This window comes from Triticum aestivum, chromosome 7D (genome assembly GCF_018294505.1).
Source record: "Triticum aestivum cultivar Chinese Spring chromosome 7D, IWGSC CS RefSeq v2.1, whole genome shotgun sequence".
NCBI classification, from domain to species: Eukaryota; Viridiplantae; Streptophyta; class Magnoliopsida; order Poales; family Poaceae; genus Triticum; species Triticum aestivum.
In genome coordinates this window covers 126,516,804-126,588,058 of record NC_057814.1, presented here as the reverse complement: position 1 = coordinate 126,588,058, position 71,255 = coordinate 126,516,804, and the positions used below count along the sequence as shown (strand labels likewise).

At 45.0% G+C, this 71,255-nt stretch overlaps 4 protein-coding genes across 6 annotated transcripts; all 4 read left to right on the top strand.

Annotated features, from left to right (window-relative positions):
- The first annotated feature begins 25,930 nt into the window (after positions 1-25,930).
- LOC123165681 (cystinosin homolog) lies at positions 25,931-32,093 on the top strand. 2 transcript variants are annotated; one of them, XM_044583371.1, is made up of 9 exons: positions 25,931-26,313; positions 27,628-27,760; positions 29,235-29,324; positions 29,410-29,534; positions 29,672-29,714; positions 30,106-30,223; positions 30,321-30,370; positions 30,484-30,556; positions 31,589-32,093. In XM_044583371.1, exons 1-9 carry the CDS (start codon positions 26,192-26,194, stop codon positions 31,648-31,650), a joined length of 816 nt encoding a protein of 271 aa, XP_044439306.1. In that variant the 5' UTR covers positions 25,931-26,191; the 3' UTR covers positions 31,651-32,093. The 2 variants fall into 2 exon arrangements, with proteins under 2 accessions (XP_044439306.1, XP_044439305.1); XM_044583370.1 differs by lacking the exon at positions 31,589-32,093 and having other exon boundaries at positions 25,932-26,313; positions 30,484-30,850.
- Positions 32,094-33,784: 1,691 nt separating this feature from the next.
- LOC123169335 (protein TIC 22, chloroplastic) lies at positions 33,785-39,793 on the top strand. The gene is made up of 9 exons (XM_044587178.1): positions 33,785-34,256; positions 34,352-34,414; positions 35,011-35,085; positions 35,933-35,977; positions 37,013-37,072; positions 37,148-37,219; positions 37,291-37,326; positions 37,413-37,490; positions 39,450-39,793. Exons 1-9 carry the CDS (start codon positions 33,882-33,884, stop codon positions 39,561-39,563), a joined length of 918 nt encoding a protein of 305 aa, XP_044443113.1. The 5' UTR covers positions 33,785-33,881; the 3' UTR covers positions 39,564-39,793.
- A 2,080-nt stretch (positions 39,794-41,873) lies between these two features.
- On the top strand, positions 41,874-48,793 carry LOC123169334 (galactose mutarotase). The gene is made up of 5 exons (XM_044587177.1): positions 41,874-42,541; positions 42,622-42,671; positions 43,777-43,903; positions 47,781-47,885; positions 47,975-48,793. The coding sequence occupies exons 1-5, from the start codon at positions 42,139-42,141 to the stop codon at positions 48,598-48,600; spliced, it is 1,311 nt and encodes a 436-aa protein (XP_044443112.1). The 5' UTR covers positions 41,874-42,138; the 3' UTR covers positions 48,601-48,793.
- A 1,684-nt stretch (positions 48,794-50,477) lies between these two features.
- On the top strand, positions 50,478-55,519 carry LOC123169333 (probable fucosyltransferase 8). 2 transcript variants are annotated; one of them, XM_044587175.1, is made up of 5 exons: positions 50,478-50,938; positions 51,056-53,199; positions 53,830-54,070; positions 55,109-55,157; positions 55,252-55,519. In XM_044587175.1, the coding sequence occupies exons 1-2, from the start codon at positions 50,758-50,760 to the stop codon at positions 52,540-52,542; spliced, it is 1,668 nt and encodes a 555-aa protein (XP_044443110.1). In that variant the 5' UTR covers positions 50,478-50,757; the 3' UTR covers positions 52,543-53,199; positions 53,830-54,070; positions 55,109-55,157; positions 55,252-55,519. The 2 variants fall into 2 exon arrangements, with proteins under 2 accessions (XP_044443110.1, XP_044443111.1); XM_044587176.1 differs by lacking the exon at positions 55,252-55,519 and having other exon boundaries at positions 54,872-55,128.
- Positions 55,520-71,255: the final 15,736 nt, after the last annotated feature.

Genomic DNA, 71,255 nt, shown 5'->3' with positions numbered 1-71,255 from the left:
TTTGATTAACGAGCTAGTCAAGTAGAGGCATACTAGTGACACTATGTTTGTCTATGTATTCACACATGTATCAAGTTTCCCGTTAATACAATTCTAGCATGAATAATAAACATTTATCATGAAATAAGGAAATAAATAATAACTTTATTATTGCCTCTAGGGCATATTTCCTTCAGTCTCCCACTTGCACTAGAGTCAATAATTTAGTTCACATCGCCATGTGATTTAACATCAATAGTTCACATCACCATGTGATTAACACCCATAGTTCACATCGTCATGTGACCAACACCCAAAGGGTTTACTAGAGTCAATATTCTAGTTCACATCGCTATGTGATTAACACCCAAAGAGTACTAAGGTGTGATCATGTTTTGCTTGTGAGATAATTTTAGTCAACGGGTCTGTCACATTCAGATCCGTAAGTATTTTGCAAATTTCTATGTCTACAAGGCTCTGCACGGAGCTACTCTTAGCTAATTGCTCCCACTTTCAATATGTATCTAGATTGAGACTTAGAGTCATCCAGATCTGTATCAAAACTTGCATCGACGTAACTCTTTACGACGAACCTTTTGTCACCTCCATAACCGAGAAATATTTCCTTATTCCACTAAGGATAATTTTGACCGCGGTCCAGTGATCTACTCCTAGATCACTATTGTACCCTCTTGCCAAAATCATGGTGAGGTACACAATAGGTCTGGTACACAGCATAGCATATTTTATAGAACCTATGACTGAGGCATAGGAAATGACTTTCATTCTTTTCTATTTTCTGCTGTGGTCGGGTTTTGAGTCTTTACTCAACTTTATACTTTGCAATACAGGCAAGAACTCTTTCTTTGACTGTTCCATTTTGAACTACTTCAAAATCTTGTCAAGGTATGTACTCATTGACAAAACTTATCAAGCGTCTTGATTTATCTCTATAAATCTTTATGCTCAATATGTAAGCAGCTTCACCGAGGTCTTTCTTTGAAAAACTCCTTTCAAACACTCCTTTATGCTTTGCAGAATAATTCTACATTATTTCTGATCAAAAATATGTCATTCACATATACTTATCAGAAATGTTGTAGTGCTCCCACTCACTTTCTTGTAAATACAGGCTTCACCGCAAGTCTGTATAAAACTATATGCTTTGATCAACTTATCAAAGCGTATATTCCAACTCCGAGATGCTTGCACCAGTCCATAGATGGATCGCTGGAGCTTGCATATTTTGTTAGCACTTTTAGGATTGACAAAACCTTCTGGTTGCATCATATACAACTCTTCTTTAATAAATCCATTAAAGAATGCAGTTTTGTTTATCCATTTGCCAGATTTCATAAAATGCGGCAATTGCTAACATGATTCGGACAGACTTAAGCATAGATACGAGTGAGAAACGCTCATCGTAGTCAACACCTTGAACTTGTCGAAAACCTTTTGCGACAATTCTAGGTTTGTAGATAGTAACACTACTATCAGCGTCCGTCTTCCTCTTGAAGATCCATTTATTTTCTATGGCTTGCCGATCATTGGGCAAGTCAACCAAAGTCCATACTTTGTTCTCATACATGGATCCCATCTCAGATTTCATGGCCTCAAGCCATTTCGCGGAATCTGGGCTCATCATCGCTTCCTCATAGTTCGTAGGTTCGTCATGGTCAAGTAACATGACCTCCAGAACAGGATTACCGAACCACTCTGGTGCGGACCTTACTCTGGCTGACCTACGAGGTTTGGTAGTAACTTGATCTGAAGTTACATGATCATCATCATTAGCTTCCTCACTAATTGGTGTAGGAGTCACAGAAACTGATTTCTGTGATGAACTACTTTCCAATAAGGGAGCAGGTACAGTTACCTCATCAAGTTCTACTTTCCTCCCACTCACTTCTTTCGAGAGAAACTCCTTCTCTAGAAAGGATCCATTCTCAGCAATGAATATCTTGCCTTTGGATCTGTGATAGAAGGTGTACCCAATTGTCTCCTTTGGGTATCCTATGAAGACATATTTCTCCGATTTGGGTTTGAGCTTATCAGGATGAAACTTTTTCATATAAGCATCACAACCCCAAACTTTAAGAAACGACAACTTTGGTTTCTTACCAAACCACAGTTCATATTGTGTCGTCTCAACGGACTTAGACGGTGCCCTTTTTAACGTGGATGCAGCTGTCTTTAATGCATAACCCCAAAACGATAGTGGTAATCGGTAAGAGACATCATAGATTGCACCATACCTAATAAAGTACGGTTATGATGTTCGGACACACCATTACACTATGGTGTTCCAGGTGGCGTGAGCAGTGAAACTATTTCACATTGTTTTAACTGAAGACCAAACTCGTAACTCAAATACTCTTGTCGACGATCAGATCGTAGAAACTTTATTTTCTTGTTACGAGGATTTTCCACTTCACTCTGAAATTATATGAACTTTTCAAATGTTTCAGACTTGTGTTTCATTAAGTAGATATACCCATATCTGCTTAAATCATCTGTGAAGGTCAGAAAATAATGATACCCGCTACGAGCCTCAATATTCATCGGACCACATACATCAGTATGTATGATTTCCAACAAATCTGTTGCTTGCTACATTGTTCCGGAGAACGGCGTTTTAGTCATCTTGCCTAAGAGGCATGGTTCGCAAGCATCAAGTGATTCCAAAATCCCATCAGCATGGAGTTTCTTCATGCGCTTTACACCAATATGACCCAAATGGCAGTGCCACAAATAAGTTGCACTATCATTATTAACTTTGCATCTTTTGGCTTCAATATTATGAATATGTGTATCACTACGATCGAGATCCAACAAACCATTTTCATTGGGTGTATGACCATAGAAGGTTTTATTCATGTAAATAGAACAACAATTATTCTCTAACTTAAATGAATAACCGTATTGCAATAAACATGATTAAATCATATTCATGCTCAATGCAAACACCAAATAACACTTATTTAGGTTCAACACTAATCCCGAAAGTGTAGGGAGCGTGCGATGATGATCATATCAATCTTGGAACCACTTCCAACACACATCGTCACTTCACCCTTAACTAGTTTCTGTTCATTATGCAACTCCCGTTTCGAGTTACTACTCTTTAGCAACTGAACCAGTATCAAATACCGAGGGGTTGCTACGAACACTAGTAAAATACACATCAATAATCTCTATATCAAATATACCTTTGTTCACTTTGCCATCCTTCTTACCCACCAAATACTTGGGGCAGTTCCGCTTCCAATGACTAGTCCCTTTGCAGTAGAAGCACTTAGTCTCAGGCTTAGGTCCAGACTTGGGCTTCTTCACTTGAGCAGCAACTTTGCTTGCCGTTCTTCTTGAAGTTCCCCTTCTTCCCTTTGCCCTTTTCCTTGAAACTAGTGGTCTTGTCAACCATCAACACTTGATGCTCTTTCTTGATTTCTACCTTCGTCGATTTCAGCATCGCGAAGAGCTTGGGAATAACTTTCATCATCCCTTGCATACTATAGTTCATCATGAAGTTCTACTAACTTGGTGATGGTGACTAGAGAATTCTGTCAATCACTATTTTATCTGGAAGATTAACTCCCACTTGATTCAAGCCATTGTAGTACCCAGACAATCTGAGCACATGCTCACTGCTTGAGCTATTCTCCTCCATCTTTTAGCTATAGAACTTGTTGGAGACTTCATATCTCTCAACTCGGGTATTTGCTTGAAATATTAACTTCAACTCCTGGAACATCTCATATGGTCCATGACGTTCAAAACGTCTTTGAAGTCCCGATTCTAAGCCGGTAAGCATGGTGCACTAAACTATCAAGTAGTCATCATATTGAGCTTAGCCAAACGTTCATAGCGTCTGCATCTGCTCGTGCAATAGGTCCGTCACCTAGCGGTGCATCGAGGACATAATACTTCTGTGCAGCAATGAGGATAATCCTCATATCACGGACCAAGTCCGCATCATTGCTACTAACATCTTTCAACATAGTTTTCTCTAGGAACATATCAAAAATAAAACAGGGGAGCTAAACACGAGCTATTGATCTACAACATAGATATGCTAATACTACCAGGACTAAGTTCATGATAAATTAAAGTTCAATTAATCATATTACTTAAAAACTCCCACATAGATAGACATCCCTCTAATCCTCTAAGTGATCACGTGATCCAAATCAACTAAACCACGTCCGATCATCACGTGAGATGGAGTAGTTTCAATGGTGAACATCACAATGTTGATCATATCATGATTCACGCTCGACCTTTCGGTCTCAGTGTTCCGAGGCCATATCTGTTATATGCTAGGCTCGTCAAGTTTAACCTGAGTATTCCGCGTGTGCAACTGTTTTGCACCCGTTGTATTTGAAAGTAGAGCCTATCACACCCGATCATCACGTGGTGTCTCAGCACGAAGAACTTTCACAATGGTGCATACTCAGGGAGAACACTTATACTTTGATAATTTAGTGAGGGATCATCTTATAATGCTACTGTCAATCAAAGCAAGATAAGATGCATAAAAGATAAACATCACATGCAATCAATATAAGTGATATGATATGGCCATCATCATCTTGTGCTTGTGATCTCCATCTCCGAAGCACCGTCATGATCACCATTGTCACGGGCGCGACACCTTGATCTCCATCGCAGCATCGTTGTCGTCTCGCCAATCTTATGCTTCTATGACTATCGCTACCGCTTAGTGATAAAGTAAAGAATTACAGGGCGATTGCATTGCATACAATAAAGCGACAACCATATGGCTCCTGCCAGTTGCCGATAACTCGGCTACAAAACATGATCATCTCATACAATAAAATTTAGCATCATGTCTTGACCATATCACATCACAACATGCCCTGCAAAAACAAGTTAGACGTCCTCTACTTTGTTGTTGCAAGTTTTACGTGGCTGCTACTGGGCTTAGCAAGAACCGTTCTTACCTACGCATCAAAACCACAACGATAGTTTGTCAAGTTGGTGCTGTTTTAACCTTCGCAAGGACCGGGCGTAGCCACACTCGGTTCAACTAAAGTTGGAGAAACTGACACCCGCCAGCCACCTCTGTGCAAAGCACGTCGGAAGAACCAGTCTCGCGTAAGCGTACGCGTAATGTCGGTCCGGGCCGCTTCATCCAACAATACCGCCGAACCAAAGTATGACATGCTGGTAAGCAGTATGACTTATATCGCCCACAACTCACTTGTGTTCTACTCGTGCATATAACATCAACGCATAAAACCAGGCTCGGATGCCACTGTTGGGGAACGTAGTAATTTCAAAAAAAATCCTACGCACACGCAAGATCATGGTGATGCATAGCAACGAGAGGGAAGAGTGTGTCCACGTACCCTCGTAGACCGAAAGCGGAAGCGTTAGCACAATGCGGTTGATGTAGTCATACGTCTTCATCACGATCCGACAGATCAAGTACCGAACGCACGGCACCTCCGAGTTCTGCACACGTTCAACTCGATGACGTCCCTCGAACTCCGATCCAGCCGAGCTTTGAGGGAGAGTTCCGTCAGCACGACGGCATGGTGACGATGATGATGTTCTACCGACGCAGGGCTTTGCCTAAGCACCGCTACGATATTATCGAGGTGGATTATGGTGGAGGGGGGCACCGCACACGGCTAAGAGATCAAGAGATCAATTGTTGTGTCTCTAGGGTGCCCCTTGCCCCCGTATATAAAGGAGCAAGGGGGAGAGGTGCGGCCGGCCAGGAGGGGCGCGCCAGGAGGATTCCTACTCCCACCGGGAGTAGGACTCCCTCCCTTTTCCTTGTTGGACTAGGAGTGGAGGAGGGAGAGAGGAAGGAAAGGGGGGGCGCCGCCCCCCTCTCCTTGTCCTATTCGGACTAGGGGGGAGGGGCGCGCGGCCCTGCCCTGGCCGCCTCTTCTCTCTTCCACTAAGGCCCACTATGGCCCATTAAGCCCCCGGGGGGTTCCGGTAACCTCCCGGTACTCCGGTAAAATCCCGATTTCACCCGGAACACTTCCGATATCCAAGCATAGGCTTCCAATATATCAATCTTCATGTATCGACCATTTCGAGACTCCTCGTCATGTCCGTGATCACATCCGGGACTCCGAACAACCTTTGGTACATCAAAACATATAAACTCATAATATAACTGTCATCGAAACTTTAAGCGTGCGGACCCTACGGGTTCGAGAACTATGTAGACATGACCGAGACACGTCTCCGGTCAATAACCAATAGCGAAACCTGGATGCTCATATTGGCTCCCACATATTCTACGAAGATCTTTATCGGTCAGACCGCATAACAACATACATTGTTCCCTTTGTCATCGGTATGTTACTTGCCCGAGATTCGATCGTCGGTATCTCAATACCTAGTTCAATCTCGTTACCGGCAAGTCTCTTTACTCTTTCTGTAATACATCATCCGCAACTAACTCATTAGTTGCAATGCTTGCAAGGCTTAAGTGATGTGCATTACCGAGTGGGCCCAGAGATACCTCTCCGATAATCGGAGTGACAAATCCTAATCTCGAAATACACCAACCCAACAAGTACCTTCGGAGACACCTGTAGAGCACCTTTATAATCACCCAGTTACGTTGTGACGTTTGGTAGCACACAAAGTGTTCCTCCGGTAAACGGGAGTTGCATAATCTCATAGTCATAGGAACATGTATAAGTCATGAAGAAAGCAATAGCAACATACTAAACGATCAAGTGCTAAGCTAACAGAATGGGTCAAATCAATCATATCATTCTCCTAATGATGTGATCCCGTTAACCAAATGACAACTCATGTCTATGGCTAGGAAACTCAACCATCTTTGATTAACGAGCTAGTCAAGTAGAGGCATACTAGTGACACTATGTTTGTCTATGTATTCACACATGTATCAAGTTTCCGGTTAATACAATTCTAGCATGAATAATAAACATTTATCATGAAATAAGGAAATAAATAATAACTTTATTATTGCATCTAGGGCATATTTCCTTCAATAGCCGCTGCATCTCAGTACGACCCCGGCTACAACTATGGATATCCGCCAGGCCACCCGTGGCAATAAACCAACTTAGGCCAAAAGCCTAAGCTTGGGGGAGTACGTATTTCCCACCGACATTACATTCATGTTCACACACACTCATTGCTAGATGTTGGTGCTCATACTTTTTCACTGTAATTTCCATGCTAGTTTATTTTCCTTTTTCTTGCTTTCATCTTGTGTGTTTAATAAACTTTAAGAAAAACAAAAAAATTAGTGTAGCTTTTAGTTAGTTTACTTTTCTTGCTGTAGTAGTAATAATTAAAAAGAAAACCCAAAAATATTTCCTGTTCTTCTTTTGCTTGTTGGGAGCTTTCCCCGTGTAAATAGTTTTATTTCTTTTCTTTTCTTTGGGGTCGATAGGAGAAGACCATAATGAAAATGTTGAAGTGGCTCTTATATGCATTATTGTTGATTTAACCAAGAGTCCATATTGCCTTGTCTTCTTCTGCTTATTGAATGCTTGCATATTCCAGCTTAGTCCGATTCACGTGCACTCTTATTATTATTCACATCGTTCGGTCGTGCAAGTGAAAGGCAATTATGACGATATATGATGGACTGACTGAGATGAGAAAAGCTGATATGAACTCGACCTCTCTTGTTTTTGTAAATATGATTAGTTCATCGTTCCTGATTCAGCCTATTATGAATAAACATGTTTGCAATGACAATTAGAGATCATAGTTGCTCGTGTCATGCTTGATTAGCTATGAGTTATAATGGTTTACCTTGCGTGCCAACATGCTATTAAAATGGTTGTGATGTGGTATAGTGGGGTGGTATCCTCCTTTGAATGATTTAAGTGACTCGACTTGGCACATGTTCACACATGTAGTTGAAACAAATCAACATAGCCTTCATGATATTTATGTTCATGGTGGACTATATCCTACTCATGCTTGTACTCAATGTTCATTAATTTTAATGCATGTTCATGACTGTTGTCGCTCTCTAGTTGGTCGCTTCCCAGTCTTTTGCTAGCCTTCACTTGTACTAAGCGGGAATACCGCTTGTGCATCCAATCCCTTAAACCCCAAAAGTTATTCCATATGAGTCCACTATACCTTCCTATATGCGGTATCTACCTGCCGTTCCAAGTAAATTTGTATGTGCCAAACTCTAAACCTTCAAATGAAATTCTGTTTTGTATGCTTGAATAGCTCATGTATCAACTAGGGTTGTCCGTATCTTCCATGCTAGGTGGGTTATTCTCAAGAGGAGTGGACTCCGCTCCTCACTCACGAGAAAATGGCTGGTCACCGGGATGCCCAGTCCCATGCTTTATGCAAACTAAATCAAAATAATTGCAAACAAAACTCCCCCTGGGACTGTTGCTAGTTGGAGGCACTCATTGTTTTGAGCAAGCCATGGATTGATGCTTGTTGGTGGAGGGGGAGTATAAACTTTACCATTCTGTTTGGGAACCGCCTATAATTTGTGTAGCATGGAAGATATCGCCATCTCTTGGTTGTTATGTTGACAATGAAAGTATGCCGCTCAAAATATTATTTATCTGTATTTCAAAATCGAGCTCTGGCACCTCTACAAATCCCTGCTTCCCTCTGTGAAGGGCCTATCTATTTACTTTTATGTTGAGTCATCACCCTCTTATTAAAAGCACCAGCTGGAGAGCACTGCTGTCATTTGCATACATTACTATTAATTTATGTTGGGTATGACTATGACTGGATCTCTTATACCATGAATTACAATGTCTAGTCAGTCCTTGATCATTAAAGGTGCTCTGCATTTATGTTTTGCAGTCTCAAAAAGGGCTAGCGAGATACCATCCTATTATATCATATTATGATTGTTTTGATAAAGTGTTGTCATCTGAGATTTATTATTATTGCTCGCTAGTTGATTATGCCATTGATATGAGTAAACATGAGACCTAAGAGTTATTGTGAATGTGGTTAGTCATAATCTTTGCTGAAAACTTGAATGCTGGCTTTACATATTTGCAACAACAAGAGCAAACGGAGTTTGTAAAATTTTTTCTTTATCACTTTCAGTTTGTCAACTGAATTGCTTGAGGACAAGCAAAGGTTTAAGCTTGGGGGAGTTGATACGTCTCCGTCGTATCTACTTTTCCAAACACTTTTGCCCTTGTTTTGGACTCTAACTTGCATGATTTGAATGGAACTAACCCGGACTGACGCTGTTTTCAGCAGACTTTCCATGGTGTTATTTATGTGCAGAAACAAAAGTTCTCGGAATGACCTGAAACTCCACGGAACATATTTTTGGAAAATATTAAAAATACTGGAAGAAGAATCCACGTCAGGGGGCCCACACCCTGTCCACGAGGGTGGGGGGGCGCCCCCTGCCTCGTGGGCCCCCTGACGCTCCACCGACCTCAACTCCAACTCCATATATTCACTTTCGGGGAGAGAAAAATCAGAGAGAAGGACTCATCGTGTTTTACGATACGGAGCCACCGCCAAGCCCTAAAACCTCTCGGGAGGGCTGATCTGGAGTCCGTTCGGGGCTCCGGAGAGGGGGATTCGTCGCCGTCGTCATCATCAACCATCCTCCATCACCAATTTCATGATGCTCACCGCCGTGCGTGAGTAATTCCATCGTAGGCTTGCTGGACGGTGATGGGTTGGATGACATTTATCATGTAATCGAGTTAGTTTTGTTAGGGTTTGATCCCTAGTATCCACTATGTTCTGAGATTGATGTTGCTATGACTTTGCTATGCTTAATGCTTGTCACTAGGGCCCGAGTGCCATGATTTCAGATTTGAACCTATTATGTTTTCATGAATATATGTGAGTTCTTGATCCTATCTTGCAAGTCTATAGTCACCTACTATGTGTTATGATCCGGCAACCCCGAAGTGACAATAATCGGGACCACTCCCGGTGATGACCATAGTTTGAGGAGTTCATGTATTCACTATGTGTTAATGCTTTGGTCTGGTACTCTATTAAAAGGAGGCCTTAATATCCCTTAGTTTCCGCTAGGACCCCGCTGCCACGGGAGGGTAGGACAAAAGATGTCATGCAAGTTCTTTTCCATAAGCACGTATGACTATATTCGGAATACATGCCTACATTACATTGATGAATTGGAGCTAGTTCTGTGTCACCCTATGTTATGATTGTTACATGATGAACTGCATCAGGCATAATTCTCCATCACCGATCCAATGCCTACGAGCTTTTCACATATTGTTCTTCGCTTATTTACTTTTCCGTTGCTACTGTTACAATCACTACAAAACCCAAAAATATTACTTTTGCTACCATTACCGTTACTTCCATATTACTTTGGTACTAAATACTTTGCTGTAGATATTAAGTTATCCAGGTGTGGTTGAATTGACAACTCAACTATGAATACTTGAGAATATTCTTTGGCTCCCTTGTGTCGAATCAATAAATTTGGGTTGAATACTGTACCCTCGAAAACTGTTGCGATCCCCTATACTTGTGGGTTATCATTATGCTGTGGTGTTCCAGGTGGCGTGAGTTGTGAAACTATTCCACATTGTTTTAAATGAAAGCCAAACTCGTAACTCAAATATTCGCCTCTGCGATCATATCGTAGAAACTTTATTTTCTTGTTACAATGATTCTCCACTTCACTCTGAAATTCTTTGAACTTTTCAAATGTTTCAGACTTGTGTTTCATTAAGTAGATATACCCATATCTGTTTAAATCATCTATGAAGGTCAGAAAATAACGATACCCGCCGCGAGCCCCAACACTCATCAGACCGCATACATCGGTACGTATTATTTCCAATAAGTCATTAGCTCGCTCCATTATTCCGGAGAACGGAGTTTTAGTCATCTTGCCCATGTGGCATGGTTCGCAAGTATCAAATGATTCATAATCAAGTGATTACAAAAGCCCATCTGCATGGAGTTTTTTCATGCGCTTTACACCAATATGACCTAAATGACAGTGCCACAAATGTGTTGCACTATCATTATCAACTCTGCATCTTTTGGCATCAATATTATGAATATGTGTATCACCACAGTCGAGATTCAATAAAAATAGACCACTCTTCAAGGGTGCATGACCATAAAAGATATTACTCATATAAATAGAACAACCATTATTCTCTGATTTAAATGAATAATCGTCTCGCACTAAATAATATCCCGATATAATGTTCATGCTCAACGCTGGCACCAAATAACAATTATTTAGGTCTAAAACTAATCCCGAAGGTAGATGTAGAGGTAGCGTGCCGACGGTGATCACATCGACCTTGGAACCATTCTCGACGCGCATCATCACCTCGTCCTTAGCCAATCTTCGCTTAATCCGTAGCCCCTGTTTCGATTTACAAATATGAGCAACCGAACCAGTATCAAATACCCAGGCGCTACTACGAGCATTAGTAAGGTACACATCAATAACATGTATATCAAATATACCTTTGTTCACTTTGCCATCCTTCTTATCCGCCAAATACTTGGGGCAGTTCCGCTTCCAGTGACCAGTCCCTTTGCAGTAGAAGCACTATGTTTCAGGCTTGGGTCTAGCTTTGGGTTTCTTCCCGGGTGTGGCAACTTGCTTGCCATTCTTTTTGAAGTTCCCCTTCTTTCCCTTGCCCTTTTTCTTGAAACTAGTGGTCTTGTTAACCATCAACACTTGATGCTCCTTCTTGATTTCTACCTCCGCAGCTTTGAGCATTGCGAAGAGCTCGGGAATTGTCTTATCCATCCCTTGCATATTATAGTTCATCACGAAGCCTTTGTAGCTTGGTGGCAGTGATTGAAGAACTCTGTCAATAACACTATCATCTGGAAGATTAACTCCTAGCTGAGTCAAGTGATTATGATACCCAGACATTTTGAGTGTGTGTTCACTGACAGAACTATTCTCCTCCATCTTGCAGCTATAGAACTTGTTGGAGACTTCATATCTCTCAACTCGGGCATTTGCTTGAAATATTAACTTCAACTCCTCGAACATCTCATATGGTCCATGACGTTCAAAACGTCTTTGAAGTCCCGATTCTAAGCCGTAAAGCATGGCACACTAAACTATCGAGTAGTCATCAGATCGAGCTTGCCAGACGTTCATAACATCAGCATCTGCTCCTGCAACAGGCCTTTCACCTAGCGGTGCATCGAGGACATAATTCTTCTGTAAAGCAATGAGGATAATCCTCAAGTTATGGACCCAGTCCGTGTAGTTGCTACCATCATCTTTCAACTTAGCTTTCTCTAGGAACGCATTAAAATTCAAGGGAATGGTAGCACGGGCCATTGATCTACAACATAGATATGCAAATACTATCAGGACTAAGTTCATGATAAATTAAGTTCAATTAATCAAATTACTTAAGAACTCCCACTTAGATAGACATCCCTCAAGTCATCTAAATGATACGTGATCCAAATCAACTAAACCATGTCCGATCATCACGTGAGATGGAGTAGTCATCAATGGTGAAAATCTCTATGTTGATCATATCTACTATATGATTCACGTTCGACCTTTCGGTCTCCAGTGTTCCGAGGTCATGTCTGTACATGTCAGGCTCGTCAAGTTTAACCTGAGTATTCCGCATGTGCAAAACTATCTTGCACCCGTTGTATGTGAACGTAGAGTCTATCACACCCGATCATCATGTGGGTCTCAACACGACGAAATGTCGCAACGGTGCATACTCAGGGAGAACACTTATACCTTGAAATTTTAGTGAAGGGATCATCTTATAGTGCTACAGCTATACTAAGAAAAATAAGATGTAAATAAGATAAACATCACATGCAATCAAAATATGTGACATGATATGGCCATCATCATCTTGTGCTTTTGATCTCCATCTCCAAAGCATCGTCATGATCTCCATCATCACCGGCTCGACACCTTGATCTCCATCGTAGCGTCGTGGTCGTCTCGTCAACTATTGCTTCTACAACTATCGCTAACGCATAGTGATAAAGTAAAGCAATTACATGGCGTTTGCATTTCATACAATAAAGAGACAACCATAAGGCTCCTCCCGGTTGCCAGTAACTTTTACAAAACATGATCATCTCATACAATAACGTATATCACATCATGTCTTGACCATATCACATCACAACATGCCCTGCAAAAACAAGTTAGGCGTCCTCTACTCTGTTGTTGCAAGTTTTACGTGGCTGCTACGGGCTTCTAGCAAGAACCGTTCTTACCTATGCATCAAAACCACAACGGTGATTTATCAAGTTTGCTGTTTTAACCTTCAACAAGGACCGGCCGCAGTCAAATTCGATTAAACTAAAGTAGGAGAAACAGACACCCGCCAGCTACCTTTATGCAAAACTAGTTGCATGTATGTCGGTGGAACCGGTCTCATGAACGTGGTCATGTAAGGTTGGTCCGGGCCGCTTCATCCAACAATACCGTCGAATCAAAATAAGACATTGGTGGTAAGCAGTATGACGATCACCGCCCACAACTCTTTATGATCTACTCGTGCATATCATCTACGCATAGACCTGGCTCTGATGCCACTGTTGGGAAACGTAGCATGCAATTCTAAAAAAATCCTACGCTCACGCAAGATCTATCTAGGAGATGCATAGCAACGAGGGGAAGAGTGTGTCTACTGTTGGGGAACGTAGTAATTTCAAAAAAAATCCTACGCACACGCAAGATCATGGTGATGCATAGCAACGAGAGGGGAGAGTGTTGTCCACGTACCCTCGTAGACCGACAGCGGAAGCGTTATCACAACGCGGTTGATGTAGTCGTACGTCTTCACGATCCGACCGATCAAGTACCGAACGTACGGCACCTCCAAGTTCTACACACGTTCAGCTCGATGACGTCCCTCGAACTCCGATCCAGCCGAGTGTTGAGGGAGAGTTTCGTCAGCACGACGGCGTGGTGACGATGATGATGTTCCACCGACGCAGGGCTTCGCCTAAGCTCCGCGACGGTATTATCGAGGTGTAATCTGGTGGAGGGGGGCACCGCACACGGCTAAAATATCGTATATCAAGTGTGTTCTTAGGTGCCCCCCTGCCCCCGTATATAAAGGAGCAAGGGGGAGGCCGGCTGCCCTAGGCGCGCCAAGGAGAGAGGGGGAGTCCTCCTCCTAGTAGGAGTAGGACTCCCCTTTCCTAGTCCTACTAGGAAAGAAGGGGGGAAGGAAAGAGAGGGAGAGGGAGAGGGAAAGGGGGCTGCGCCCCCCTCTCCTAGTCCAACTAGGATTCCCCTTGGGAGGGGGCGCGCCACCTCCTGGCTGCTGCCCTCTCTCCCCTCAAGGCCCACCGAGGCCCAATACTTCCCCGGGGGGTTCCGGTAACCCTCCGGCACTCCGGTTTAATCCGAAACTTCTCCGGAACACTTCCGGTGTCCGAATATAGTCGTCCAATATATCAATCTTTACGTCTCGACCATTTCGAGACTCCTCGTCATGTCCGTGATCACATACGGGACTCCGAACAACCTTCGGTACATCAAATCACATAAACTCATAATATAACTGTCATCGTAACTTTAAGCGTGCGGACCCTTTGGGTTCGAGAACTATGTAGACATGACCGAGACACCTCTCTGGTCAATAACCAATAGCGGGACCTGGATGCCCATATTGGCTCCCACATATTCTACGAAGATCTTTATCGGTCAGACCGCATAACAACATACGTTGTTCCCTTTGTCATCGGTATGTTACTTGCCCGAGATTCGATCGTCGGTATCTCGATACCTAGTTCAATCTTGTTACCAGCAAGTCTCTTTACTCGTTCTGTAATACATCATCCCGCAACTAACTCATTATTCACAATGATTGCAAGGCTTATAGTGATGTGCATTACCGAGTGGGCCCAGAGATACCTCTCCGACAATCGGAGTGACAAATCCTAATCTCGAAATACGCCAACCCAACAAGTACCTTTGGAGACACCTGTAGAGCACCTTTATAATCACCCAGTTACGTTGTGACGTTTGGTAGCACACAAAGTGTTCCTCCGGTAAACGGGAGTTGCATAATCTCATAGTCATAGGAACATGTATAAGTCATGAAGAAAGCAATAGCAACATACTAAACGATCGGGTGCTAAGCTAACGTAATGGGTCATGTCAATCACGTCATTCTCCTAATGAGGTGATCCCGTTAATCAAATGACAACTCATGTCTATGGCTAGGAAACATAACCATCTTTGATTAACGAGCTAGTCAAGTAGAGGCATACTAGTGACACTCTGTTTGTCTATGTATTCACACATGTATTATGTTTCCGGTTAATACAATTCTAGCATGAATAATAAACATTTATCATGATATAAGGAAATATATAATACTTTATTATTGCCTCTAGGGCATATTTCCTTCATCTACTTACCCTCGTAGACCGAAAGCGGAAGCCTTTGACAACACGATTGATGTAGTCGAACTTCTTCTACCTCCGATCGATCAAGTACCGAACGTACGACACCTCTGAGTTCTGCACACGTTCAGCTTGATGACGCCCCTCGTCCTCTTGATCCAGCAAGGTGTCAAGGAAGTAGATGAGTTTCGTCAGCACGACGGCATGGTGACGGTGATGGTGAAGTGATCCGCGTAGGGCTTCGCCTAAGCACTACGAAGATATGACCGGAGGCGTAAACTATGGAGGGGGCGCCGCACACGGCTAACAATTGTGTGTTCTAGGCGCCTCCTCCCCATGTATATATAGGTGGGAGGGGGAGGGGAGCAGCAAGGGTGCGCCCCAAGTAGGAGGAATCCTACTGGGGGGGTCCCCAATTCGGCCTCCCCCCCCCTTCCATATTTGCCAGAGGGGGAGAAGGGAAGAGGAAGGAGAGAAGGAAAGGGGGCCGAATCCTCTCTTTCCCTTCTCCCACTCGGCCTCCTTCCTTGGGGGGCGCCACCCCTTGTGGGCTGGTGTGCTCCCCTCTTATGGCCCATATGGCCCATATCTTTCCCCAGAGGGTTCCGGTAACCCTCCCCCCCCCTGTACTCCGATAAATACCCGATACTATTCGGAACACTTCCGGTGTCCGAATACTATCATCATATATATCAATCTTTACCTCTCGACCATTTCGAGACTCCTCGTCATGTTCGTGATCTCATCCGGTACTCCGAACAACATTCGGTCAGCAAATCACATAATACTAAATCGTCATTGAATGTTAAGCGTGCGGACCCTACCGGTTCGAGAACTATGTAGACATGACCGAGACACCTCTCCGGTCAATAACCAATAGCTGAACCTGGATGCTCATATTGGCTCCTACATATTCTATGAAGATCTTTATCGGTCGAACCGTTATGACAACATACGTTATTCCCTTTGTCCATCGGTATGTAACTTGTCCGTGATCATAATGCTAAGCTAACGAATGGGTCTTGTCCATCACATCATTCTCCTAATGATATGATCCCGTTATCAAATGAAAACTCATGCCCATGGTCAGGAAACCTTAACCATTTTTTATCAACGAGCTAGTCAAGTATAGGCTCACTAAGGACACAATGTTTTTTTTGCAGGGGCAGGGACACAATGTTTGTTTATGTATTCACACATGTATTTAGGTTTCCGATTAATATAATTCTAGCATGAATAATAAACATTTGTCATGAATAAGGAAATATAAAATAACAACTTTATTATTGCCTCTAGGGCATATTTTCTTTAATCTCCCACTTGCACTAGAGTCAATAATCTAGATTACATTGTAATGATTCTAACACCCATGGTGTCTTGGTGCTGATCATGTTTTGCTCATGGAAGAGGCTTAGTCAACGGGTCTGCTACATTCGGATCCATATGTATTTTGCAAATGTCTACGTCTCCCTCCTTCACTTGATCATGGATGGAGTTGAAGCGTCTCTTGATGTGTTTGGTTCTTTTGTGAAATCTGGATTCCTTCGCTAAGGCAATTGCTCCAGTATTGTCACAAAAAAATTTCATTTGACCCGATGCACTAGGTATTACACCTAGATCGGATATGAACTCCTTCATCCAGACTCTTTCATTTGCTGCTTCCGAAGCAGCTATGTACTCCGCTTCACACGTAGATCCCGCCACGATGCTCTGCTTGAAACTGCACCAACTGACAGCTCCACCATTCAATATAAATACGTATTCGGTTGGTGACTTAGAGTCATCCGGATCAGTGTCAAAACTAGCATCGACGTAACAATTTACGACGAGTTCTTTGTCACCTCCATAAACGAGAAACATATCCTTAGTCCTTTTCACGTACTTCAAGATGTTCTTGACCGCTGTCCAGTGATCCACTCCTGAATTACTTTGGTACCTCCCTGTCAAACTTATAGCAAGGCACACATCAGGTCTGGTACCTCCCTCCGTTCTCTTATCTAAGGTGTATTATTTTTGGCACGGCGACCGAGGCACATAATTATAGACGTGTTAGGACGAAATTACCCTTGGCAAATTTATTGGTCAGTGGCAAGTAAATCAGTTAGTCCGGAAAAGTAAGAGATATATGCAATCGACATAGAGAAAGTTTCCTTATTTTGCTACAAGAAGAGATACAGACAATCAGGAGAGAGATATTTTCCCTTTTTCTAGAGGGCTAACAAGGGAATTATGAGAAATTAGAAGAAATGCATCTTACATTTTGGAATTTTATCAAAAAAAACAAATACACCTTATATAAAGGAACGGATGGAGTATTCTTCCGAGCCCACATCATCCTTCCTTTGAATTAGCCGCATATATTTAGCCACAATAATTACCCATCCGCTTAATTAGCTGCCCTTTTTTCACGATTGTTTGTTAATTACTGCGGCTGCTGGTATATTAATTGGTTTGACTGTGGTTAGAATTATGAGGTGGGACTATTCTTCACGTAATATGTTTATCTCAGTTGGTTGTCCTGGTCGAAAGGATTAGTAGAACAGATCCCAGGTTTGATTCTGCATTGTAGTGGTTTTTTTTCTTTCTCTAAGACCTAAGATAAGAAAGCCCACTCGCGCGCGCAGCCCATAAGGAAGGCCCGTGTTTCTTCTTGCGGCTAGTTAGATGGGCTGGCGTCGCTGCCGGTACATGGGCGTACTATTCTTTTAAAATTCGATCGAGGAGAGAAGACGTGGAGCGAGGTACAATAGAACCGGCAAAACAACTCAAAAAAAAATAGAACCGGCAAAAGAGACCACGTATGGAAGAAGTGAAAAAAAATGACGGTAAACCCGACGGAAGCAATAGCCGCTTTATTAGTAGGTAAAGAAAAAGAGAAATTTCTCCAAAAGAAAAAAGATAAAAGGGAAATTTTATGTAGTGGTGTGTGCACGGACGTCGTCCGGTGCGGCGGCATGAGAAGCGTACGCTCACGCGTAGCATAGGCGCAGGTGGAGATAGTAGTACGGGTCCGAATTATTTTGAGTATGAGATGCCATATGCATGCATGGTGTTGGGGATATAACCCCATGATATGACCCGTCCAGGAGGGGCCGGGTCATATTGTCCGCGACTTATAATTGAAGGCCCAGTAAGGTTTACAAGCGGGCTGTTGAAGGCCCGTGATCCGGAGGCGACTCAAGACCCGAAGGCGTGAGCCGCCTGGTGATAGCTTGCCTAACAAGGCGAGGTAATTTAGGAATAGGGTCTTGTAAGCCGCCGGACCTCGACTTGTGTATATAACAGCGAGACCCAGCGGCGGGTTAACTCAAAAAACAATCGACCGAGAACTAGGTCAAGCGTACTCGCTCCCTTGTAATCAAGACTCAGGCAATACAACTAGAAGCGGGACGTAGGCTTTTACCTCATTGCGAGGGGCCGAACCTGAGTAAATCCTTTGTGTCATTTGTCCCATTCAACCCCTTCGAGCTAACCTACGTTGTGATGGCTCCACACCTAAGTCCTTTCACTAGGGCATCTGCCGTGACAAACCCACGACACATGGCCTATTTTTTTACTACTGCGAGGCATCTGTGATGACTTCATAAAATTTCAAATGCTATCTCGGCTTAGCCTCTCAGAGATGCTCATAGGGATAAAATGTAACTTAGTGATAGGAGTGCAGGAAGTTGCAGGCTAGGCAACCTTATCTGCTTATCTCACACAGAAGTTTTTTATCTACCATAGTGTACATATGAAACATCTGGCCACTAGGTTGAATTCTAAATGGCAAGCGCTGCAAAACAACATGACGACAGTTTTCTTATACGAGACAACTGAATAGAATTAAATTGATCAAGACAACTAAACACCACGGCAACTAGGGTTTGGAACAATCGAATGGTTTTTTTAATGACATAACACATCAATTCGGTAGAATTAAACTGATAAGTACAACAAAATAGTGCAGCAACTAATTTTATAATAACTGACAAGCTGTACGAGACTCCCGCAAAAAAAAAGACAAGCTGTATGAGACAATATGGCAACTAGGTAGAAGTAAAATGACAAGCATAACAAATTATTTGTGGCAACTGGGATCTTATAAGCACTTACAAGCTTTATATGAAATGACATTAAAAAGTGGCAATTAAGTTATTTTCCATCAGGCAAGTAAGTGGTTAATAATATGACAAGTGGGTGGAACAATGTGGCAAGTACGGATTGAAAAAAAAGTTGTCGAAACATATCAACATGGGATTTAGTTTCAAAGATCTTGTCTCGAAGTCAACTGTGAAAACAGATCATTGATTGAATTAACGGTCTTAGAGATGAAATGTTCTGAATTTCAAACACCACGGAATCTTGATGATGTCATCGTATGCATGCATGGCAGAGAGAAAGAGAAAATTGGCAACAAGGAAATAAGTTATAGCTACTTGCACTATTTTTGGATGCATGCGCATGTATTCTGGATGCTATTTTGCTTTTTGCCAGCGACTTTTGCTTGTGGACAGTAGCCACCGCACCGGAGACAAATTCGTAGTTTTGATCCTTTTGCAAAAGTTGAGTAAGATATGGCCCTGGTTTGATAAAATTTTGGAATCTGACCCTTTTCCCTATCGCCGAGGTCGATGACGATAGGGTATAACAGTTATAAGCCATGAGGGGCGGTAGGATTTGATCCTGCTTTGTAAAAATTTCGAGATCTGACCATTTTCCTATCGCCGAGGTTGATGATGGTAGGATTAAACAGCCTACCGCCATGGGACCGGACAGTAGGAAACTTATCCACGCCAGCGCAGCTAAACGCATGTCGCCTCTACCGTCAACCCTGCCGTCGAGGCTCCCGGGGGTAGGCTGTTATACCCTATCGCCATCGACCTCAGCAGTAGGGTTTGAACTGTTATAAGCCACGGGGGTGGTAGGGTACCGTCCTCGTGTCTGGCGGTAGGTTCTTTATCCACACCAGCAACGACCAACAGTCATCTGCCTCTGCCGTCAAACCTACCGCCAGGGCCCCTGGCGGTAGGTTGTTTAACCCTACCACCAGGGCCCTTGGCGGTAGGTTGTTTAACCCTACCACCATTGACCTCGGCGGTAGGAAAAGGGCCAGATCTTGAAATTTCTACAAAGCAGGATCAAATCCTACTCAATTTCCAAAAAGGTCAACACACTGAATTTGGCCCCGCACGGGAGCACCAATATCCGTCGCTGCTATGTAGTTACGTCCAAGATAAACAATAGATTATCTCAAAAAAGTTAAAAAAATAGATCATGGATTGATTCATATTCATAATTTGGAAGCTAATCGTTCAGTGGGAGGAGATGCTTCCGTCGATTATGAGGCAACTGTGGTGACTTCATTAATCTTAAAATGTTATGCCGGCTCAATATATCTTAGAAATGCTCATAAGGATAGGGTGTGTGCGTGACTTCATAAGGGTGAATATATATATGATGTCCAATAAGCATGAGCAGGGGACAGAAAATAAAATGAGAAAGGGCACCACGACGTGCGGATGATCCTAGGTGGCGAAGCGTAGATGTTCCTAAGAAACCACCAAAAACATCCTGGAGAAAAGGTTGTAGCTTGCTCTGTCGGGGAGAAAAGTCGGCGACATATCAACCTGGTAAAGTTATTGAAAATGGTATGTTGAGTAGAAGTACTACAAAACTACCACTACACTTGAGATGAGATTACTTTTTGGACTGCTCGTACGATAGAAGATCACATAATGTTTTTTTGAGAGAATGACATCATGGCTTACTTTATTAATCAAATAAGCACACTTACATCGTTCACGAGATATTCAGTAAGAAAAGAAGGGCGATCATCTACCCAATTACAAGATAAATGATTTTCATAACTATGTTTTGCTATCTCATGTGCGACACCATTGGCCTCCCGGAGACACTGCGAGTACTGAACCGTTCCTATTTTCGTCACCAGATCAATACAATCCGCATAAACTGCAGCTTCTTCATTCCACCATATTTGTCCTCCTTTGCAAGCTTCAATCACCTCTACACAATCAGATTCAGCAACAACTTGGTGATAGCCCAAAGATGACACCAGTTCAAGGCCTTTTTTCATTGCCAGTGCTTTCATTATCGTGGCCGATGACGAGTGTGGAACATAAAAACATGCACCTGCAAGGAAATTGCCTATCTTGTCACGGATAACCGCGCCCGTCGCCCCTTCTCCCTCTTCAAAATGAAACGAGGCATCTACATTTAATTAACTTGACATGAATCTGGTTTCATCCATTTAACTACTTCTCTTGTGTTATTGCTATGAGCTGTTTTGGTGAAGTTTGTGCATAGGGACAGAACAGATAACTTCCAATTTGTTGTTGGGGGATGTCCTTTCCTTGTGTGTGACTGTCCGTCTGATCCACCAGATGTATCATGTTGCGATCGCCACAACCTCCGCAATCCCTACCTGAGGTAGATCAGGGTAATGACTCGTTGAGGGATCCAACAACTCCTCCAAGACAGCTGAACCTGACCTGTCTACAATACATGCATCTGATACTGCTTGTTCTAGTTTTAGTATGCACCACATCGTTTTTGCTGGTACACATTCAAATAGCAAGTGTTTCAGGTCATGTAAAACAAATATTGGATGTGAAAAAAAACACATAGGCATTTAGGAACGTGTATTGTTCTTTTCTTCCTATCAAAGAAAGAGGCGATCTCACCTGCGCCACCAGGGAGTTCCTCCTTCGTCGTCCTTCGGCAGCTCTCCTCTGCCGATGACCTCGGTCGTCGATGGTGAGGGGGTCGCCGCATCCACGGGTGTGAATAGTTTTAGCCTAAAGTGGTTTAGTTTTTAGGCTGTTCATCGTCTTGACTTCGGCGGTGGCGATGGGGGCGTTGAATAAAATTTCTTCAGATCCTACTCCGATGAGGTGATTGGTCCTATGGTTGGGGATGGATTTGGAATCCATTATGTTCAAGCAAGGAAGGTGTGGCAACGGCGGCATCCTTGTGGTCGACCGGTGTCCTCGGGCTCCGCTGTTGCGACGGCGTTTGCTTCGGTGCAGGCGTGGAGCTTGGGAGGTAGTCCAAGAGCGGATGCAGATTGTGGTCTTCATCGGCAGTATCTTGAAGATGGTGGATCATGTCCTCTTCCGACGTCTTAGTCTTGTGGGGGTACCAGATATGGAGTTCGATGGCGTGTCTGCGGTGTTGCCTCGGTCTAACTCATTCAACGGTAATGGTTTTGCTTTTGGCGAGCCACCTTGGAGGTCCGCAAAGTTGCATATCAGCGACGGAGCCGTGTCGAGCTCGGTGGAGGTGATCCGTCATTTTTTTCTTTTGGTGGCTGCTGTGGTGGAGCCAGAGGCAGGTGACGGGCGTTGGTGTCATGCTCAGAGATTTCTTCAGTCTTATTTGTAAATTTACTTCTTGACTATTGTTTCTTTGTGCAAAAGTTAGCGTTCTGTTATTTGTTCAGTTTTGTCGGGTCGGTATGTACGTAGCTTGTACAATGATCCTTGTGATATAAATCGGTTTCGATTCTTTCCAACTACAGTTGGCTTTCAAACAAGGACCACGGTGTAGGTTCGTATCGGATTGATCGGCTTCCTTTAGCTTTGTTGCATATTACCATGCAATTTTTTTAGCAAATACAAGATTTTCATTATAAATTGATTTATGGATAACCGATGAAAATCATGGTGATAATTAAAAACATGTGAAGTTTTGAATCATTATTGTGCTGTTCAGTGAATCCATCGAAATCGAGAACACGATACTTTTAAATTGAAATAGAGAATGTAATTTTGTTGTAGTTGAAACATAGTCGCTACGTTCGGGCTCTGGATGGAGAATATAAAGAGATAAAGCAAGAACAACCTCAACTCATAGTCGCTATGTTCCGCCTGCTGAGATTATGTACACCATCATGTAGCTTGATTTCACCCTTTTCTGATTATGATGCAAACACTGTCATATGATTGTGTCATTTTGCATTCAAACACAAAATGCAGCCTTGTGCTAGATACAGTAAATACATAACTCACATTTCCCGTCAACTTCATATTTTGGATGAATTGGCTGGTACATTTACATGCTAGCGGATGTCTATTGCAATCCATCAAATAATCATTTTCAAATTTGATTATGATAGCGGATGTCTATTGCAATTCATCAAAATAACTCTTTCCAAAATTTACTGATGATAGCGGACGCCGAAGGATATATGGGACAACTTGCGTAAGGAATTATCAAATCGGGACAACTGGGGTTTTATGCAAAACTGCCAACAATCTAGTGAAACATGACCGGCTTACCCTAGCAGTCGATTCACTTGTTTCACTGATTGCAAGAAGCCGTGTAACTGTGTCTTAAGACCTCTCATTGTGCAAGTATCATAAGAGTATCATGTAGTGTCTCCTAAAAAAGATGATATTGCATTATAGGTAAGAGAGAGAGAAGACTCCGGTGCATATTCTGATATAATATCATAGAAGATCAAATGAGGAAACTTAATAATAAATAGATAATATCCACAAATTATAATGAGGTTCTAAAAATGAATAAATTAAATAACAGTATGCTACTAGTGTAAGACACTAATGCAATGTGAATATAATGATTAAAGTAGTATTGTGCACCACGATACTAACACATATGATACTATGCATTTAAGTGGCCTAATGTTTGGGCGATATTGTGGTGCCCTTTATTTTGCAAAATTCTTGCTATCTCATCCTAACCATACCCAAAACTAAAAGTTTTAAAACTAAAAAAAAAGATGCAAGGCGTTGGTCGCCTCGTGTCTGTGCTGCTCTCCCACCAAGTCCTGAGCCCATGTTTCTTTTTTTTTTCTTTCCCCTCTTACCCTCTTATATCTGAACGCCTCGCCAGCTACTCAACTTTTTCATCAAGACATGCACTGCTCTCTCTCTCTCTCCCACATCCTCTATCCTCTTCACAAGCAACCAGGCCATGCACACCTTCCAATCCTGCAAGCCGTTGTTGCAAAGCAGAGGTGTCGTACACAAATCGGAGACACGACGCCCTCGCCCCTGCTGCCACAAGGGAAGATGGGCTGCTGCAACATCGACTCGGTGCTATAGTGCGAAGCTGCCGCTTGTCACGTGCTTCTGCAAGGCACCACTTGAGGAAGCGGGTGGCCGGTGCTGCAGCAGCGGATCTTACCACTCTAGGAAGCTGACAGCAACTGCTGCAACTACAGATCTCATCACCCAGGGGAAGTCGACCGCGAGTGTTGCAAGCCGACTGCCATTGCTGCAACTGCACATCTCACCAGCGATGCAAGGTCGTCGACAGGTGCTGCAAGCTTTAAGACATGGATGTACGCATTGCCAAGGCGGGGACTGACGCTGCAAAGGTTGAGCTGCTGCATGTTGTCACTGCTACAAGTGGCATCGATAGTAGATGAATGGACACGCGAGTTATGTAAAGATGGGGCGCGACACTTAAAAGGGTTGGTGGTGGAGGGGAAAGGGGTCCTACTGGATCTAACGGTTAGAGACATGCCAATCGACGACGCGTGAGGCAACTGATACACCACGTTTGGGATCAATCGGCTGACGCCTAGCGCCCGCCAAAAATGATTCAGCTCTTGAATGGCAATAACTGCAAAACTCAAGAGTATTATAGGTTGTACATGACCGTGTATTCGTCACAATTCGTTCAAAAAACCTGGCCTGGGAAGAACTGTAAATGCCACCATCGTTTTATTCCAACAAGGATAACCTAGCAATTGCGTCGACGATAGCGACGCTGCATGGGGAGAAATTAATGATTCCATGTCCTACGGATTCTAGCTTCCCCTTTTCCGTCCTAAAAAAATTCAGGGGACGGTCATAGTTCGCGGAGAGATAGAAATCATTATCAGAAGGTTCAACACTCAAGAAAAGCAAAGTGATATAAGCAACTGTTTAGGTGGTGGAGACACTTGCAAGGAGATCAAACTTTGCCTCCACTACCAAGGTGAGACTAAATAGAGCACCTTCACCTCTAGCCTTACATTTTTTTATAGAATTTCTTGTCTTACATGGAAATTTGTCATTTATTAGAAATTACTCCCTCCGTCCGAAAATACTTGTCGAAAAAATATAAAATGAATGTATTTAGAATTAAAATACATTTAGATACATCTATTTCTCCGACAAGTATTTCTAAAATAAGGGAGTACTTATAAGTCTTTATATAGATTTTATTAGAAACTACATAAGGATATATATAGACGTATTTTAAAATGTAGATTCACTCGTTTTGTTCTATATGTAGTCCGTCTAAGAAGACTTATATTTAGAAACGGAAGGAGTAGAAATTTGTAAATGGCCAAGCCCAAAACTCTTAACAATTACTATTACCCCCGTCCCAAATTAAATGTCTTATATTTCTCTAGGTACGGATGTATCTAGACACGTTGTAATTTGAGACGGAAGGAGTATTTTCTTTTTTCGTAACATACTGAGTATTCTCTCATCTCAAGTAGGTATACCCAAAAAAAGATAAACTGAAAGTTTGTAATTGCAAATAAAAAAAGATTCAGCTCGTGTGTGGCAAACTGGCAATAACTGCCAACCAACCTTTCACGACCGAAAAGAAACTGCAAGTCCGCACCTGTCCGGGGAACCCGTCCCGATCCGCTCCGCAACCAGACCCGGCCAGTTTTCCCCCAGCAAGCATGGGAGTAATTGCGTTGACGACGGCGACGCTGCACGGGGAATCGGGGAGATATTAATCGGTTCCTTTTCCTCTGGATTCCGGCTCTCCTTTTCCCGCACTATAAATTCCGGGGCAGCGGCCGGAATCCGCAGAAATCGCTGTCAGAAGGCCCTGCACTCAAACTCAGTCTGAGGAGGGGGGCGATAGAGGCAACGGGCCGCCGGCGATGTCGTCGTCGTGGAACTCGGTGGGGCTGGAGGTGCTCTACCAGGTCATCGGGTGGATCGCCTTCGTCGCCTGGTCCTTCAGCTTCTACCCGCAGGTCGTCCTCAACTACAGGCGCAAGAGGTGCTCCTTCTCCCCCTTCTCTTTACCCCCTTGCCTGTAGCGTTCTTGGGCTAGATCTGTTTGACCAGCTGTTCGCCCGCTCCTCAAAACGGATGTATCTAGACGTATTTCAGTGCTAGATACATACGTTTGAGCCTCCAACGAATCCCACACAAGGAAGTATGTGTCGATTTTGCAAAAAATTCATCCTATTGATGGATGGACCCGACGAATATGTCCGGTACCTGTGTAAGATGGATATGGTGGTAAAACGTGTCAAATGCTTAGAAAAAATGCAGCTTTGTTTGAGCTGATGATGAGCCGTGTCTTTGGCTGCTGGAAATTCTACTAATTGTCACGATTGCTTTGCTCTTGTGACAAGATAATGGCCCTGTTTACAGGAGGGTGGCATGTGTGCAAAGTATAGGGGAAGGAAACAAAACAAAAGGCAGTTAGTACGGAGTAGAATGAACCTTTGGCATGTAGTAGGACATGTGGTGTATATAGGCACCGTAGTTGCTTGTCGTGCTTATAAACTACTCCCTCTGTTCATAAATATAAGATGTTCTAACTTTTTCTGAATCGGATGTATATATTATAGACACGTTTTAGTGTGTTTGTTCATTCATTTCAGTACATATGTAGTTCATATTGAAATATCCGGAACATCTTATAATTTGGAACGGAGGTAGTATCTAACTTATGCTCTGTTGTCCATCTATCATGATTGATGTCGATTCTTGCAGTTATGGCTAGGTAAAAATCATGACTAAGAAAAGCTACCCGTGTCTGAAACTTCCGTCTAACTGGCGCCGTTTTAAATTCGTTATGCGTGAGTTCTCATATTTGGACTTAAGCGGAAGCGTACCCTGTAGTGTAATCCTCTTGGTTTGTCCTTCAGAAACGTATGCAGATCTCATAATCATGTCTACCCATTGTAGACATTTCTAGCACCTCAGTTTGGTATGCCCTTTAGTTGTTGAAAATGCATGCATGTTTAACCTTACTATTTTCCAGTTTTTTTTTCTATATTTTTGTCTGAACTTTGAAGTATAGTTTGGTAATGTTTCAATTCTACTCAACCAGTCAAAGTACAAGTTTGTGTAGTATTTGATCAGCATTTCTTTTGCCTCACCCTAGATTTACCTTTTGCAATTGTGGCAGTTTGTCCAGCATGCAAATTCACATCTTGTATTTTAAATAGTACTCTGACACAAGAAAAGATGTAGGCCCATCGTGGTTTTCTGTGCAACAGCTCAGAATGTTAGTGATCCAAATATCTATGTTATCATTTAAGATTTTGTTCTGTGGTTTACCTGTTTTCACAAATTGCAGTGTCGTCGGTCTGAACTTCGATTTTCTGGTGCTGAATTTCACAAAGCACTCTTCCTACCTCATATACAATGCTGCTCTATTCTTCAGCCCCTTCATCCAGCAACAGTATCATGACAAGTTTGGTGATAAAGAGGTTAGGCGTCACTGCCTTATTTTTACGGATAGTTCATGGTGGGAATAATTTTAGGAGCAACATATCTTTTCAGTATCATAGCATATTTGCGATCTTGCATCATGTCTAGTCAGTTACCCATAGTCCTTATTTTTAAATAATAGCCATGCTTGTTAAACACACAATTATCATAACAGGTGCACTGGAACAAAAGGTCTCTGTTTTAGTTTGTTGTATTCCAGAAGAATTAAAAAGCTAAATAGTCTTACTGGGGTACATACCCAGACCATATTTGACTCTGATGATCAAATGGCAAACTAATGGTTTCATCCACACTTCTGTTGGCACAATTAATTTGGATGGGGTAACACGTGGCTGGATCCTTACCTAAGGGACTTCCCTATACTCGTGTGTTTTTATTTCTATGTGAATTAGGCAGGAAGACCATTTTAGCATCTTTATGTTAGCTATACAGATTAACGGTAGAAAATCAAGGTAGCTGTACTAGAGATTTTCTTTTTCTTTTCATTGGTATTTATAGCAATCAGTATATTGGTATGCTCAAGGATCTTGCTTTGTGTTTGACCACTCCATTGTGCTACTTATCCATGGTTTGTGCTTGTATGATTTTAATGTTACTGTGATTTTTAAAGCTGCACTTTTTTAAAATTTTGTTAGCTATGATTAGGATTGCCACTCTCCATGAGAGCCATTATTATAGCCAGTACAACTTGTTGATGTCTATCAGGACTATTTTGTGACCAATCACCAACTGGTTAAAAGCCATTCTTGACACAATTTTAGCTGACAAATTTCACATCATTTCTGTGTAACTGAATTTGGTAATTGTCATCTATAGTTCTTTATGGCTTCTTTTATTTGTTCAGGGCAAATATTGGATGCAAATAATTACAAATTGTATTAGTATGTCTAGCAAGTTTGATAATTCCAAAGAAAGTCTAGATGTACATATGATTTGATATTTTTGTTAGTAGCATTTATATTGTAATAACATGTTAGTACTTTTAAAGAAAAAGAAGCCATTCCATGTCTTTTGTTATGTTGTACGTGCTTGTGAAACAAAATATGCTAGGTCACTCTTATTATCATGAACTACTCCCATCGATCTTGAATAGATGCTGTATTCGGAAGTTTGTAGTTAATGTTCTAAAATCTTGAACATTAAAACATTTAGATTTGCCACCTAATAATCTTGCTTGATTTAGTTGCTGCCACAGATACTCTAATATCATTATATTTTTATTATTGTTTGCTAATATATAGCTACAATAACTTTTTTCTCGAATACGCACGAGTGTGCGTATTGAAGGAGATAGCGGGAGTAAAGAGCCCCTCCACATTGGCATTTACATATTGCGCAACACCAACTCCACCTAGATAGCTACAATAACTGCAAAAAAAAATTGGGGGAGTATCAAGATTATATCTACCCAGGCCTAAAATTAACATTAACTAAATGTATCGTTTGATGCAGATGATTCCTGTTGCTGCAAATGATGTTGCTTTCTCTCTACATGCAGTGGCCTTGACATCTTTTACCCTTTACCAAGTTTTTATTTATGAGGTTAGTTTACTTGTCCTCAGGGACTGCAGATACATCTTCTAAATCGTGAAACTTAATATCGAATGTTTGAACTTGGAATATACAGCGTGGAAACCAGAAAGTCTCCAAAGTGTGCATATCAATCTCTGCTGTTGTCTGGTCAGCTGCTATTGTTTGCCTCATTGTAGCTTGGCCAAAAAGTAACTGGCTATGGCTTATTGATGTATTCAAGTAAGTTTTTTGTACGTTCACTGTTATTAACGTTGCTTGTTATTATCAGCTAGATTAGCTAAATGTTTTTAATTGATATATCTTGCTTCTGTTCGTAAAAGTGGGACTGATTTTCCTCCTATCTTTTTGAATCTCAGTTCAATACAGGTTGCGATGACAACAGTCAAGTACATCCCTCAGGTATTACTGCTTGTTATCATTACTTAAGTTACAGAGTACAACCAAATGACTATCTCCTGATGTGAATGTTGAACTAGTGATATCATATACGTAGTACAAATTACAAAATATAGACAAAGGAACACTGAAATTCAGCATGATGTATCTGCGTTCAATAATCAGCAGTTGAGAGCATAGTACATAAGCTTAACTAAATATGAACACCCCAGATATGTCAAAGTTTCCATTGGTTCTTATATTTCATTTGAATGAAGTTTTCTTGTTCTATAATGTACAAATTCTCACTTGGATATTTCTAAACTATAGGATATATAATAAGTACATAAATATAAGTGGTGTGCTGTTGTTAAGTGTCCTTTCTAACCATTATTATGTTTCCTATGTGCCTTAGGCTGTGATGAACTTCAGGCGGAAGAGTACAGTTGGTTGGAGTATTGGCAATATTTTACTTGATCTTACAGGGGGGGTGCTGAACTTTGGTCAGATGGGTGTGCAATCTATTGATCAGCGTAAGCTGCATTTTTCCTTTCATTGCAACTCATGTCATGCTCTATGTTATGTATATATGTTTGGATTCTTTTCCTAACAATACAAATTGTGCTGCAGACACTTTAGTGAATTTCTATGGAAATATCGGCAAGACCCTTCTTTCGTTGGTGAGCATGAGTTCTAGTCTTTTACAGACTATACGTTTTTGGTCACCTATTAGCTTTCTGACGTGTTCTCACAGTATAAAATGTTACTAAATTTCATGTCCCTGAATTTGTAGGAAACTGTTTTCTTCGATGTTCTCTTCATAATTCAACACTATGTGTTGTACCCTGTCAAACGGGATGAGAATGGTAAGGCCATCATTTCTGAGAGGGTAGCTCCTCTGATCAGGCCCTCAGATAAGCCTGAAGAAGATAGTGTATGACATATATACAGTACACGCAGTGCTGTCTCAATTACTATCTGTTTTATAACAAAGATAAACCACGATTATTTTCCATGTATTGTGAATTAACTGATGTACATATTTCTTCACGGATTACTGTAAAAATTTAAATATTGCAGACCTTCAGTTTTGTCCTTGACATTTATACTTTGTGTAAAGATTTACAAATACAATTTATAATTGATTTGGCTAGTGTTTATTTGCCTGTTCTATTTCCTTTTGCCTTTGACTAATCACTGGCAGCCGTTTTTTTAGATCTACCACCAATGGCATGTTTCAGACAATAATCTTGCTAAAGTGTGACAGCCACGTGTGCTGACTTCAATTTATTTTTCATGGCATCGTTGCTAAACTGTCGAGTTACCTATGGCCTATTTTATTCCTGGTATAAAAATATTAGACTATGGTAAGGAAAGGATAAACGCAAGTGGAGCTTTGCTTGTTTGTCAACTTGGCCTTTTTTTGTTACACTATGGTTTCATCAAATAGAATAATACGTCGGCAAACGGGTTATTAAAGATTGGGTGCTCATTAAATGATTTGCTTAAGGAGTACGCGAGCATACAAGTGCATGTTTGTATCATTTAGTTGACTCGGTAATTACATGTTATATAAGTTCAATTACTGTTTAAACTGAAATACTCATTAGTTTTTCCATGGTAGGAACTGTCTTGCGATTCAACTAGCTTTGCTCGTGCATTTGTTACTCATGTCGAAAGCGGAAGTTCTTTGAGCATCTCCAACCCTAACCTAGTCAGTAAAGTATATGTATACCACTTAGCTAAAGCAATATAAAGCGCAAAACGGAGGATCTACGATTTTAATATGCTTTAATTCACTTTTCTCCATTTATCAGTTATCTATGTGCTTACAGAAATCCAATGTAAATCGGAGGATGTTTGAATTTTGTATGTCTGTTCGTCTTTTTTGTTATCAGACTCTGAGTACCCTGTTCTCCCCGTTCAAGTGAAAGATGGGAAAGATGGGACGGCCGTGTAAACTTGTAGGATTGAAGATGAAGATGGGACAGCTGTGTAAACTTGTAGGATTGGAGATGAAGATGGGACGGCTGTGTAAACTTGTAGGATTGGAGATGAAGATGAGTCTTATGGGTCCAATGAAGCATGAGGGAGGCTCTCAAGTAATTAAGATGTGTGATGGATTTACCAAGGACCAAAAACAAAAGGGCCCAAACGATGTTCAAAAGAATCCTTGTACCCACCAATAAAAATAGTATGTCCATATGTTAGCTAAGAAGAAGCATCGGAAATCAAATATACTACGTGCAAATTCTACTCATGTAGTTTTTACCACAAGAAAACAAACCGTACACAATTCTACTCGTGTGATTGTTAGCAATCGTAACACAAAATGAACACACCATGAGTTGACATGTACGCGGATTGGTTATTCTCATCTCAAGATCGTGATTTCGAGTGACAGTTAAGAAGTGTATTTTAGATTAACTTTGATAGATTAGTTTTGGTGATTGAGAGAATAATGAGATTAAGGCATCGATGTGAATGCTTCAACTGATGATTTAATGAATTGGTATATTTTGCACAAACATTTACTTCCTTCGTCCCAAAATAAGTGTCTTAACTCTAGTACAACTATATACTAAAGTTAGTAACATAAAGACACTTATTTTAAGACAGAGGGAGTACCATGTCCATAAACCCCATAAAGCGTTCCATGGGTTTAAAGCAAGCAGCAAGAATGCAGTGTCATCGGTATGGGTGCCTTATGAGTTTTCTAGTCATGAATTGTTCGTCTTCAGACCCTTTTTTTGTCAATGGACTCATCTGTAAAGAGGGCAAAATTGTCCAAGGATTGCCTTAATCACAGTCACAAGGCCTTTGACAAGACGAAAATGAAACATAAGAACATTTCTGATCATTGACAAAAACTAGGGGTAAACTATTGAGTGGGAATGAACTAAGGAAAATGCTTTAGAGACTCAACTAGCATTTGCGTCGACAACCTCCTTTGCATGCCACGCATCCTCACATACCCGACCTCATCCTCTCTTAATTTCACACATTCTTTTCTCTCCCCTGCACACAATGCCCCTCCACGTTTACCTCCCACCACCACATCGCTGCCACCGTTGTTGCAAGGCTACAACACCATCACCGGCCTTGTTGTGCCAGATTCGGAGACACCGCACGGTGCGCGTGCTACTGCAAGCCGGCCATCGACACTGTAAAAGGGGGAGGGGGTGGCGATGCTGCAAGCATCAGTGCGAGTTGCCGCTAGGGGAGCCCATCGTGCTTCAAAGGGAGCGTCGTCGGTGTTGCTCCCAGGCGAGGCTCAATGTTGCAAGTTAACGCTACAAGCATGTCGCTCTATGCTGCAAAGGTGGTCGCCGTTGTGCTTCTTTGCGACAAGAACAGAGCAATAGAGTGTCAGGGTTGCAAGGGCAGGGCGTCTGTTGCATGTCATTGTTGCGAGTCGGCGGGGGCGGGGTGGGTCTTGTTACGAGTCGACACTACTCCAGACCTGTTGGCACCTACGGTGAGACAAATGGGTGCTGCCGTAGCGGAGCTCGTGGTTTGCGGAGTTGCGAGGCGGGGGAAGTGTGTGGTTCGCGAAGGTGCGGGATGAGAAGGGTGGGTGTCGAGGTGGCTGATTCCTGATCACGGCTGGTGCCTAGCATGACCCATGAAATAAGGGTAGAAATCTAAAACAACCTTTGTTTAATGGATAGATGAATATAAAATTATATAGTACATGAATATGTTTTAAAGGTGCGATGCGCATTTTATTCCATACATACACACATTTTTATTTTTTCCATTTTCTAGAACATATTTTCTAACATCCTTAATTTTCTACTCCCTCCACCCCAAAAGGCTTGTTTTAGATTTGTCTTACGGATGTATCTAGACATGTGTTAGAAAACCAAGAGGTAAGATACGTGTGTCTAGATATAGACGTTTAAATACATACATACGAAGGTAATATTTTATTACTTGTCGCTCAGACGGATATATGTTTCACCGGAATACGTCCAGATACATTCATAGGGACAAGTTAGAGTATTTAAATCCCCTTTCATAGTTTCTTTTTCTTTAAATCTGTTATAAATAAAACATGAAAAACGAAACGGGCCCAACTCCTCGGCGACGCCAGCCATGAGCCAACCTCGCGCCGCACTCCACCACCAGACCAGACCAGAGCGCCCGTAAACGGAAGCCGACGCCACCGAGAGCGGCCAGCCGAACCCGATGCCGCCGCCCAACTCCTCCCTCCCGCTCGCCGCCGCCCCCATGTCCGACCCCTCCCCATACCCCTCCCCGCCCCCCAACCCCCTCGCCGCCGCCTCCTCCTTCCTCCACCACCACCTCTCCAGCCTCGCCTCGCGCTTCGCCGCCCCGCGCCCCGCGCTCGCCGCGGCGCGCCCGCCGGGGCCCCACGGCGCCGCCGCCCAGCCCCTCGCGCTCGGGCCCGACGAGGTCGCGCGCGCGCTCACCGGCACGCCCGTCTTCACCGTCTGCAACTCCAGCAACGAGTTCGTGCTCGTCTCCGACCCCGCCACCGGCCTCCGCTCCCTCGGCCTCCTCTGCTTCCGCTCCGAGGACGCCGACGCCCTCCTCTCCCATGTACCCCCTCCCCGCCCGCCCTTCTCTCGACACCTGCTGGTTTTGACTCTTGGTTTTATGCTTTTACTGACGGTTTTGGAGGTTGCGTGGTGCAGGTGAGGACGCGGCAGCCGGTGTTAGGGAAGGGGGCAAAAGTGGTGCCGATTACGCTAGATCAGGTGAGCTTAAATTGGTATCTCATGTGATAGATCATGCCAGGGGCAATCCTTTTTCCGAGTCATGATTGTTGGAGCAATCCTGCAAGAGAGTTTATGGGGGATTGAGGTTTATGCTGACTTAAGTAGTGAGTTTATGTTGCGGCAGAAGTACGAAAGTGATGCAATACAAAATTAGGAACTCAATGACGTCTCAACCACTGGCAATATGAACTAGATTCCTTAGAAGGAGGTGTGTGAGGAAAGGAATCGTTTCTCATAAGTCACACTGTCGCCAATTTATCTAGTCTAGCTTAGGTTTGTCTCATTAGGCTAGCCCTGATACAACTTATCATTCTACTCCATCCACGGATGCAAGTTGCGTGGGTCTGCGAACCCACACCAACCCTACTTTGACAGTTGGCACGGTTGTAAGGACTAGGCACAATGTGCAAGTGAACCACTAGTTAAGTGGATGAGCATACTTTTTTGTGCCTTACCACAACTGAGATAATGAGCCTCTAATTAAGCCAATGTGTGTAACTGTATATCTTGAACCATACTGATATTGTTTGATGTTTTGGAATGTAAATATTTCTTATGCTGCCCTTCGAATGCAGGTTTATATGTTGAAGGCCGAAGGTATCGCATTCCGCTTCTTACCTGATCCACTTCAAATAAAGAATGCACTGCAGGTTTGATTCTTGCTGGAACTGTTTCTTATTCTTCTATTATCTTATCTAAATGTGTACCATTTTTAAGCACCCCCCACCCTTTCCTGTCTCTTCTGAATAAGTATAGTCAAATTCATTATGTAACTAAATTGCTCTTCAAAGCAGTAATGCAGCAAGTATAAGTTACAAGATTCCACTGAACTGCCATTTGTACCAACTTAATCTGTCACCATGGTTTTGACTTTTCACAAAAAACATCCATATGACCTAGGAGTAGCATGTTGCCCAATATTGCGTTATTTGTCACCACTCAAAGTTTTTAATATTGACTTCTTTTTCTGCATCAGGGGTATAAGGTTTAGATAGCGCCGATCAGTCCAGTGTATTATCAAGATGTGTTTTTGAATCCTTAGAATGCATCTTCATTATTCATATTTGTTAGGTAACATATATTTTCCTTCTTCAAAGACAACAAATGTTCCAAGGAACAATTAATTTGAGCAAGGAAAAGTTAGAGGCCTGTTGCAGTGGCACATGAATTAATTTTTGGAGATCTACCACTTTGCCCTATACGGTTGGAACACCACCTGACTTTGTATGGTTGGTGTTATTTTCAATGTAGTCTATGCCAATATTTCCGGTTTTTTTATGGGCTGGATTGGCTCAAATAAGGTGATTCTCCATGAGGGTAAAGCCTTTCTTTGTGTACTCTTGCCTGTTGGTCTGTACTTTGTTGCTGATGACTATATAAAGTTTGATGTCTTAAACAATAATATATGCGGGTTACTGTAGTCTTCTGCATCTAATATAACCAATGTAAATGAATTTTTTTCAGCTTAATGATGAATATTACTCTTTGGCTTTTCAGTTGAAATCTGGCTTAACTGGTTTTGATGGTGTCCCTGTTTTTCAGGTAATTCATGGTTGCATTGCTCTACTAAGAAATAGTATATTCTTATCAAAAGCAGTTAGATTTTAGATGCTCATTGACAGTTGGACATTATGGGATCTCTTTCAATGTGTTAAGTTCAGTTACATGCATTTCTAACCAGGGTTCCACAAATGGATTGTTGCTTTTTTGGGCCAGTTTTGGTTTCTAAAACTCTCTTATTAATTACCACTAGCATGCCAACAGAAAAATGTCTTTTTTTTTAACTGTTACCGGGCGGGAAAGACTCCCCACCTGAATATATTTTAAGAAAATTTAAGCAACAATGTTTAGGTAAGGCGAGTGGAGAAAAAATCCTCCACAGACCAACGGTAAAATGTCACTTCTATCTTTCCCCAAGATCAGGAATTCAGAAAAAAAGAATTAACACTCTGTTTGGAACCCTACATCAGTTGATCAATAACACTCCTCGTAAGAGTGAACTATACCTCTGCAGTTGACAAATAACAAATTTTATAGATCTGTTGATCAATAACGGCAATGGATCTGTTAGCATGTGGACTGGTTGATTTGTTGATTAATATGTTAAACTTCTAACAGAATAACATACTCCCTCCAATGCGAATTAATTGACGCGGCCTCTATACAATGTATAGAGGCCGTGTCAATTAATTTGGATCGGAGGGAGTAGTTTATTTCCATGAGTTATATGGCTGAGGTGGGCTTGAACACATCGCGAAAGCTGAAGCTGTTCACCTGTCCTGCCCCCATTAGTTACTTGCCCATACTGGTCCTTTCATGACCTTCACCAGGGTGCCTCATCTTGTAATGCTGCACGTCTTAAATTGTCGGTGCTCAGACAAAACCGAAAGATTAAAAAAAAGTAGTTTTTTCTGTGCACATTTGTCATCCCCACCCCCATGTGACCAACCTCTTTCCCCCTATTACCTGGTCTTGATACTTATAGCTTTGTATCCTAAGTCCAAACTTTCTTTGGAACAACATACATTGGATGAACTGTCCTTTGCTATGATTAAAATACCTGATTTGCATGTGCAGTCAGATCTATTGGTCGTTAAGAAACAGAAGAAGCGCTATTGTCCAGTATACTTTCAAAAGGTTTGTCAGGCTCCATTTCCTTTCACCTACCTTACCCAGTCTGGTTAAGTCTTCACAACTTCCTTCCTTGTTCAGGAGGACATAGAAAGAGAGCTTAGAAAGGCGTCTAAATCTTCGAAAGGATCAGCCTTATCTAAGCAAATTATGGTATGTGATTTTATATGTTTCTTATTGCTGTCCTAAGCTCTCATGAAAACTTGGCCCTCTGGTTTCTTCAGGTTGGTAGTTTGGAGGATGTCTTGAAGAAAATGGAGGTAAGATGGTGACAGAAACATAAGATACACTCAGGACTCTTGTACTTTGCTTGACTACTAACATCCTAAAACTCTTGATTCTACAGATTAACGACAGAAATTCTGGTTGGGACGACTTAATCTTCATACCACCTGGAAAGAGTCTCAACCAACATATCAATGAGGTATCAGCGTAGTTTTGTTGTGCAGTGATAGCACGGAGTTTGAGCACACATATTTTTTCACTTGAAATGCTGTGATGGCCAGCCTATCAACTATATTAAGCCGCTGCCGGAGCTTTTTTTTTCCTCTTAATAAATAATTCACGGTTAGCTCTGTAATGAAAATTTTCAAGGTCAAGTGATAAATATGGCTGTGATTTTTTTCGCCATTGTACTCTAGAAATATAGTATTATTTATTTTGTTTCCTGTTTCTGGATTTACAAACATCATGTTCAGAAAGAAGACTGACAAAAGTATGGTGCTATATCTTCGTTGGAAGATTTAGCTCCATGTGAATTATTTTTCTGTACAAGATTGCAATTATGAAAGAGAAAACATGATTAGGACCGTGCCATGGTTGGGTTTATCATACTGCCTTAGTAAAAATTTGGTTCTCTTTGTCCTCTTGCCATCAGAATTTACACGCGCGCACTGGTCATGCCAAACGGACAAAAAACTTCACCAAATCTTGTTCCTTTATTGAGTGCAATCTTTTTTTTTTGTGTGTGTGGGGAGCGATGGAGTGCAATTTATGTGGTTGCTATGAAGCTAGAAGAGGTGTTCATGGAAAGAAAAGAAGATGGTCGAAGTGGAACCAGCGTAAATGACACAAATGCCATAGGTCATAAATTTTAGATATTATAAATCTCGGAGAATTTTTTTTCCAGCCACAAGAGAAATTTATAGGCTTGCCAAATAGGTTATTTTATGTAGACTGAAAGATCAAGGGAGTTTGAGTATCAAGAAATAGAGATGAAGAACATTTCTTTGCTCAGCAAACTGCTTTTAGGCTCATTTATATGAGGAAGGGGTTTTACTGAAACAAGATTATTTCTCAAGTGGAATTTAGTAGCGGGTATTCTCAGTTTTTGGACTGGGTTTATGCGTGCAAAGCATTTCCTTTTGCTGCTACTGCTAGGTTGGTTCCACCTCCAGTATGTCACGCAAGTTCACTACTTTTGGGAGGATACTTGGGCTGATATTGAACCATTTTGTCAAATACCCCATCCTCCTATGCAATGTTGCGAGGTACTGTAGCAAATTGTCATTTTTTATAGATGAACAGGGAGGCCTCTCCCCGGCTCCATTACCAGAATGAAACCAAGTTGTAGCATTACTAGCAAATTGTCATTCCAGCGAGCAATCATCTGGGTTGGGCCTAACTTGGAACAAGCTGGTCCAACAGGTGGAAACGATCAGGTTATCACAAACACAACTAGAAACCCTTCTGTTTCTCGGTAGAGTCCATGCATCTGTCTCTTACGGGTTCTCTCCCTCCGTTCCAAAATAAATGTTGTGGTTTTAGTTCAAATTAAAAGTACCCTCAAGGATAACTTCTGTGTGCTGTCTTCTGAGCGGGATTATTCTCACTAGAGAAACTAGAATTATAAGAAAGGAGCGCCTATGTCTCGGTCAGCTGATAGTTAACCATCCCTTGGTTAGTTTTCTAAATTTGTTCATACATCAGTTCTGAAATGGTGTTCACTGTGTTATAACGATTTGTTTGTCTGGTGCAAAAAGTGTAATATTATCTCATCTGATTGAAAATTAAGTCCTCTGATATGATCGTTCAACTAGCGCAAAAAATTGCAACGTTTGACCTCAGCTTTCAGTTTTTATAAAATCTTGGATGGATATGAACGACCAGAGTCAACCGAGAATTAGCAAAACCGTCAAAAGGAAGTGTGGAAGATCAGATCTTGTTTTTGTGATGAAAGACAGACAGTAGTGCAACGCCTGTCATATTCCCCGCTTTATGTGATTATGTCATCTAGCCCTTTAGGATTCTCATATGATGGAAAATTGGCAACAAGGGTTTGAAGGCGCTATATTCACAAACACTATTCTAGCTATATATTGGTTTATATGGCCATCAGAACGATGTTAACTTTGACAAGAAAGTTCTCTATCGTCTAAATCAGGTGATCAAATGCGGTGGCTTACCACGATCGTGGGCGCCATTGCAAAGAGCTGAGTTCAGAGAAGTGATGTCAACAGGGGAAGGTCGTGGTCATGGAGGTATTTTCTGCTACTAGTTGGCCCACCTGCAAGCGACTAGGCGATGGCAGACTTTTCTGAACTTCAATTTACTTATTCGCTTAGTTGCTTATATCGTATGATTGTTCCGATGTTGTGACTTGTTTGGATGGTTCGTGTAACAAGTACTCGTGTTTGCATGGTGCACCCCCTCGATGAAGACCAAGAGCAACATGGCTCTTTGTTTTCTAAACATAGAAGCAAATGAGAAATCTCAGAATTTTTTTTACGAACCCGCGAAAAACTTGCTTGTCGATTTATTAGAAGAAAGCGAGGGTACAAAGAATCCAGCGGCAAGTCGCGGTTATAAGGGATAACACGACGATGATGGGCTGGCTACCACAATGTCGCAATCGATAGAGCAACACCCTATGAGTTCGTAGAACCTATCTCCAGGTATCGCCCAACCCCTTCGCACCAGAGAACTTCCACAGCACAGCCTCCACCTCAATGCGCTGAAGCTTGCGAGCCACAACCGCAACACAAGTTTTAGTGATCCTGTTTGTATCATTTTTTGAGTTTTATGTACTATATGTCTAATTAACTTTGTTTTTAGTTTGGCTTCCAATTTGACGGTTTTTGCGCCGCAACACAATTGATCATTTAGGACAGTAAAACTGCACCTAGTCTTTGCCCTCTCACATCCTCAACATTCCTGGCCGTCCTTTTTACTGATTTGGGTGTTTGTAGCCTTTAGATGTACTCTATCTAGCGACCTCCCCCGCACCTTTCAATTTCTGGTCTAACTGTTCTAATGGGTTGCTACTCCACGAGAAAAAAATCGAGCCCTCTAGTGAAATGGGTCGCTTCTTCCAACCCATTTAGCTAACCCACCACGACCCAGAGCGATCTGTCACCATGCTCCCGTCTCCAGAAAAAAAGGAGTAACTAGTCAATGGGCACCCCATCAGGGGGATTCCCTATGGGTGGCACACACGCACGAGCAACTGCCGCATGGTGCACCCAGCCGCCACCATGTGTTGTGTTGCGTGTTGGTTGCACCCTCGGGGACACTTTTTTTCTGCACATGTTTTTGGGTTTTTCAGGTTTCCAAATTTTTTTCTTGGTTTTTTCTTTTCTTTTTCCTTGCGAAGCATAGATGTGCTTCATCATAGTTGTGCTTCATGATGAAGCACATCCATGCTCCTCAGAAATGAAAAGCATGAAGCACAACCAAACAAAAATTGAAAAGCAACCCATTGCTTCGGCGTGAACCGTGAAGCACCGTGCTTCAGGAGAAAGTGAAAAGCACGATTGTGCTTTGGCGTGAAGCACAATTGTGTTGCACAAAAAAAGTGAAAAGCACAGTTTGGAACTCGAAATACAGTTATGCTCCAAAAAGCAGAAAACATTTTGAAACTCGGGGACGACGAAGGAGCCGCTGGCCTAACCCGGATCTGGCCATTTTACCGCACCTTACTACTTTTGTTACTTGTTACTTGCTACAAATTATATTGCCATCACATTATCTATCAACACTTGCAGTGAAATCCTCGTTGAAAACTGTCTATCAATTCCTTTTGCTCCTCGTTGAGTTCGACGTTCTTACTCATTCAAATGACTACGATTGATCCCTTATACTTGTGGGTCATCAAAGTACAATTGTGCTTCACGAAAAAGTGAAAAGTTCAATTGTGCTTCCGTGTGGACCAGAAGTGTGCTCCACATGAACCACAACTATGCTTTGTGAAAAGTAAAAATCATAGTTGTGCTTCCACGTGAAACTCAAAAAGTGAAAGAAAATCACAATTGTGCTTTTAAAGAAATGCGCTTTCTTGCTTCTAGTTTTTAGTTTTTTTCCCTTTATATTTTTTTGGCTTTCATTTTTTTATCCTTTTTATTTAACTTTTCTTTTTTTATTCATCCAAATCTTTTAATATTGGACCTACTTTTGATGATTTGACGCAAGAAAAGCAATTGTGAAAGCGGTTCATGATTTAGATGCACTATTCAAAAGATAAAACATTTTGAAAACAATGAGTTTATGAAATAAATACAAAACTCCCAACTCACAACAAATGTCGACCAAATAATGCGTCACTTATCACCACAACATGAGGTGTGAAGGCGAGCCAACATGTGGTCGAAGGATTAGGAGGACATGAGTATCCCTAGCCCATTAGGTTTTAAATCCTAAATTTCTGGTGCTTGCATTTTCTTAAATTTATTTTAAGCCTTCGACGACGTTCGTTTAGTGAGAGGATGTATCGGCTCGGTTTCTCGGAAGTGCTCATATGGATAACGCGCGTGTGTGTGCATTCATGGTGAGTGCGTATGCGTATGCGTATGTATGTATGAGCGTGTTAAAAATAACAGGGGGTGTGAAGTGACTTTGCAAGGGTCTGGACAAAGGAGGAACGGGTCGATCGGCGGTGGACAGAGAGGAGTGGATCGATCTAGGCGCGCGACGCGGGCGATGGTCCGCGAGGGAACCCAGCCGGCGCGCGCGAGGGGATCCAGGCGAGGCGCGCGATGCGAGTGACCAGGGGGCGACGAAAGCGCCGCTGGCCTAACCCGGATCAGGCCTAACCCGAGAAGACCGGAGCAAGCAGATCTCCGGGGGGAGGAAAGGAAATGGAGCAGCTGCTGGGAGCTCAGCAGCACCATTCCTCCCTGTCCCCGAGGACCCCGACCCGGCCGCACCTCCAGCACGCCGCCTCCAACCGGTTCCGGGATCACCACCACCCGCAGCAGCCCCACGCCGGCCTCAAGATCCTCCGCGTCACCCCGCCCTTCTTCCTCCTCCTCCTCGCCGCCGTCTACCTCCTCGCCTCCGCCACCATCCTCTCCGCGCCGGCGCCCTCGCTCCGCGCCTCCACCAAGAAGCCCGACAGGCTCGTCGTCCCAGTGCCCGCGCCGGTGCCCCCCTCGCGGCCGCCTTCCCCGGAGCTGCTCGAGCTCGACAACGGCAGGATTCGGGCCAGGATCAGCAATGTCGGCGCCGCCGTCACCTCGCTGCTTGTCCCGGACAAGAACGGTATGTTTGCGCCGCTGCGGACTGGCTCGTTGCTTCTTTTACGGTTGTGGTTGTAATTGCTGTCCTGCGTGCCTCTGCAGGGGTTCTTGCTGATGTGGTGCTTGGATTCGACTCCCTGGATCCGTATCTGGTTAGTTATTCATTTGTGCCTTTGGATTTGCAGCGATTGGTTAGCTCATTTCGGTGCATTCTCGGATAGGATTACTGTCGGAGGACTGGAAAGGGGATGTTTCTTGATTTCAGACTTTTGGAAATCTTTATTTTTATGGGACTTTTGGAAGTCAACTAGCCTAGTGGCCTTATTTTCTATTGTACCCTCACGCGCCACATAGTTTGCATTGTTCCAAATATGGGGCAGTTAATCGGCATCTTGTGAGTTAATTGCTACTTGGTGGGTCACCGGATAGCCGATTAACTGGAAAAATTTCACCTATTTACCCCTACTCAGGACCTGACCAATATGGCACCAGTTGCTGATATCCTGAACATTGATATTTCGTAGTGTAAATGTTTGTGCTGAGATCTCCTGGTATACGAATGCATTGCCACATAAAAGAAAGATGATCTGACCGTGCAATTAAGGATGTCAGATAGAGTTCTAGTATCATACTATTAGACCTTCCGTAGTGGGGGTATCATAGAAAGTATCATGCATGCCAATTATGCAAGTTAGCTGAGGTGGCAATTTAGTATTATGCTACAGTATCATAGCACGTCAAATAAAAAAAGTTAATAAGAAATACTCCCTCCGTCCCATAATGTAAGACGTTTTTTGACTCTAGTGTAGTGTTAAAAAGCGTCTTACATTATGGGACGGAGGGACTAAATTCTACCCACAACTTTTTATTGAGATTCTACAAATGAATGAATGAAGTGACAGTATGATAGTATGCATTGGGGAGGTCATATCATAAACTAGTCTATGATACTACCCACTACGAGAGGTCTAATGTCTCAATCTTGGTTCATTGGGGTATTTTTAAGGGGTACATTGTCGATCATAATGGTGTTGTGAATAAAACCATACAAGATAGATATCATTCTAGCATACTATTCTTCTAATTTTATGTTTATTTTGAGGGTCTAAATTTTGAGGGATCGGCTCGAGATGCCCTTATGTGCCTGTTATTTATATGCATTATATCTACTGCTGATCTTATATGATTAGATCTACTTATACTTATATATCGATACATTTGTTTGGTGCTGATGGTTTGTGTTCTCTTAATTTTTAGAATGGCACCTCGCCTTACTTTGGCTGCATTGTTGGGCGAGTTGCAAATAGAATCAAGGATGGAAAGTTTACTTTAAATGGCGTGCAATATAGTTTGGGCATCAACAACCCACCTAACACTCTTCATGGTAAGACATAGGAGGCCTGAGTTGTTACAATTCATAGATGTTCTAGTTTGTTCATTTATTCAGGTTTTCAGGCATATGTAATGCTTGCAGTTTGCTTATCCTCCTACCCTGCTGCCAAACATTTGTGACTGATTGAGACTGCAGATGACCGTGATATTTCTGCTAAACAGAATTAGTATACAATAAACGGAATTAGTATACAATAAGTAAAAGAGAATCTTCTTCAGTGAGACACCATGGAACATGTGGGTAATTAGATTCACCTTTAAAACATTAGCTACTATTTTTAGTTGGATGGTTCATTGATAATTAAGTTGCCAATGATATGAGTTTACGCTCTATTTTATGAATTTAGACCCCCAAAAAATCAGGATCTGAATATTTTGCGCCTAAATGGAAAAGGATGTGCAGGGGATCATTTTACCATTTTAATATGCCACTGTGGTCTTATTTGGAATAGTAAGACTTAGTCGCTCAAAACTCTTTTTCATGGATAGACAACTTTTGATTTTGAACCCCCAAAGCCTTGCTATAGTAAGGTACGGGATGCCCCTCTTGAGATAGAACAACAGTTATTCCAGAGGCAAAAACAACATCCTCTATCATAAACTGTTTTTGGAAGTCTGGTAGTGCCAAAACAGGTGGAGGCCATTGCAGCTTTGAGTTGATTGAAAGCATGTTGTGCTTCAGGTGTCCACAGGAACTGCTTATTCTTCTGAAGTAGCTGAGTGAGGGGTTTTGCCAATTAACTGTAGCCTTTCACTCTATAATAACCTGTTAGGCCCCAAAACCCTCTGAGTTGAGTGACATTACTACTCCCTGTCCAGAAATGATATGACCCAAATATTCCAGCTGACTGGTAGCAGAAACACATTTACTTTGCTTTGCAAACAATTGGTTTCGTTGCAAGATCTCAAACACTTGCTCTAAGTGTCTCACATGTGTACCAAAATGCCATCCATGAATAGAAGGACAAATTTTCTCATGACAGGCTGGAATATGGAATTCATCAGGCACTGAAAGGTGGCAGGTACATTTGTTAGACCAAGTGGCATTACCCTGAACTGGAAATGACCATGGTGAGTTTTAAATGCAGTTTTAGCTTCATCTTCTCGCACCATCCTGGTATGATGATACCCACTTCTAAGACCCAACTTGGTAAAACAAGAGGCACCAGCTAACTCATCAAGTAACTCCTCAACAATGGTTAGTGGAAATTTGTTCTTAACTGTGGCCATGTTTAACCTTCTATAATCCACACAAAACCTCCAGATATTGTCCTTCTTTTTAACCAGTTGAATAGGAGATGCAGAAGGGCTCATACTTGGTGTAGCAATGCCTGCCTTGATCATCTCAGCCACTTGCCTTTCTATCTCATCCTTCTGGTGAGGAGCATATCTATAGAGCCTAGAATTTACAGGGGCTGCCCCAGGTAGCAGTGTAATAAGCATGATCAAAACTTCTGTGAGCGGGGAGAGATTTTGCTTCCTAGAACACTTCTCTGATTTTTTCCAACACTAACTGAATCTCCATGGGCACAGTGGCATGTACAGTATCTGACAGAGGGCAAAACCACAGCCAGAGCCCCTATGTCATTAACTTGGTGCCACTGGTCAATCTCCTCTAGAGTAGCCTCCTGAGAAGTGGGCAGAGATGGCGAGACCACTCCCTGAAGTTTCACTGTTTGTCCCCGATATTGAAACTCCACCCGTTTGTCTTCCCAATTACACTGAACTTTGCTAACCAGTCCATTCTAAGGACAGCGTCATAACCCTCCAGATTATGTACTTTCATTGGATGAGTAAAAAAGCCTTGTTGTATGTTCCACACTAACTCAGGCACTTCTGTATTGCAATGTAATATATCCCCATTTACCACTTTGACTCATTGGTCTTGCTGGCCTGCTTGGCAAATGCAACCTATCCACAAATTATTGGTTCAGAAAACTGAGAGCTACCAGAATCTACTTCCTGAATCATTGCAAACACTGCTGCTTGAGCTACTGTATCTGGCAACTGTGTTTCCACATGACCCATTAATTCCGGTTTGAGCTCCATAATAAATTGATTTACCAACATCAACCCCCCAACAGCTGGATCATATATGATATATTTTAATGTGATACGCAAGCTGATCAAAATTCCTCTTGTATTCCTCAACACTATCCACTTGCTTGAGCAAATGCAATTCCCTTAACTTGTCCCTGTGGACATTGACTTCAAATTCCTGCAACAAATCTGTACTGAATTTCTGCCAATCTTGCCAGCTTGCTGTTAGTTTGTAAGCCTTATACCAATGTGTAGTGTTCTCAATCATGTCCAGCATTGCTGCAGCCACCTTAAACCCTTCAGGAATCTGATATAATGCAAAGTAAGTATTGCACAGATCAACCCAGACACGTTCCTCAGTGCCATCAAACTGAGAAAATTCCATTTTAGGCATCCAGTTTCGCTTTGGACTCATTCTCTGATGATTCAGGGTTCAGGCGCGTCCACAGTAATTGGAATAGGCGACGTTGTGGACACCTGACTGGTGGGCGACGATGGGGTAGGTGATTGCTTCCGACGCTCCCTGGAGTCCCCAAAATGCTTGCCGTCTGCAGATCTGGTGGTCGTGGCGGTGGCTGGTGAGGGCCCTGCGGCGTCCGCCGCCGCAGCTGCTGTTGCTCCACCTGACCAAGCAAGATGAGCAAGAGATCGAGCTTGTCCTTGATGTGCTCCACCTACTGCGCCTGGCTTCCCACTCGGTGTAGAGGTCACTGATCTACTGCTGAACTAGATCGAGCGCACCAAATCGGTCTGACAAGTCCTTGATCTCTGCGAGCAGCTTCTCCTCCATACTTTCGATCTCGGCAACAATGTACTGTGACTGTGCGCTAGGCTTGAACAATGGAGCCGTGGCTGCTCCCCCGAATCAGGCCTAACTGATAATAGGATATATGCCCGATCGCTCGAAAGCAACCAGCGACCCGCTCTTGGAAATTTTACCGGTCGATCAAGAGAGTGTGAGACAGCGCAGCAGTGGACCGAAGAAGCTCTGAATACCAATTGTTATGACCTAGCCTATGCTTGGGCTAGATGTAACAGCAGATCGGATGAACTCAGGAAGAACAGAGGGGAAGGAGCAGAGACTTGAGGAAGAAGAGGCAGGGGAAGGAGGAAATCAGATATTCATTTCATATTCGATGACTGCAAACAGTACACTGCAACGGCTTATAACTGCGCCACACCGCACCTACTGACCTCCGGGCAACCCACTAGCAACTCAATGCCAAGTCATCCACTTGATGGCGCCAACTGGATTCCCTTCTTGCCTCGCTTCCCTCTATCGACTCGAACATCTTCAGTTTCGTCAGTTAACGCCTGAACACCTTCTCCTGCATCTCTGTTACTCTGTGGCTCTGTGCCATGCTCTTCTCTGACACTCCGACAACTTGTGCCCTTTTCGCACTGCTAGAGCTATGTAGGAGTGTGACAGTGTTTAGGGGTTAAAGCCCAGTTCTACCAATTTAAATTTTAAGGTCTCATGATGTAGTGAGTTGTGAGGTATACTCTTGTTTATGCATGTTTGGTTCATATAGACATGGCCGACTTTAACCTGATTTCTGTAGCATCATCCATGTTGAACAGCTGCAAGAACGTGTAAGAAATTCCTTGAATCACACTAGTCCGTCTGCTGTGCAGAATAAGTATTTGTGGCAGTCTGGGTTAAGGAGAATGGCTTATCTGAATATGCACTCTGTCAAGATCAATAATTTTTTTGTATCATGGTCGATAATCACAAATGCACATAATATACATGCACAGAGAAAAAATCACTATATTACTTGTGCTATTACATACCTAACTCTAATGCTGTGCGATATCAATTTTTCTAGGTGGATTTAAAGGGTTTGATAAAGTCATATGGGAAGTCACTGAATATAACAAAGGGAAGACCCCATCAATCACCTTAAAATATTATAGTAAAGATGGAGAGGAAGGTACCGTGGTAACTAACTCCCATTGAACAATTAATTATATGAAGGTTTGCAATTTACTATAATCTGACAGATCTCTCTTAAGTAAACAGGTTTCCCAGGTGATGTTTCTGTTACTGCCAGATATTCTCTTCCATCAAGCATGGAGTTGAAGCTAGAGATGGAGGCTGCACCTTTGAACAAGGCCACACCAATCAGTTTAGCACAACACACCTACTGGAACCTGGCAGGCCACAACTCTGGAGATGTTCTTGCACATTCTATCCAGATAAGGGGATCTCAGATAACTCCAGTAGATCAAATTTCAATACCCACAGGCGAGTTTATGCAAGTGAGTGGCACGCCATTTGATTTTCTGACTGAGGGTGAGATTGGTGATAGGATTGGCCAAGTCCCTGGTGGTTATGATCACAACTATGTGCTTGATGATTCTCGCGAAGTGAAGTCAGGCTTGCGGCACGTGGCTAAGGTGACAGATCCGTCAAGCTTTAGGGTCCTAAACATTTGGGGGGATGCTCCTGGAGTGCAATTCTACACTGGTAATTTCCTTGCTGGCATTGTGGGGAAAGGAGGTGCAGTCTATGGGAAGCACGCAGGTCTCTGCCTTGAGACGCAGGGTTTCCCAAATGCGGTCAACCAACCTAATTTTCCATCAGTGATTGTTCATCCTGGTGAGAAGTACATGCATACAATGCTGTTTGAGTTCTCCACCAAGTGAACTAGCTCTTGTAGAGACACACCTTTTTCCATGTCCTTTTCTTTTTCTTGTCTTAAGTTAATGAATTTCTGACAGTGTTAGATAATAGCAGTAATTAGGGATGAAAGACACCATTTTTTCATAGGTAATGTTCCTTGTGACTACTAAATGTTGTGAACTGGCGACACATTATACAGGATTAGCAATTCTAGCATGGAGTAGGTAAGGAAAGAGGAAGAGAACAAACCATTTTTCCGAGGGATTTTCGGCTGTACCAGCTGTACAGGAGTTAGTGCGTTCTTCTATCATCTTCGACCACCAAGGGATCGAGAACACAGTTTTTTTTTACACTGATCGAGAACATAAGTTGAAAAGAACTCCCTGTTCCTTTTTGCAACTACGGACTTTTGTCTTTTAATCATCAGCTTCCCAATTTTGTTTGAGTAATACTTTTTTTTTGAATTTGTCTCGGTGTTGCATCTGACCTCTCAAAACTTTGCACCGTGAACTTCATTTTTTTTCTCCCCCAAACACTCGGATTTTTTGTTCGGTGACCTTCCCGCATTTTCCTGTGTTACCTTTGAGTTTTTTTAACCTTTTCTTATTCAGTTAACTCCTATTTATTTATTTTTGTAGATTTTACAATTTCTATTTATTTTTCACGTTACTTCTTGATTTTTAAACATCAAACTGCTCCTTTATTTTATTTTGAACTTCTTTGTTTTCTTCTTTAGCACGTGAACATCTAGTAGCAACCCCTTTTTGGTTTTAGTTTTTTTACTTTTTTTTTCTCATCCGAATTGCACTCAGTGTGGCTTTTGAACTGCTGGGTGTTTCACATCTCACTTACACTCTGTTTTTTGTTCATAAGTCCTAAACCGTTATTTTGAATGAAGCAAATGATATACTGTTGAAAACCTATTGTAAATGAGCAAAAAAAAATCGTGTTGACCATTTTTTCAAATTCACCATGGTTTAAGAGCAGCATTGAATACGGTAAAACTCAATTTTGAATGCCACACATTGAACTTTTTCTTGATGTTGCCTTTGAACTTTCAGTTTTGTCACACCTTGAACTTTTGATCATTTTATGGCATCATATTTTTTGTGTTCTAAAGTTCCAAATGTGATCTGAACTCTCCCCGCTATCTTCTCTAAACTTCCAAATTTTATCCCCGTGAAATTTTGTGAATTTCTGTGGTTTGTTTTATGAACTTGTATTTGTTTTTAGTCTTTTTGAGCCGTGCAGGCTACATCTTTTGAACTACATGTGAGGTGATCAGTAGATTCCGCCTCCTGGTCGCACAACGGACACGCAACATGGGACCGCAACCTGTGTTGCAGGTTCCTGTCCGTCGTCCAGAGCCGCTGTAGCCGGAGTAGCTACCCGCGGGAGGAACTTGGTCCGCTAGACCCTAGAAATCTCAGAATCACTATTGGATTGTGTTGTGTTTTGATTATTTTATAAATTTTCATGGAAAATTAGCTACAAAGTTGAAAAAAATGGGTGAAACAAATACGAAAATTGTCCCTGCATTTTTTTTTACTAAAAGGGCAAATGTTAATGATAATCCACTGAAGCGCCAAATGTCACAAATTCAGTTTGGTAGCGCTAGTACAGCGATGGTAATGTTGAACCTGGATTAAGATTCAACCGAACCGAGAACCTTGCCTGGATTAACTCCAGCGAGGTTTTCATTTGTTTCCTTCGAAAAATGGAACCTACTACTAAGGTCTTCGTTGTTCAAAGGAAAGGTGTAGTAAATACATAGGAATTGGAATGGGATCTTAACCGTGAAGTGACATAACATGTAAGAAAAAAAAACTTATATGGACCTTAATGTAAGGTCTTATAGATATAACATCGAACTCAGACAAGTCTCAGTCGACCAATGTTTGGCAAGACTGTTTTACTAACTCTTCCAAGCACATTGTATGTGTGTGCACAAGGAATCAATAATGATGAGCAGCACAGACAGCCACCCCGCCACTATTGGATCTACTCTCTTTTTTTCTTTTGCGGGAATATTGGATCTACTCTTGGATCTGCCGATTTTGCCATTCTGGCATTCTACTCCATGCATGACAGCTTTGCATAAATATCAATCCACTGCAACAGTTGACCTCCCCACTTGACCTCCTCGACCTCGACAAAACAAAACAAGCACTAGATTGCGTATGGGTTCCGAGGCGGGAATGGAAGCTGCTGGAGCGCGAGATCCACCGGAGCGTCGCCGGGGCGCCGTCACGGCCGTCCTCCTGGCCGCGCTGCCGCTGCTGCTCCTGCTCTTCCTCTTCGGCGACCGGGCCGCCTCCATCGCTGCCGACTCCCTGGCCTGGGCACAGGTGAAACAGCAGAGTACGGCACCCACTCTCCTTGAAGCTCACCCACCCATGCCGGCTGCCACCTTAGCTAGGGGCCCCGTGTTCCATGCGGTTCATTGATTTGCTTGCCGGATCCATCCATCCATCACAGGTCCACGTAACGCATCCTCGTCGCCGTCCCCGGAACCGGGCGCGGCGCGTGACGGCCGGCTCCTCGGCGGGCTCCTCTCGCCGGACTTCGACGAGCCGGCGTGCCGCAGCCGCTACGAGGGCTCCAGCCGATGGAAGCCGTCGCCGTTCCCGGTCTCGCCGTATCTGGTCCGCAAGCTGAGGCAGTACGAGGCCAACCACCGCCGGTGCGGGCCGGGCACGCCGCGGTACCGCGAGGCCATGGCGCAGCTTCGGTCCGGCCGCAACGGCGAGCGCGGGGAGTGCAGGTACGTGGTGTGGCTGCCCGTCCAGGGCCTCGGCAATCGGATGCTCAGCCTCGTCTCCACCTTCCTCTACGCGCTGCTCACCGCCCGCGTCCTCCTCGTCCACGAGCCCCCCGAGATGGAGGGCCTCTTCTGCGAGCCCTTCCCGGGGACCTCCTGGCTGCTGCCCGCGACCTTCCCCTACAAGGACGTCCGCTTCGGGTCGGAATCCAAGGAGAGCTACGTGAGCATGCTCCACAACAACGTCGTCCGCTACGACGACGTCGACGGCGGCAATGCCGGCGCGCTCCCGCCGTACGTGTACCTCCACCTGGAGAACATGAACCTGCGGCTCCAGAACCACACCTTCTGCGAGGAGGACCACCGCGCGCTCGACGGCTTCAACTGGATGCTGCTCCGCTCCGACAGCTACTTCGCCGTGGCGCTCTTCCTGGTGCCCACGTACCGCGACGACCTGGAGCGCATGTTCCCGTCCAAGGGCTCCGTGTTCCACCACCTCGGCAGGTACCTCCTCCACCCGGGCAACCCGGCGTGGGGGATCGCGCAGCGGTTCTTCGACGGCTACCTCGCCGGCGCCGACCAGCGCCTCGGCGTGCAGGTGCGGATCGTGTGGCACCACCCGGTCCCGTTCGACGTCATGTTCGACCAGATCCTCCGGTGCACGCGGGAGCACGGCCTTCTGCCGCGGCTCACCGGCGAACCCTCCCTCGTCCGGCCGTCGTCCAACAGCACGGCCAAGGCGAACAAGGTCAAGGCGGTGCTGGTGGTGTCGTTGAAGCCCGAGTACTACGACAAGCTCCACGCCATGTACTACAACAACGCGACCGACTCCGGCGAGCTCGTCACCGTGTACCAGCCGAGCCACGACCAGGACCAGCACACGGAGGCGCGCGCGCACAACGAGCGCGCCCTCGCCGAGATCTTCCTGCTCAGCTACTGCGACGAGATGGTCACCACGTCGTGGTCCACGTTCGGGTACGTGGCGCACGCGCTCGCCGGGCTGCGCCCAAGGCTGCTGGCCCCGCTGGACTTGAGCAAGATGAGGTCCGACGTGGCGTGCGTCAGGCCCGCGTCCATCGAGCCGTGCCTGCACTCGCCGCCGTCGCTCGTCTGCCGGCGCGCGCAGGATCTCGACCCGGTGGCGCATGTGCCGTTCCTGCGCCACTGCGAAGATGTCGATTTCGGTCTCAAGCTCGTCGACTGAGTAACTTGCCTGGCTCTCTGCACAGAGGCTTCTATTCGATTTGGTTTACCAAACAGTGCTGTTTTTAGGCTTGATTTGTGGTCACTGAAATACATGCTCGTCGTCGCCAAAAAGAAAGAAACGAAAGAAAGGAAGGGACTGACTAACCGTCAGTCGACTGAAAACCCAATTCGGGCCAGTCAAAAAAATTTCCTTTGCATGCGGGCTGCACATAGTCAATTTCCTCTTCCCGGGCCGTTCAAGGGCTGCCATCTCCCCTGCCTTGGCAAGGCCGCCACAAAGCTGCTGCTGCTGACCGTTAGTCAGTCCCAAAAATCTGCTGCTGCCGACTTTTTGGCCCAGCGAAGTATTTTTTCTCAAAAAAGTCGGCAGTAGCAGTATTTTGGAACGAAGGGAGGACGAAATTAAACCAGCGAAAAATGTTCCACTACTCGCACGAGCGAGAACCCCGCTGTCGTCTCCCTCAGATGCAGCCTCCCGCTGAATCGAATCGCGCTGCCAGCCTCGTCCGCCTCGCCGTGCCTGCGTCCCTCCCCGGACGGCTGCGGCGATGGAGGGAGCCACTGGCGCTGGCCAGGCCCCCGGCCGATGGACGCGCCGGATCATCGCTCCTCAGGGCCAGCCCCTCCCGCCGCGCTGGATCACGTGGCAGCCTAGGTAACCCTAACCAGCCCCCGATCTTCGCATCTCTCCCTGAATCCCTCCTCCTCCACGAGCCGCGCGGTGTGCTTCCCTCTCCCACACGCTGCTCCTCTCCCTCCCCAAATCGACATGGATCTCGCGCTGCTGGATCCCCTCCTCTCCCTCCCTGACTTGCCGTGAATCTTGTGCTGCGAGAGCTGCTCCTATCCCTTCCCTGGCCGCCATGGGTCTCGCCAGGCACCATCGGAGGAAGCCCCACACCCAGGCTTGATGTGCTGGGGCTACTGTCATCTTTTGGATCTCATAGATCACTGAATTTATGTTCAGCATAAAAAAAGGCTGCTTGGCTGCACCAATTCCATGTAGCTAATAAACTGTGAGACAACATTTTTTGGGAATCTCCAGCATCTGATTCATTTTGGGTGCTGTATGCGAAATAGTATGGTTTATGGATACTGGGATGCATCAACGCAATTTTACAGCCTTAGTCTATAATCTGGTTGATGATTGTTACATACATAAACTCCTGATTCTTCCATACAACAAAACAGTTCGTCAGTTGTTTTACTCGTGTATTCTCACATAATATTTTTTTGCTGAGTTACAAAAATAATTCATAACATGTTGATCACAATACTGTGCCAGCTTGTCAGAGATGGCAAAGCTGTTCTATGCAGAGTACGCCTCCGAGCTAGCCGATGCCTACTGTATCCAGTGTTCTGTTGCATCCGGTGCGACCTCAAAGAATACCTTCTTCTAGCTGGGCGTTGAGCGCCTCAGGGACGACGAGGTGCAGCGCCTGGGGTGGAAGCAGTTCAACTACACGATGAAGAAGTGAGTGAAGGGGTTAAGACGGTTGCGTTGTGCGTGCGCTGCTTGCTTGCTGGTGAGTGTCGCCTCTGTGACTAGGTGTTCTTTGCTGTCTATGCCCTCTGTAGTTTAAGGTGTTTGTTCTTTTAGCAGCCATTAAAATACTGCAATGTAAATGAATGTCTTCTCTATGTCTACAGCATGCACTTGAAGTATAGAACTAATGGCAGTGTTTTGTCTATACAATATATTAGTATGTTATACATGTTTTTGATTCTAAGTGTATTATAAATTAGTATAGACTATCTATCATCCTTTCATTCAGTTTTTGCAGAGAAGTTCCGTTGCCTTGCAAATGTTAAAAAACTTAAATACAGTGAATGATTGTGTTTTCAGATGGGAAACGCCATTTCCAGTAATAGTTGGACAACCTCAAAAGAATTGCTCGAGTAACATGTTTCCAAGCAGCATACTGCATAATCTTTCAAATTATAGGCAAAGTTATACAAGAAACACTGACCTAGGAGTTAGTGTAGTACTTTGTTCATCATTCCATAATTTCTTTGCACCAAGACGTGGATCCTAATGGCTTACTAACATCCTAATTTTCCATCATGGTGGTTTGAGTTTGTTGCCTGCGCTTATTACTAGGAAATGAAGCTCCCAGCCTGGTTCTAACAAACTTAACTGAACTTCTGTACACGAGATAAATAAATACACTGTATTAAGATGTTAAGAGTCCTTATACTGATATTTTATTTAGTTCTTTTTATTCAAGGATACATTAATTAAGTTTCAAAGTTAATTGTTATTTTTAGTAAATTGGTGTGTGGTAGCATTCTTTAGGTAGTTGATTATGTCACTTGAATCTTTGCAGCTGTTGCATATAGCTTGTGGCTGTGGTCGTCCAGTCGGGTTATCTCTAGCTGTAGAATCATCAAAGAAAGGATCCACTGCTGGTCTCATTGGCCTTGATCTTCCATTCACAAGCAATTAATGTTTATTGGAGCACAAATTCAAAGTAGCACATTTTCGCGGCTGTGAAATGTAGCAACATGTTTGGATAGCTGACCAAAAAGGATCTCACTGAAAAACTGAAATATTTAAGTAACAGGTCAACGACGGCTGCGTCCTGCGTGTTGGCAAGGCGGCGGCAACGGATGGTATGCGGGATGCGGACTTTTTGTGTATAGCTCTCTAAACTTGACAGTTGAGTTTCTTTTTGGTCATATTAAAACTGAGTTTCTGTTAGTTCAGTTTGCACAAGCGGCCATAGTGCGGACCATCAGGAGGAGACAGGGGCACACAAGCACCAGCATGATAGCACCACCATCAGAACACACCAGACGGCTCGCATAGGGAATACTTCAAGATGGACACTGGTGGTACAACATGGCTTACTATCATCTGTTTACACATGGCTAATTTGACGGAATAGCTTTGGCCATCTTTGATATATGTTACTCCTACTAGAAATTTCGCTCCCTCGTCTCCAAGGAATTCCCTACTAGCTACATTCGACATGAGAGTCCAATTTGAATCCCCTATCATCAGCGATCTCCCGGACGCCATCCTTGGGGAGATCATCTCGCTTCTCCCCACCAAGGATTGCTGCCGCACCCAAGTCCTCTCAACTCGGTGGCGCCCTCTATGGTGCGTCACGCCCCTTAATCTCGACTGTCGTCAGCTATCTGTCTTTAATGATTTTGAACTTCCCAGAGCCATCATCTCCTCCCACCAGGGCTCCATTCAAAGCCTCTGTGTTCTGTCATGTTACCTGAGCAAGCATAGCATGCCCTGCACGGTGGACGCCTGGCTGAAATTCCCTGAATTCACAGAACTACAGCTGCTTGAGTTCTACTATTCCCCAGGAAATCACCTACTAGATACCGAAAGCCATGTACTTGTGCCCTCAGCATCGATGTCCATCTCGCGGTTTTCCTCCTCTCTCCACACCGCCACCTTTGTGCTGTGATACCTACCAGACAATATGGTACTAAACCTTCTACTTCCATTTCTAAAAAAACTTTCACTTATGCGGGTTCGTATATCGGAGACCTCATTGCACAGCATCATCCACTCCAGTTACCCTGCCCTGGAGTGCTTGGTGCTTGTTTTCACAGTTAGAATCGGTTGTCTCTAAATAAAGTCGCCTAACCTTGTAAGAATTGGAGTTTTTTTTGACGGAAGGAAGCTCATCATCAAAGATGCCCCTTCACTTCAAAGATTGATCCTTGATTCTAGTTATTCACCGTCGCAAATAACCGTCGTCTCTGCGCCTAAACTGGAAACCTTGGGTGTAATACATGATCTTTGTGCTCATTTCAAGATGGTGTTTGGTGCTACCTCTCGAGCATGCGTTGGTTTTCCCTTGAAGAGGAAAGGGTGATGCAGCAAAGTAGCGTAAGTATTTCCCTCAGTTTTTGAGAACCAAGGTATCAATCCAGTAGGAGACTACACGCAAGTCGCCTAGTACCTGCACAAACAATCAAGAACCTTGCAACCAACGTGATAAAGGGGTTGTCAATCCCTTCACGGCCACTTGCAAAAGTAAGATCTGATAAAGATAATAAGATAAATATTTTTGGTATTTTTGTTGTATAGATTGGAAAATAAAGATTGCAAAATAAATAGTAAAATAGAATTGTAGATTGAAAACTTATATGATGTAAAGTAGACCCGGGGGCCATAGGTTTCACTAGTGGCTTCTCTCATGATAGCATGTATTACGGTGTGTGAACAAATTACTGCCGAGCAATTGATAGAAAAGTGCATAGTTATGATGATATCTAAGGCAATGATCATGAATATAGGCATCACGTCCGTGTGAAGTAGACCAAAACTATTCTGCATCTACTAGTATTACTCCACACATCGACCGCTATCCAGCATGCATCTAGAGTATTAAGTTCATAAGAACGGAGTAACACATTAGGCAAGATGACATGATGTAGAGGGATAAACTCAAGCAATATGATATAAACCCCATCTTTTTATCCTCGATGGCAACAATACAATACGTGTCGGTTCCCTTTCTGTCACTGGGATCGAGCACCGCAAGATTGAACCCAGAGCTAAGCACTTCTCCCATTGCAAGAAAGATCAATCTAGTAGGCCAAACTAAACCGATAATTCGAAGAGACTTGCAAAGATATCAAATCATGCATATAAGAATTCAGAGAAGAACCAAATAATATTAATAGATAATCAAGTTCATAAACCCACAATTCATCTGATCTCGGCAAACACACCGCAAAAGAATATTACATCGAATAGATCTTCAAGAACATCGAGGAGAATTTTGTATCGAGATCCAAAGAGAGAGAAGAAGCCATCTAGCTAATAACTATGAATCCGAAGGTCTGTGGTAAACTACTCACACATCATCGGAGAGGCTATGGTGTTGATGTAGAAGCCCTCCGTGATTGAATCCCCCTCTAGAAGATCACCGGAAAAGGCCCCAAGATGGGATCTCACGGGTACAGAAGGTTGCAGCGGTGGAAAAGTGGTTTCATGGCTCCCCTGGATGTTTTCAGGGTATAAGAGTATATATATAGGTGAAAGAAGTAGGTCGGTGGAGCTACGAGGGGCTCACAAGGGTGGGGGGCGCGCCTACCCCCTGGGCCTCGTGGCCGCCTCGTTGCGTCTCTGACTTCCACTCCAAGTCTCCTGGATTGCGTTTGTTCCAAGAAAGATTCTCACGAAGGTTTCGTTCCGTTTGGATTCCGTTTGATATTCCTTTTCTGCGAAACACTGAAATAGGCAAAAAAACAACAATTTGCACTGGGCCATCGGTTAATAGGTTAGTCCCAAAAATAATATAAAAGAGCATATTAAAGCCCATTAAACATCCAAAACAGATAATATAATAGCATGGAACAATCAAAAATTGTAGATACGTTGGAGACGTATCAAGCATCCCCAAGCTTAATTCCTGCTCGTCCTCGAGTAGGTAAATGATAAAAACAGAATTTTTGATGTGGAATGCTACCTAGCATAATTTTCAATGCAATTCTCTTTATTATGGCATGAATGTTCAGATCCGAAAGATTCAAGACAAAAGTTTAATAATGACATAAAAATAATAATACTTCAAGCATTCTAACCAAGCAATTATGTCTTCTCAAAATAATATAGCCAAAGAAAGCTCATCCCTACAAAATCATATAGTTTGGCTATGCTTCATTTTTGTCACAAAATGCTCTCATCATGCACAACCCCGATGACAAGCCAAGCAATTGTTTCATACTTTAGTATTCTCAAACTTTTTTAACTTTCACGCAATACATGAGCGCGAGCCATGGACATAGCACTATGGGTGGAATAGAATATGATGATGGAGGTTGTGTGGAGAAGACAAAAAAAGGAGACAGTCTCACATTGATGCGGCTAATCAACGGGCTATGGAGATGCCCATCAATTGATGTCAATGCGAGGAGTAGGGATTGCCATGCAACGGATGCACTAGAGCTATAAATGTATGAAAGCTCAACAAAAGAGTGTTTATTATTTCCTTATTCATGATAAATGTTTATTATTCATGCTAGAATTGTATTAACCGGAAACTTAGTACATGTGTGAATACATAGACAAACAGAGTGTCACTAGTATGCCTCTACTTGACTAGCTCGTTAATCAAAATGGTTAAGTTTCCTAGCCATTGACATGAGTTGTCATTTGATTAATGGGATCACATCATTAGAGAATGATGTGATTGACTTGACCCATTCCGTTAGCTTAGCATTTGATCGTTTAGTATATTGCTATTGCTTTCTCCATGACTTATACATGTTCTATGACTATGAGATTATGCAACTCCCAAATACCGAAGGAACACTTTGTGTGCTACCAAACATCACAACATAACTGGGTGATTATAAAGGTGCTCTACAGGTGTCTCCGATGGTACTTATTGAGTTGGCATAGATCGAGATTAGGATTTGTCACTCCGATTGTCGGAGAGGTATCTCTGGGCCCTCTCGGTAATGCACATCACTATAAGCCTTGCAAGCAATGTAATTAATGAGTTAGTTGCGGGATGATGCATTACAGAACGAGTAAAGAGACTTGCCGGTAACGAGATTGAACTAGGTATTGAGATACCGACGATCGAATCTCGGGCAAGTAACATACCGATGACAAAGGGAACAACGTATGTTGTTATGCGGTTTGACCGATAAAGATCTTCGTAGAATATGTGGGAGCCAATATGAGCATCCAGGTTCCGCTATTGGTTATTGACCGGAGACGTGTCTCGGTCATGTCTACATAGTTCTCGAACCCGTAGGGTCCGCACGCTTAACGTTCGGTGACGATCGGTATTATGAGTTTATGTGTTTTGATGTACAGAAGATAGTTCGGAGTCCCAGATATGATCACAGACATGACGAGGAGTCTCGACATGGTCGAGACATAAAGATCGATATATTGGATGACTATGTTTGGACATCAGAAGGGTTCCGAGTAAGTTTGGACGAATACCAGAGTACCGTGGGGTTACCGGAACCCCCCGGGAGTGTAATGGGCCTCATGGGCCTTAGTGGAGAGAGGGAGGGGCGGCCAGGGCAGGCCGCACGCCCCCTCCCCCTAGTCCGAATTGGACTAGGAAGGGGGGGGGGGGGGGGGGGGGCGGCGCCCCTCTTTTTCCTTCCCCCTCTCTCCTCCTTTCTTCTCTCCTACTCCTACTCATGGAAGGGGTGGAATCCTACTCCCGGTGGGAGTAGGACTCCCCTTGGGGGGCGCCTAGGAGGCCGGCCTCCTCCCCCTCCTCCATTCCTTTATATACGGGGGAGGGGGACACCCCATAGACACACAAGTTGATCATTGATCTCTTAGCCGTGTGCGGTGCCCCCCTCCACCATAATCCACCTCGGTCATATCGTCGTAGTGCTTAGGCGAAGCCCTGCACCGGTAGCTTCATCATCACCGTCATCACGCCGTCGTGCTGACGAAGCTCTCCCTCGAAGCTCTACTGGATCGTGAGTTCGTGGGATGTCACCGAGCTGAACGTGTGCAGATCTCAGAGGTGCCGTACAATCGGTACTAGGATCGGTCGATCGTGAAGACGTACGACTACATCAACCGCGTTGTCATAACGCTTCCGCTTTTGGTCTACGAGGGTACGTGGACAACACTCTCCCCTCTTGTTGCTATGCATCACCATGATCTTGCGTGTGCGTAGGAAACGTTTCCCAACAGTGGTATTAGAGCCAGGTTTATGCGTAGATGTTATATGCACGAGTAGAACATAAGTGAGTTGTGGGCGATACTAGTCATACTGCTTACCAACATGTCATACTTTGATTCGGCGGTATTGTTGGATGAAGCGGCCCGGACCGACATTATGCGTACGCTTACACGAGACTGGTTCTACCGACGTGCTTCGCACACAGGTGGCTGGCGGGTGTCAGTTTCTCCAAATTTAGTTGAATCAAGTGTGGCTACGCCCGGTCCTTGTTGAAGGTTAAAACAACACATACTTGACGAAAAATCGTTGTGGTTTTGATGCGTAGGTAAGAACGGTTCTTGCTAAGCCCGTAGCAGCCACGTAAAATTTGCAACAACAAAGTAGAGGACGTCTAACTTGTTTTTGCAGGGCATGTTGTGATGTGATATGGTCAAGATGTGATGAGATATAAATTGTTGTATGAGATGATCATGTTTTGTTAAAGTTATCGGCAACTGGCAGTAGCCTTATGGTTGTCTCTTTATTGCATAAGATGCAAGCACCATATAATTGCTTTACTTTATTGCTATGCGATAGCAATAGTTGCAAAAGCAATGGTTGGCGAGACGACCATGTGACGACACGTTGATAGAGATCAAGATGATGGAGATCATGGTGTCATGCCGGTGACGATGAAGATCATGACAGTACTTTGGAGATGGAGACCAAAGGCACAAGATGATGATAGCCATATCATGTCATATATTTTAATTGCATGAGATGTTTATCTTTTATACATCTTATTTTGCTTAGTTCGGCGGTAGCTTTATAAGATGATCCCTTACTAAAATTTCAAGGTCTCCCTGAGTATGCACCGTTGCGACAGTTCTTCGTGCTGAGACACCACTGTTGGGGAACGTAGCAGAAATATAAAATTTTCTACGTATCACCAAGATCAATCTATGGAGTCATCTAGCAACGAGAGAGAGGGGAGTGCATCTACATACCCTTGTAGATCGCGCGCGGAAGCGTTCAAGAGAACGGGGTTGATGGAGTCGTACTCGTCGTGATCCAAATCACCGATGATCCTAGCGCCGAACGGACGGCACCTCCGCGTTCAACACACGTACGGAGCGGGGACGTCTCCTCCTTCTTGATCCAGCAAGGGGGGAGGAGAAGTTGATGGAGATCTAGCAGCACGACGGCGTGGTGGTGGAAGTAGCGGGATCCCGGCAGGGCTTCGCCAAGCGCAAGCGGGGAGGAAGAGGTGTCACGGGAGGGAGGGAGGCGCCAGGGCTTGGGGTGCTGCTCCCATGCGCCTCCCCACTATATATAGGGGTGGAGGGGGCTGGTTTCTTGCCCTCCAAGTCCATTGGGGCATTGGCAAAGGTGGGGGAAAGAAATCCCATCATTTCCCTTCCCCACCGATTGTTATCCCCCCTTTTTAGGGATCTTGATCTTATCCCTTCGGGATATGATCTTATTCCTTCTAAGGTGGGATCTTGGTGCGCCTTGACCAGGGGTGTGGGGCCTTGCCCCCACTACCCACGTTCATGTGGGTCCCCCCATGCAGGTGGGCCCCACTTTGGAACCTTCTAGAACCTTCCCGGTACAATACCGAAAAATCCCGAACATTTTCCGGTGGCCAAAATAGGACTTCCCATATATAAATCTTTACCTCCGGACCATTCCGGAACTCCTCGTGACGTCCGGGATCTCATCCGGGACTCCGAACAACTTTCAGATTTCCGCATACTAATATCTCTACAACTCTAGCGTCACCGAACCTTAAGTGTGTAGACCCTACGGGTTCGGGAGACATGCAGACATGACCGAGACGACTCTCCGGTCAATAACCAACAGCGGGATCTGGATACCCATGTTGGCTCCCACATGTTCCACGATGATCTCATCGGATGAACCACGATGTCAAGGATTCAATCAATCCCGTATACAATTCCCTTTGTCAATCGGTACGTTACTTGCCCGAGATTCGATCGTCGGTATCCCAATACCTTGTTCAATCTCATTACCGGCAAGTCACTTTACTCGTACCGTAACGCATGATCCCGTGGCTAACTCCTTAGTCACATTGAGCTCATTATGATGATGCATTACCAAGTGGGCCCAGAGATACCTCTCCGTCATACGGAGTGACAAATCCCAGTCTCGATTCGTGCCAACCCAACAGACACTTTCGGAGATACCTGTAGTGCACCTTTATAGCCACCCAGTAACGTTGTGACGTTTGGTACACCCAAAGCATTCTTACGGTATCCGGGAGTTGCACAATCTCATGGTCTAAGGAAATGATACTTGACATTAGAAAAGCTCTAGCAAACGAACTACACGATCTTGTGCTATGCTTAGGATTGGGTCTTGTCCATCACATCATTCTCCTAATGATGTGATCCCGTTATCAATGACATCCAATGTCCATGGTCAGGAAACCATAACCATCTATTGATCAACGAGCTAGTCAACTAGAGGCTTACTAGGGACATGTTGTGGTCTATGTATTCACACATGTATTATGGTTTCCAGTTAATACAATTATAGCATGAACAACAGACAATTATCATGAACAAGGAAATACAATAATAACCATTTTATTATTGCCTCTAGGGCATATTTCCAACAACCACGTGATGATCGGGTGTGATAAGCTCTACGTTCACATATAACGGGTGCAAGCCAATTTTGCACATGCAGAATACTCGGGTTAAACTTGACGAGCCTAGCATATGCAGATATGGCCTCGGAACACTCGAGACCGAAAGGTCGAGCGTGAATCATATAGTAGATATGATCAACATAGTGATGTTCACCATTGAAAACTACTCCATCTCACGTGATGATCGGACATGGTTTAGTTGATTTGGATCACGTGATCATTTAGATGACTAGAGGGATGTCTATCTAAGTGGGAGTTCTTAAGTAATATGATTAATTGAACTTTAAATTTATCATGAACTTAGTCCTGGTAGTATTAGCATATCTATGTTGTAGATCAATAGCTCGCGTTTAGCTCCCCTGTTTTATTTTTGATATGTTCCTAGAGAAAACTAAGTTGAAAGATGTTAGTAGCAATGATGCGGATTGGATCCGTGATCTAAGGATTATCCTCATTGCTGCACAGAAGAATTATGTCCTTGATGCACCGCTAGGTGACAGACGGATTGCAGGAGCAGATGTAGACGTTATGAACGTTTGGCAAGCTCGATATGATGACTACTTGATAGTTTAATGCACCATGCTTTACGGCTTAGAATCGGGGCTTCACAGACGTTTTGAACGCCACGGAGCATATGAGATGTTCCAAGAGTTGAAATTAGTATTTCAGACTCATGCCCATGTCGAAAGGTATGAGACCTTTGACAAGCACTTTGCCTACAAGATGGAGGAGAATTGCTCAGCTAGTGAGCATGTGCTCAGAATGTCTGAGTACTACAATCACTTGAATCAAGTGGGAGTTAATCTTCCAGATAAGATAGTGATTGAGAGAGTTCTCTAGTCACTATCACCAAGTTACTAGAACTTCGTGATGAACTATAATATGCAAGGGATAATGGAAACGATTCCCAAGCTCTTCGTGATGCTGAAATCGACGAAGGTGGAAATCAAGAAAAGCATCAAATGTTGATGGTTGATGTCGGTGAGAACGACACCTATGGTATCACTGGGATCCCTTCTACGGTTGGCGGGCGCGGGGTTTGCAAAGAGCAGGTCTAGGAGCTAGCACAAAGATTGTTTACCCAGTTTTGGGCCGCGAGGATGCGTAATACCCTAGTCCTACTTTTGTGTATGTATTTGAGTGTTGTTGAGTTCTTGAACTAGCTACGGTGCGTGTCTAGTCCAAGAGATCCGAATCCTTCTCCTGGCCGCCTCGGGCCTCCTTCTATGGACAAAAGGGGTTGCCACAGTGGCACACAGGAGGTGGAAAGGTGTACAGTGGATGAGTCTATCCTCTGGCACCGTTGGACAAACACATTTAATGCGCTGCCGACGTGCCCCTCTTGCTTTATCGGGGACGACAAGGAAGCTCGTCCCAGCTGTCGCCGCCTCGCCTGGCTGTGACGCGTGTCTGAGCTGACGAGGCGTTGTAGCGCCATGTTGGCTGGCTGCTGGGCTGGCGCGGTGGCGGAGTCTTCATGAAGATCTGCATGCCACCACGCAGGTGCTAGCTGAGTCGGCGTAGAGGCCGCACGCTGCCACGCAGGTGCTTGCCCAGCTGGTTGAGCTAGCAGCTGCATGGGAGCGACGGTGTAGTCTTGGCAGACGTGGGCCTGGCCGCGGCCCCGCTGACGTCCTCGGCAAGGGTCTTGCCGGGGCCCCGGCAAGGGTCTTGCCGTGGCACCGCGGTCGTCCCCGGCAAGGATCTTGCCGGGGGGGGGGGGGTCTCGTAGATTTCCTTGGCAAGGATCTTCGTCAAGAATTGTCGTCTTCTGGTCCTCATCTGACCTTGTGTATTTATGATCTTGATGAAGATCTGCATGCCACCACGGAGGTGCCTCTCGAGCCTTGGTTCCAATGCGGTTGTTGGCGGCGTTGGAACCCTTGGGCTCAAGGGTGGCGCGCCTCGCTGGCGTCGGGCAAGTTGCCCCAGCAAGGCTCTTGCCGGGGCTGCGGGGGCTGCCTCGGCAAGGGTCTCGCCGGGGGAGCCCACCTCGTCCTCTTGCTCGTTGTGTTTCTGGTCTTGGTGTTGCTTTGGTTGCCTTGTGCTCCGGCTTCCCTCTTCTGCCTGCTCAGTGTGGCCGCGGGCGCGGCTCTGGCTGCCCGTGCACAAGTAAAGGGGTCAAAAGGAGAGCCCCTACTTTTCTACACCGACAGGAGCCCCCGGGCCTGGGCCATACATAAGCGCGATGCATTGTTGGGTTAGGCCCAGAACGGTGCGCGGGCAGGCGGGGCAGATTTTTACCTTAGTAACTCCCCGCTCGTTGCGCTTCCCCACGACCCGCGTTGAATGCGCGACGTGGAGGGCCGTGCGTGACGCGGGGGTCATGCGTGGGACGGTTCCCGCACGCATGCGTCACGTCGTAGTAAATGGTAAAGAGGCAGCCCGCGCCTTCCCCATAAAAAGGAATAACCGCAGGCGCGCTACTCATTTACCCTCTGCGCCTTCTCCAATCTCGGAACCGCCGTCCCTTCCTCCCTCCTTCTCAAGCTCTTGCTTTCGCTCGCCGCCGCCGCGCCCTCATCGTCCTCAACCTCACCTCTTCTCTGGTTGCTATGGCGCCCAAGTCCAGCAGAGGTAAGGGAGTGGCGAAGGACGCTGGGGAGAAGGGGATGCCGGAGTGCGAGCTGGCGGTGCTCCAGACGCAGGTCGCCCTCTTCCCCTCGACGGTTGATGCGGTCCACCTCAGGGACTACTTCAGGCCCCTGTGGGGGCGAAGATGGGGGGCGGGGGGGGGGGGGGAGATGACGGGGCATCCGGCCACGCGTATCATCCCCGCCGATTTTGCTGAGGCTGGCCCAAATCGGTATCCCTTCTTCGTTGATTATTTCTCCTGCGGCCTAAGCCCCCTTTCTCCGACTTTTTCAATGACGTCATGCACACCTACGACATCCACCTTCTGGATTTCACGCCGAATGCCGTGGCGTGTATGGCCCTTTTTGCCCACCTCTGTGAGGGCTTCGCCGGAGTGCTCCCCAGCACGGCGCTCTTCCGCCACTACTTCTATCCCCGCATCCAGGCAGGGGGCGCCATCTCCGACTGTGTCACTTGGATCCCAAGGACCAAGGAGAAAAGCACGTATCCGGAGGGCGCCCAGAAGGAGAGGTGGGAAGAATGGCGGGGCCGGTGGCTGTGGATCGAGGAGGAGGATCCCCAGGAGTTCTGCCAGGTTCATCAGAGCCTGCCAGTCCGTCGTGAGGAATGGAGCGACCATGACGCCGACGACAAGAAGCTCACGATTGCTACCACCAGAATCCATCGCCTCGCCAAGGCTGGGCTCACCCTCGAGATGATTGGGGCCGATTTCCTCCGCCGCCGAATCGCTCCACTCCATAACAAGGGGAGGCCAGCCTGGCTCTTCAGGAATGCGGTCGACATCATGAGGCTTCGCACCGGCCTGAAGCACAACTTTACGGTAATGGGGCATGCCCATTTCTGCCAGAGGATCTTCCAGCTTGATGTGTTCAGCGATGGTAGGGCCGAGAGAACCGGCAAGGCCGCGAAGGCCGGCAAGGTTGTCAAGGGGCCACTGTTTGGGTTGCCGGCAGGAGTGGTCCCGCTGAGCAACAACTCCCGCCAATCCAACATCATTGCCATGATGCCGGACTTCAACGCGCACGGCCTTGACCCAAATTGGGTTGAGCCAGAGGAGGAGCGGGTGCAGGAGTTCTTCGACGGCTTGTCGGAGAGATACGTCCACGACGAGCCGCTGCTTATCCAGGACACCACCCAAGCGGAGCTAGACTACATTGCCGCCAGGGCGACGGAGGCGGAGCTCGCGAAGGAGGCCGACAGCGCTGGCGCCGTGGAGGATGAGGACGACGCGGCTGCGGAGGACAGGGAGCTCGCCCAGTGGGCGGAGCCTGCTGGGGAGGCTAGCAACGCTGACACTGGGGTCCCCCCCATTGAGGACGTGGCCGAGGAGTCAACCGAGAAGGAGGCCGAGGGCGACGATCCTCCGCCCATGGGGAAGAGACGCACCCTGCGGCGGGCCAGCTCCGGCGAGCCGGTCTGGCCCGGCAGGACTGTGCAATGGTAGGAGGTCCAGGGTGAGTCCGTGCGCCAGACGAGGGTCGTGGCAGCGAGGAAGATGGTGAAGGCCATGGTGGCGAAGAAGAAGGCGACTGCCTCCTCTTCGTCCAAGCGTCGCCGGACCCCATCTCCTTCCCCTCCTCCCACAGATGTCGACACGGAGGTCGTCTTCGACCTTGGGTCTCTGAGCCCCAGGAGGAAGAGGAAGGCAGCGGAAGAGGAGGTGGAGGACGAGTAAGCATTCTGTCTTCTGTCATCTCTGTCCCCTCAGATCACGCCGCTTTTCTTGACTCGTTTTTTATTTTTGCAGAGACGTGGAGACGCTGGCCCAGAGGGTGGCGAAGAGAGCCAGGGCCTCGTCGGGTGGCCAGCCCCCGGCAGGCACCTCGAGTATGCCACTGGTGGTGGAGAGCAGCCCGGACAGCAGCCCCCAGCGTGCGTTCACCACTCACTCCCTATCGACGTGCGTTGGGGTATGATCTCTTGACGCGGACCTTGCCGTGGTTGCAGGAGGAGGAAGGCAGCAGGAGGAGCCACTGAGGGCCACCCCAACACGCCGCCCCCATCGACCATGCCACCCCGAGGGGCGTCCCCGACAAGGGCGCCAAGCACCGAGCCCATGCACACAGAGAGGCGAACCCGGGCGCCGGCGGCTCCGTACCGGCACCGAATCTTGGCGGGGAGGGGGCCACTTCTTCTGAGCTCGGCACGGGTGAGTTATTTGCCTTCTATCCCTGTTCGTTCCTTTTTTTTGAACCTTGGTCTTGGCTTTTCCTCATCCTCCTTCTTGGGATCTAGGCGCTCCCTCGGCGGACCAGGAGGACATCGATACTGTCATCGGGGAGGTCGCCAGGGACGCTGAGGCCGAGGCCAACAAGATCGCCGCCGAAGAGGCCGCCAAGGAGTCGGTCGAGGAGGCCGGCAAGGCCGCTGCCGAGGAGGCCGGCAAAGAGCCTGCCGGGGAGGCTAGCAAGGCCGCTGTCGGGGAGGGGGTGGTCGACGACCAACCTTCCTCCTCCGCTGCCTCTGGCTCGGGCAGGTACCTGAAGGTGAGCGACGACCTGTTCGTCCACCTCCCAGGGACGGCAAGCACCGGGGCGCCCACCGAGGGGGAGGTGTTTGACAATGAGGTGCTCGCCGCCGCCGGGCTTGAGGTTGTTGATGAACCGGGCGCCGGTGGCGGCGGCTCCCAGGAAGAGCGTGTGGCACCCAAGTTTTTATTTGGTTTTTTCAAAAAAGATTTTTATTTGACTTGAAGGGAGTGATTTAAAAAGTTTCTTCAAGAGAACTCTCACTCTCAAATATTTTTTTTATGGCAAAAATTTTATTTGAATTCACCCAAGATCTGCCTTTGACCTAGGGAGTTCTTGCTCTTCATTTGGGCTCAAGTCAAAATGTTTTTCATTTGAGAGAATAACTTTTGAAAACCTTTTCTTGAATTTGCACTATGGCTTTTGGAAAGTCCTTTGCCACTTTCAACTATTCCTTCTTGCCATGGCATTAGTGCAAATCCTCTCTCCTAACCCTTCCCTCACCTTTGGATCATGATTTGCATCAAATCCAGCATGAACCTCCTCATGTGATCATTTCCATTTAAATTCTATTTAAATAAATTTCTATCTTCTCTTATAGCACTTGGAGATTTACAAAGGAACTCCTTTTTCTGTTTTGATTTTTGCCACCAAACTTCTTTTCCCTCCTAGTCCTTTGAACCCTCAACCTAGAACCATGAAGATCCACTGGTCTCCAGTTCAAAAATTTCAAACTACATCAGCTGCAAGTTTGGACCAGATTTGCCAAATTTGGTGAAATTCATTCAAAACTTTCTCCAAAAATTCCAAATAAATTCATGCAGCCCCTGGGTGCTTTGAGTGATCATCTCACCAAGTTACAGCTCCAGAAAAATTTATCTCTTTACCAAAACCTACTGTCGAACACCTGCAATGCTTGGTCACTGTCAAGATTCAGTAAGTTCAGAGTTCAGTCAAGTGGCTGCTGTCGTTTTCTTCAGAAACGGGCGTCGATCTCGCCAGTACCCTCGCGTCGCCTTGCTCCTCGTCCTCGCCCACTTGTTCCTGCACCGCACGAGTGCCTGGCATCTTGCGGGCATCGGCGACGAGCAGCAGAAGGTGCGCCGCCCCGTGACCGACGCCGGCGGCGGCTTTGCGGACGCCAGCGGGAGACACGGCGCCGCCGACTCCACCCAGCGCCGCCCAAACCACCGGAGCCCGCCGCGTGGCCGTCCACTCCCCCGAATGCGCTGCCGCTCTCGTCGTGAACCCCAGGGCGCGGAGCGCGCTCTCTGCCGCCGTTGAGCCCGTGCGGTCACCTCACCGTGGGCAGACGCCATTACGCCAGGGCCAGCTCCGTTTAGCTGCAAAACGAGTCCCGTAACACCCACTGATGCTGCCCGACCGCTCTAACCCTCTGCCAACCCACTGCTCCGCCGTAATCGCTCGCCGGAGATTCTCCGTTCACGGCCACCCCGTCGATCTGCCTATAAATAGGGGCCCCGAGCTTCAACTCGAGCACCCACCAGCCCTACACTTCCCCTAGAGCACGCCCAGCCACTGGAAGAGCCGCGAGGGGGTCTCCTTCCTCGACTCCGGCCGCCGCGATCCGCCACGGGATCCAGCCCGATTCGCCCCCGTGTGTGCTCCGCAGCCCCCATTCTCTTGCCAGTAGCTTCTCCTTGCATCACCCGTTCTGACCCGCGCCCCAATTCGTACTTTGCAGCCCTCCACCGGAGTTCCCCAACCTCACCCGAACCGCCGTCCGCCGGAGATAGTGTCGCCGTCGACGTGGTGCTCCCCGTTGGACGAGTCCACCACCCACCGACGCGGAAGAAGACGCTGAAGCTCTTGGTACCCTCCGTTTCTCCTAACTCGCCGTGGTTCGACGCCGGCGAACTTTCAAACCTGACATGCGGGCCCCGCGTGTCAGCCTCTGTTTTATTTCCCCGAACCGTTTTCTGTTGGCGCCTTCGGGCAAAATACGTTTTCTCCTTGCGCTTGCGCATTCCCAGCCGAAGCGTTTTCTGTTTTCTCAGTTAAAACCCTGGAACTTTTCTGTTTCATTACAGAAAGGTCCCTGGACAGAAACCTTTATAACTTTTTAATGAAAAGGTATTTTTGAGTGATTCTTTTTCTGTCAATCTCCAAATTTTGTCTAGTTTTTTATGGGATTTATTTGAAAAATATTTGGCAAAGTTTCTGTGCATGTGTTGGTTTTCACGTTAGTACCCCGTTTCGTGATTGCCGTAGGTTCCGGGAGAGGGGACGGAGCCGCGAACTTCGCCGAGCTAGACTCCGACTTCTCCGAACCAGGCAAGCATGTTTGAACATTTGATATGGCAGATGTTTTGCATGTTCATGTGAAAGTTTGTGCGTGGCATGTGAGTGTCGATAAATACCTCGTTGCTTGTAAGGCAACGACCCGGTTGTTCCGAAGTTGCGATGACCTCTGATGAGAGGTGGCCTAATCATGTAGTGACATGAAGGGCAGCAAGGTGGTACTGTTGTAGCATGCCAGCCTTGCGTCATCCGACTCTCTTCGACGTTAACGTGGTTGGAGCCACGTTATCGATCTTTTCCCGCATGTTCCAAAGTTGCGATGACCTCTGATGAGAGGTGGCCTAATCATGTGGTGACATGAAGGGCAGCAAGGTGGTACTGTTGTAGCATGCCAGCCTTGTGTCATCCGACTTTTCCGACGTTAACATGGTTGGAGCCGTGTTATCGTCCCTTCCCCTTTCCGTGCTACCACATGTCTCATTGCCAGGATACGGTTTAGTAAGTTGGTAACCTCTTTCCGTGTACACACCAAACAGAGAGGCCGGGATGATGGTACCTTGGCCCAGGATTAAAGCCAGTCATTCGGTCAGGGGGCATGGGTGTTTCCGGTTGGGACCGAGAGGGGGGGCACCCCCTTATAGCGCGCGTATAGAAATTTGATCCCATGCTACGCGAGGTTGTAGCCTCCCCGACTCAGGGTTTTTCCTGAATGTTGCCGAGGGTGATCCCTGGCTTCGGATGGTTAAATTGGGTGTGTACTGGTTAGACGTGTTCCTTCCAGAACACCGTAGACGGAACTAGTCCCCGTGACTACTGAAATCCGTTGGCTGTGGTTAAGTACAAACTCTGCAGAGTCAATTCTTTCCAAATCATCGTATCCATGATCAGTAATGTAGACTTTACATCCAAATCTATCCGTGTGAAAATCTTGCCCCCGGTGAACAAGCTCAAGCGGTAAAATCTCAGATTTATTGTTATTCCAGTTGATGGACTAACTTTATTTTGTGTCTCATGCTTGTGATAATTTATGTCTCCGAGCTATTGTATTAATGAGTTGTGACATAAGCCCTTTATGTGACGTCGCGCAGACGTCCGA

Excerpts from the sequence above, each read along its gene's own strand:
- LOC123165681 (XM_044583370.1), top strand. The coding sequence starts at position 26,192 with ATGTCGTCGTCGTGGAACTCGGTGGGGCTGGAGGTGCTCTACCAGGTC. Across the intron at positions 29,325-29,409 it reads ACCAAGTTTTTATTTATGAG|CGTGGAAACCAGAAAGTCTC; the intron begins GTTAGTTTACTT and ends TGGAATATACAG. Across the intron at positions 29,535-29,671 it reads TGGCTTATTGATGTATTCAA|TTCAATACAGGTTGCGATGA; the intron begins GTAAGTTTTTTG and ends TTTGAATCTCAG.
- LOC123169335 (XM_044587178.1), top strand. The coding sequence starts at position 33,882 with ATGCCGCCGCCCAACTCCTCCCTCCCGCTCGCCGCCGCCCCCATGTCC. Across the intron at positions 34,415-35,010 it reads TGCCGATTACGCTAGATCAG|GTTTATATGTTGAAGGCCGA; the intron begins GTGAGCTTAAAT and ends CTTCGAATGCAG. Across the intron at positions 37,220-37,290 it reads CCTTATCTAAGCAAATTATG|GTTGGTAGTTTGGAGGATGT; the intron begins GTATGTGATTTT and ends TGGTTTCTTCAG.
- LOC123169334 (XM_044587177.1), top strand. The coding sequence starts at position 42,139 with ATGGAGCAGCTGCTGGGAGCTCAGCAGCACCATTCCTCCCTGTCCCCG. Across the intron at positions 42,542-42,621 it reads GCTTGTCCCGGACAAGAACG|GGGTTCTTGCTGATGTGGTG; the intron begins GTATGTTTGCGC and ends GTGCCTCTGCAG. Across the intron at positions 42,672-43,776 it reads ACTCCCTGGATCCGTATCTG|AATGGCACCTCGCCTTACTT; the intron begins GTTAGTTATTCA and ends CTTAATTTTTAG.
- LOC123169333 (XM_044587175.1), top strand. The coding sequence starts at position 50,758 with ATGGGTTCCGAGGCGGGAATGGAAGCTGCTGGAGCGCGAGATCCACCG. Across the intron at positions 50,939-51,055 it reads GGCACAGGTGAAACAGCAGA|GTCCACGTAACGCATCCTCG; the intron begins GTACGGCACCCA and ends CATCCATCACAG.